At 45.5% G+C, this 72,089-nt stretch overlaps 1 protein-coding gene across 1 annotated transcript; it reads left to right on the plus strand.

Moving 5' to 3' along the window:
* The first annotated feature begins 471 nt into the window (after positions 1-471).
* BCO1 (beta-carotene oxygenase 1) lies at positions 472-60,027 on the plus strand. The gene is given in 12 exon segments (XM_084812891.1): positions 472-610; positions 14,754-14,882; positions 28,612-28,735; positions 30,617-30,764; positions 31,152-31,299; positions 32,376-32,599; positions 34,906-35,007; positions 35,009-35,161; positions 42,012-42,117; positions 45,224-45,322; positions 48,565-48,672; positions 59,831-60,027. Coding segments are annotated over 12 exon segments (1,677 nt in total).
* Positions 60,028-72,089: the final 12,062 nt, after the last annotated feature.

The following is a 72,089-nucleotide window of genomic DNA, read 5'->3' on the forward strand; positions in this document are numbered from 1 at the left end:
CGTGTGCTTTGTGTAGGGCCACCCTTGATGACAGCTGAGAGGCTTCATCAAGTACACAATGCTATGGCCTGCAATCTAATGGGGTGGCCATCAAGAGCACATCGCACTGATGCTCCATTGACTGATCTAGCTTCCTATTACCTTCCAGGTTCAATCCAAGGTGATACTGAGGACCTATACATCCTGAAATGGCCACAATCCACCCTACATGTCTCCACCTTTACGTTCCATTACAACCTTTGAATCTTAAAGTTTAATGTAATCCAGGAAGGCTCATTTAAGTATGCCATGTACGTGCCAAATGGATCTGTAAGAGTGTGTGGCAGAAAGCCATTCTTGGAGGCTGCAGATTGATTTTGCGATTCTCTTCTCCTGGAGATTCGTCTGAGCCTGTGAGGTGTTATTGACTGGGTTTGAACAATCACGGGTAAAAGAAGCCATCATGGCTTCTCCCCTGGCCCCATGAGCACCATGCGCGTGACCACGATTTACATAATTACCCGTGATGCAGTGCACATTGCCATGTCGTCCAAACCCAGCGCAGTGTGTGGCAGGGGTAGCTTCTTACCCACACCACAACCCATGGCTTGTAGTAAAGGTTATGGCCTTGGTAAGAAGCCACCCCCGCCTCACACCGCACCAGGTTTGGACAACACAGCAACCCGTGCTGCATCATGGTTAATTGGGCAAATTGTGCTCATGCGCACAGCACGGGCAGGGGGGAGAAGCCATGATGGCTTCTTTTACCCCCATGAGTAGTGTTAGGGTGGAATAGGGGAGAATAATTAATACCCTGTTACCTGTTCGGAGGGTGGGTTATGGGCTATAAGTGCAATAGATGAATGAATAAATTCAATACCCTGCTCTGACCGCTGCATATACCGGGCCCTTCCAGATTAGCAAGAATGCTACAAGGGGTTAGTGCGGGATGAGCATTTGCTACCTCCAGGGACATCTCTGTCCCCTGTGGAATAAAGAGGAGGCAGGCAGGGCTACTCTTACAGCTGGGGAAGGAGGAAGAAAGCCATACCACTGCAGGTATCATCATGATCGGTTGTTATGACATGCCATGGTTGTACAAGGAGTCCAGTATATTTCCATCCTGTATCAATCCAGGAACAAATTATGGAGAGCTAAAATATATCATGGCCCAGTTCTGAAGAATGCAAAAAAGCACCATATACATTGCAAGCTGTGCTTTTGCTTTGTGGACTATGTATATTAATTGCTTAATCCGTTATTACAAGGGGATTTAAACATTCTGGGCAGCGAAGCAGGGGTTTAACTAAGCTTCTGATTTTCTAAGTCTAATCACATGAGAGTTTATGATATGCAATGGTTGTGCAAGGAGTCTTCAGTCACGCTGGCCATATAGCCCCACGGTTTGTACTATTCAGGTTTTATCAAGGGGAGGTGGAGAGGGCAAGATTCAGCAAGAGCCACTTTTGATTACATTCAACATTCAATTATGATTATCATTTTTAAAAGAATATTTTAAAAGCATTCGTTGTGGCTATCTTTTATCTCAGAAGAATTATAGCCATGTCGATCAAAGCAGGAAAAAAGTAATCTTTCTTTAAAAAAAACAACAACAAAACACCCAGATTTTTACCTTTAGAATTTATAACAATAGCTACTCTGTGTATAGAACTAGGGAATTGGCAAGAAATGAAACATCGGTTTTCCTGAGGTTCAAAGTGCAGAGGGAAATGCCCCCTCTGCTCCCCTAAATAGATACAGTGCCTGGCATGAGTATTCACCGCCCCCCCTTTGATTTTTCCACATTTGGTTGTGTTACCACCTGGAATTAAAATGGATTTAATTGGCTTTTTTACCATTTGATTTACACAACTTACCTAACACTTTGAAGGTGCAACTTAGTTTTAATGTGGCACAAAAGTTAATTAAACAAAAACCGACTGGCATTTGTTGGTTGCATAAGTATTCGCGTGCACACCCCTGAGTCAATATTTGGTAGAAGCACCTTTGGTAGCAGTTACAGCTGTGAGTCTTTTGGGGTAAGTCTCTACTGGCTTTGCGCATCTGGATCCTTCCATTTTTGCCCATTCTTCTTGACAAAATTGCTCAAGCTCTGTCAGGTTGGATGGGGACCGTCAGTGAACAGCAACGCTCAAGTCTTACCGCAGATTTGCAATCGGCTTTCACTGGGCCGTTCTAAGACATTCAGGTTCTTGTTTTTAAACCACTCCAATGTAACTTTGGCTGTATGTTTAGGGTCATTGTCCTGCTGGAAAGTGAACCTCCACCCTGTCCTAGGTCCTTTGCAGACTGAAACCGGTTGTCCTCTAGAATTGCCTTGTATTTGGCTCCATCCATCCTGCCCTCAATCCTGACCAGTTTCCCAGTCCTTGCCAATGAAAAGTATCCCCACAGCATGATGCTGCTACCACCATGCTTCACTGTGGGGGTGGTGTTCTGAGGGCAATGAATGCTTTTGGCTTTGTGCCACACATAGCCTTTTGCAGTAAGTCCAAACAGTTTGATTTTGGTCTCATCAGACCAGAGAACTTTCCCCCACATGTTTGCTGTGTCTTCCACGTGCTTTTTGGCAAAATCCAAACAGGATTTGATACGTTTTTTTCTTTTCAGCAATGGCTTTCTTCTCACTACTCTTCCATGAAGCCCAGCTTTGTGGAGCGTCTCGGTGATAGTTGTCCCATGGAATGTTTCTCCCATCTCAGATGTGGATCTCTCCAGCTCCTTCAGAATTACCATTGGCCTCTTGGTTGCTTCTCTGACTAACACCCTCCTTACTCAGTCACTGAGTTTTGATGGACAGCCTTCTCTAGGCAGAGTTGCAGTTGTGCCATAATGGATTTAACAGTGCTCAGGGATGTTCATAGGTTGGGATTTTTTTTTTAATAACCCAGCCCTGATTGGTGCTTCTTCAGAACTTTATCCTGGACTTGTTTTGATAGCTCCTCAGTCTTCATGATGCTGCTTGTGTAGATATGCTCTCCAAAAAACTCTGGGGCCTTCCAGAAACAGATGTGTTTAATCTGATATCATGTGACACTGGAAGTGCACACAAGTGGACTCCATTCAACTAATTATGTGACTTCTGAAGGCAGTTGGTTGCGCCAGCACTTATTTAGGGGTGCCATAGCAAAGGGGGTGAATACTTCTGCAATCCAGACTTTTCAGTTTTTTATTCATAAATCATTTTGTAAAATATGTAGATTTTCCCCCCACTTTGACATTATGGACTATAGTGTGTAGATCACTGACAAGAAATACTAATAAAATTCATGTAATTCCAGGTTGTAATGCAACAAAATATGCAAAAGTCAAAGGGGTGTGTGTGTATGTGAATACTTATGCAAGGCACTGTATAGGCCAGCTATTCCTTCTCACCTCCAAGGACTCATTTCTTATTTTCTGATACTTGTTCCTGGTAAATCATTGTCCTTGTCTGGTCCTTTGGGAAAATTGGAGGGTGTGTGTGTGTACACTGTAATCAGCTTCCCTTCCATCCCCTTCCTCCTTGCATCCCACCATAACTGTATTCATCCAATGCAGTGATAAATTTGGAAGTGCAGGCGCTTATGATGGCAGTCCCCCGTGGCCATGTCCCCAGGGAGAATCCAAAAATCCAGGCAGCTGCATTGATCCTTATCAACAAACCAGTTCCAGCAGTTTTCGTCTCCACCAGGAGCAGGTCTTTCGTAAAGCGAATGGGCCTTAATTGCCCATTCAAGACCAAGCCACCCCAAAATACTTTGTAACACAATATATTGTTGCTGGGGAAATTCATTCCTCCCCTGTGAGGATTGCAGCTAAGTTCAGAGGGAAAAGGGCATTCTGAGGGGTGGGGGTGGCAGATGAAGTCAGCGTCTCTGCTAATAAAAAAAAGTGCCAGTGTTGTGTCCCTACAAACGCTGGTTACACTACACCACTCCATCTAATTAAGCTGGTGCCTTCCTTGATAGGGCAGATCTGGTGCCATCAGGGTTCCAGCCTCAAGTGATAGTCAAGGCTCAGAGACGGAGGACAACAAGCTGCCTAAGTTCAGGACCACACTGTACTGGAAGAACCCAGCCAGGTTCCCCTGATACTGAACCTGAGGCTGATTGCAATGCCAGCCCCAGGTTTTTGAGGGCCCTCATCTTTGCTCCCGCTTGCTTCCGTGCTTGCTGGACAGGCAGAGAGCCAGCAAGCAGGTAGGCCGTGGCATCTCCTCCTCCTCACCGCCACCATCGTCCGGGCCAGAGAGGGAAGCAGGGGAAAAAGCAGCTTGCGACGCTGAGGAGGAGGAGCCAGCCCTGGCCACTGTGACGTGGACACTTGTGAAACAGGATACACTTCAGTCTGTTCATAGTAATGACCCCGATAAGTGGACAGGCAACCACAAGGAAGTGACCCACCCTTTTTTGTTGTTTATTCGGGCAGTCGCTTCCGACTCTTTGGGACTTCGTGGACCAGCCCACGCCAGAGCTTCCTGTCGGCTGTTGCCACCCCCAGCTCCCCCAAGGTCGAGCCCATCACCTCCAGAATATCATCCATCCATCTTGCCCTTGGTTGGCCCCTCTTCCTTTTGCCTTCCACTTTCCCTAGCATCAGCATCTTCTCCTGGGAATCCTGTCTTCTCATGATGTGGCCAAAGTACTTCAGTTTTGCCCCTAATATCCTTCCCTCAAGTGAGCAGTCTGGCTTTATTTCCTGGAGTATGGAGGGGCAAATGGCTCAGCCAGTCCTTTTCTGTACCTGCCCAACCTCTTCCTGTTGTCCGAACTTTGCCACCCACAACTTATAAAACTTGAAAAGTAGTCCATCGGACTGCCCCTTTTGTTCAACTTAACAGAAGGGACTTTCCAAACATCTTTCTGTCTGGACAGTCTGTGGGGCTCTGAAACAGCTGGCATTTTCTTTATTTGGGATGTCGCTATGATCATGTCCTTATTGTTGCATTCAAACAAAAGATGTTTCAGTGCTATGCACCTGACTGTGCTTATCTTCGAAGCCAGCCTTAGACCCTGAGCCGGGACCCTCCCACCCAAGTCTAGTTCACCCAAGTGAGTCAAGCATCTCCCCCTCCACGATTCTTGATCAGCAGTGCAGGGAGAGCATAAGGCGAGAAATCACGGAGAAGAGAAGCACTCGCCTTCAGGCCACGAGGTTCTCCCTTTAAGATGCCGCACTCCTCGGGGTGGGGGGAGCCTAGGAGGGGGAACCTGGGGGAAACGATTGACTCTTGTTGGAGCAAGCTCTGCCCTTGGAGGTATCTGAGGTACTGAGACTCCATCTGCCTTGCTCCATAGTTTCCTGATCAGAACAGCTGGTCACACGATTCATTGGCCTTATCCATCATCATTGACATCCTTTAATATAACATCATCTGTGTACATCAGGTTTTCCCAAACTGGTGCCCTCCAGATCTGTTGGATTGAAACTCCCATAATTCCCATCCAGCATGGCCATTGCAGTTTCTGACCTGGTTTGCACATCACCGCAACAATTCCTGGGTTGTTTAACCTAGGAAATGCAGGGACAACTAGAGTCCATGGTTTGTTGTTGGGTTAACTCTGGGCTATGGAAAAATACCACTTGCATTGTTAGCATGGGAATGTGTTGCTGAGCTGTTGAGAGTCACGTAGGCAAAAGGATGTAGTGACTGAATTAGTGCTAAAGGATGGTGGCTGATTAACTTACTGCACATGAGTCACAATGCCTAGCAGGGCCCTTGTCTCTAGAAACTGGAAAACTTCCTTTGAAGGAAGTTTGTAGCCCTTGACTCAGCGCTGCACCAAATACTGACCAAAGCTTATGTTATGTGCCTTGTTTACTTGTTTATATAAATACCAAAGTCACCTATTGTTCTGGGTCCAGTGCCGAGGGGCCACGTTGGCAAATGTTGACTGCACCACACCTTGGTGTTTTGGTAAGAAACATCCACTCAAACAAAAAGTCGGTGCCTGTTCTCTGTCCGAGCCTAGCGGAAAGGTAAAATTCTGCAACAGTTGTTTAACCCATAAATAACCCAGAGTTTCCGGGTTCACACATCATGAAACAACGAAGGAATGGGGCGTTCCTGGGTTGTTAATAGAAAGCAGAAACAATGAGCACACAGCTTGCACACTTCATTCATCCCTGCAATTCCTGGCAACCCAGGAATTGCTGCCATGACTCAAGAACCCAGCTTCTCTCTCCTTCTGTGTTTCTCTGTATCCCAAAATGTTACCACTTCACACACACTGCTCAGCTCCTTCTTTGGGTGTATTACCTTCTCCAAGCTCTGATGGACCTCTCATTCAAAACACTCCAGAGAGATCTTCTTATCAAGAATCCATCTTCTGACAGCTAACCTCCGCAAAGATACATCTACTGGCCATCCTGTATCATTAAGGAATATTACAATTCTTTCCTCATGTCCCAGAGTGTGACCAGCCTTTGCTTTGAGACTCATCCACAGGGAGAGTCCCATCCATTTTAATCAAATAGCTCTGGCTATTGGGTAATATACCTAATAAATAAATGAATACCTAATAAATAAATGAACACGCAATCCCACAACAATGTTTGTTTATACATTTATACGGAGGCATCTGTGTGATTTATGGAATAATAGACAAGAAGACCGCTGTGTACCTGAGGAGCTTACAACTGAACATTTGTCTCAGGTGGAGATTTATAGAGGAAGGGGAGGCAGATGGAGGTGGGAGGAATAATGATGTGCTCAATTCAGTTGCATGGGGAAAAAACAAGATCTCTACGAGCTTTTCTACACAAGGCTGTTAATCAGCTGTTAGTCCACTGTATGTACTTTCAGTTTTGTCGCAGAACTGAGATTCAAGCACTAAATGAAGAATGTTTCCTTCCCTGCTTTTCTGCTACCTATTCTCTAGGTGGCACTGTAATATGGCAGAATAGCACAAATTCACAAGTAAAAAAGGTGTTTTCTTTCGCTTTCAAAATAATACGACAAATGCCATGCCCTAAAAGAACTCACCAAAAGTGTTCTTTAGACACAGAAGTTAAACATCATCTAAAGAACCTATAAACAACCATGAGTGGGGAATGATGAACACACAATAAATGCCTCGTGTATCTGGGGAAAATACACAATAGGCAATGTTTATGCCCCAAATATTAAACAATGAATTTTTTGACTTACTAATACAAATCACAGCAGGTTATATAATTCTGATTTGATAGTTTAATGTGGTCCTTGGCCTAAACTTAGATATATCAGTTTCTAGAAAGGGGAAACAAGGAAAGTTACCAAATGAATTTAAAAAGTGAAGAGATCCTCTCCTTAGTTTGAATTGAGCTTTTTAAATATGGAGAAACAGACATCCACAGGAACAAAGTTATACTTTTCCCCTCTAATGTGCATGATTCTTATTCAAGAATTGAGCTTTTTAAATTTCCTTTCAGTTAGTAAATAGAGTAAATACAGTTTCTATTAATATGTCTAGTTATGCAGCTCATAACTCAATTTTATTTAAAAAAATAAGGTTGAATAGGAAGATTCAACAATACCAAAGTTATTAGTTTTAGGGTGCAATCCTATGCATGTTTAGACAGAAAAGAAGTCCTACAATTCCCAGCATGCCTCAGCCAGCCATGCTGCCTATGGCATGCTGGGAGCTGTAGGACTTTTTTTTTTTTTGGTCTAAACATGCATAGGATTGGACCCTTACTGATGCAAGATGACAACTTGGTTATCATCTCCTCTGATATCATCCTCTGATATTATCTCCTCTGCAGGGGAGGCAGCAGAGATGGGGGGGGGGTCTTTTTCCTTGATGTGACAAGGCTCAAAGGAGCGATCCGAAGGAGCAGAGAGAAAGCGAAAGGGGGGAAAGCGGCGTGAAAGAAAGGCGCGCAGTCCAATTTACTCTCAAGCGAGTAAGCAAGCCCCATCGAGTAAGTAAGCTTACTCCCTAGGAAGAGCATTCAGCATTGTAGCCTGTGAGGGGTGGGTCAGGCTGCAGCCCTAAACGCGCTTACCTTTCAGGTGCTACGAGGCGAGATGGGTTGGACTACAAGTCCCGTCATCCCCTGGCTGGGGATGATGTGAGTTCTAGTTCAACATAACTGGCGCGGGAGCACCTGAAAGGTACGGGCGTTTAGGGCTGCAACCTGAGTCGCCGCTTCTGCGAAAGGCTGCAGTAGCCTCTGGCTGTTGCTTTTATCTGGGAGTAAGTCCCAGGGAGCTCAATGGGACGAACTGTTGGGTGGACAAGTTTATAGGGTTGCGCTGTACGTTAGGTTTTAGACTCATCACACGCACACACTTTTCTGTTGATCTAAGCATTCTCTACCAAATAGCCTGGAATGGATTCACGTAACATTGGCGTTGTAGAGTTGCCTGATTCTTTCCTCTGCATTTTAAAAATGTAAATGCCAAAGTGTCTTGGAATGAAACTAGAGATAATAAGAACCTCAAGGAAGGGAGATCCAGTGCCATCCTCTTCCCCTCCCCACATTTCCTATCACGTTTTCTTTTTTTCCCTTTTCATGGTTTACCCCTTCTTCCCTCCAGTTATATTTTGTTACTTCCTGAATGGCAAAGGCGGAATTGTCAAACACACACGGAAACCTGTATATAGATGTCACTCTATCCTGTTTTCTCTTTCTTTCTTTCTTTCTTTCTTTCTTTCTTTCTCTTTCTTTCTTTCTTTCTTTCTGGCAGTGGCTGACAGGAGATGGGTGTGAAAGTACTCCTTTCCCTTGAGTTGTGATGTTTGTTTGTTTTTACAACATTTTTATTACACCCTTCCTCCAAGGAGCTCAGGGCAGCATACAGTGCCCTGCCTCACAACAGTCCTGTGAGGTAGGTTAGGCTGAGAGAGTGAGTGCCTGGCTGAGTTGGGGTTTGAACTCCCCCTACAGTCTTAGTCCAAGACGTTAACTGCAATACCACACACTGGCTTAGAAAGCCTGTAATCTAATATCTAACTTGTAATGTAAATCTGTTGCTCCTTCTAAAAGCAAACTCAAGCGGTGAGTGCAGATAGGAATGGAACCAAAACAGGGTCACTGAGAAACAACCTTGGATGGACCCTGAGGTTTGCAGAATACAGGTTTGTTTGTTTTTTTAAACAAAACTGAAGGGGATAACCCCTCTCCAAAACAGCCCAGTGAGAACTGAGCACTCTCAGCAGCCCCAAACAGTTAAGTGTCAGTTGGAATAGGAAAAACAGAAAATAGAGGGCAAGGAGTATTCTGGAGAATGGTGTGGCTCGCTGGAAGCTTGAATGGAAGTGCTCCTGTTAGGAGGCTGCAACATTTTGTTGTAGGTTGTCAGTTTAAAACACCAGCTCCCAACTTTCCACTGCACTCCAGCATGAGGCCAGGGCAGGGCTATGCAGATGAAGAGGTGGAGCTATGCATATAAGGCAATGCTTGATTTTCAGTAGCTGGGGTCATGGAGGCAGGAAGCAGGGTTAGTTTTTGTCCCGAGGGCACCTCCAAGTTTACTTTCTCCCAAATCAGGTGTGCAAAATCTCAGGCCGGGAATCAAATCTACCCCCCAAGGTCTCCTCAGATGGCCATGCCTCCTTCCTCTGAACCTGCCCCTTTCCTCCAAACACTGATCATTTGGTGGTTTTCTGGGGTTTGTGCCGTTTTTTCCCCATTCTAAAAGGCTGAAATTCCTCTTGAAAGGCTTGGTTAGTGGCAGTAAGAGCTTTAAGCTAAAATCTGCTCATATTTTGGGCCTGCTTGTTTTGTCTTCAGCCTCACCCATCACTGCAATGCAGCCTCCAAGACAAGAGTTTCTCTGAAATAGAATTCAGCCCTTTGACTAAAAGTAGGGCTGTGCACGGACCCCTCCCCCCTCTGCCTCAGATGCCGCTTCCGACCTTCCGAAGTGGCCCTGCTTTGCTTTGGGCCGATTCAGGCCTTATCCACTTCAACTCGGATCCGAATCCGAAGCGAGATTTGTACATTGAAGCACTTGTGTTTGGCATTTTCTCATTAACTTGCATCACAAAACACAAACGGCCATAACTTTTTCAGTTTTCATGATACATGCATGAAATTTGGAGAACTCTCAGCCTCCATGGAGGGGAGCCCACGTGCCAAATTTCAGGCAATGTGGCCAAGTAGTTTTTGTGCTAGGTGCAGGTGAAATTTGATTTTTTCCAAGGAAATCTCTCAAAGCAAAGAGCTATAACTTTTCACTGCTTGCACAGAAGTGCATGAAAGTTGGGAAGTGCAGAGCCCCCCTGGAGGGAGTTCCACCTGCCAAATCTCAGACAGTTTGGCCCAAGGGTTTTTGCGCTCGGTGCAGGTAAAATGTGCTATTCTCAGAAACTCAAACCAAAGTTCATAAAGAGATCATCAAGTTAGGTGTTGAAGTGGTGAGGACGTCACTATCCCTAAACTCTGCTGTAGGTTTCTTTGAAGTGCACATAAACCCTTTCCCCCAGTACTACTTTCCTATTCACAGTCAATAACCTCAGGTTCTCTATGGCTGAACTGTATGGGAAAACACTGGCTGGTAGGCAGGAAGCAACCAAAGACAGCAACCCTGCCAGGTGAGCACATTGGACAGTTGTCTGCTGGACTGAGAGAGGCAGGAAGCAACACAGCAACCCTGCCAGGAGGGCACAGCAGCACCTCGCCCACCTCTGCCCTTGACAAGACCCCAAAGATGCCTCATATTGAGCTTGCTTGCTTTGCAACATACAGTGTAGTATTTGATTTAAATAATAGCTGTTAATGTGTGTATTGCTTTGCCCACTGCTTTTGGAAATGTGGACTGTGTGTACTCCTTTGGCACACACTGTTTGCTGTTCCACACAGCACAACCCCACACACATACACACACAAGAGCAAAAGAAAAGCAAACTCTAAACTACAAGCAAAGGAGCGGTGTGTGTGTGGGTGGGGTAATTATAATCCTAACAGAAGAGAAAGGGGGTTTTATTTTATTTTTTTAGGGAAAAGAGATCAAAAACGGGAAGGGAAGGAATACAGGAACTGAGAAGGGGAGGTGGAGGGGAGCCAAGAACAAGGAAAGTCTCTCTCTCTCTCTCTCTCTCTCTCTCTCTCTCTCTCTCTCTATATATATATATGTATGTATGTGCATATATTCAAAGTAAGGGCAAACTAATGGTTGAGAGAGAATTGAAAAGGTGTGGGGGGAAGATAAGCAACTACAGTGAAAGCCTCTGGATTTTTAAATGAAAAAACAAGAAGAATGAACTGTAAACTTATTACCGAAGGGTGGCGTGGGAAGAAACTAACATAGCTGTCATCATCGCACGCACTTTCTTCTCGGCTTTTATCTCCTTCGGCAGGATGCCTGCTGCTCCAGTGCTGTAGCTTCCTCTGCCATGCCTGGCAGAGACTGGTGCAGTTGCTCTCAGTGGTCGCAGCAGAGGCAAGATAGCACTGGAGCTGAGAGAGAAATGCCACGGAGCTTCCCTCTCGGCTCCCGTCCCATCCTGCCACCGCTGCCACCACCTTCATTGCACACAGTGGCAGCTCATCGGGATGCTGAACTATTAGGCGTCTCGTGCACCCCAATGGATAGGGGCGCGTGCACCCCACTTTGGAGACCACTACTCTAGCCCAATGACATTCAGACAGTCCTCTCCTTTCCAGTAACACCACCTCTCTCACAATAAGCAAACGAAGGCTGATTCACAACAAAGCTCACTCCCACCTCCTCCTCTCCCCTCCCCCCCCCCGGTCTTCTGTCCCTCCCAGTGGCCGGATCTGTCTCAAACTGATAATTTGGCACCCCCACCTCCTCTCCCCTTCCCTCTCCCTCTCCCTCCTCCTCCTCCACATGATCTTTCACAAGTTGATACATTTTGGAGGCAGCCTGTCTGGGCTGCTCAGAAGGCATAAGAAGAGCTATGAATCTCTGAGATGGACAAGGTGCCTCATCGATGAGCCGCTTCGGGACACCACATTGCTATTCTGATCTGCTTCTGATCATGATGAGGCACCTCCGAATCAGCCTGTTTCACCTTGTTATTCGAACTTTGAACCAAAGCGGTGCACGGCCCTAGCTAAAAGGGGTTCAACACCCCTGTCCTAAATGAACAGGTTTCTCACAGCAGGGATGCAATGAGTGTGCACACAAAGATACTCAGGGTTCTTCTCCCTCCTACCACCTGCATCCCACCCATCATAATGATTGGCACTTCAGAAGTTTAGTAAATAGAAGCTGTCCCCTCATTGTTATGAAAAGTTCTCCATTACAACACCAGATCCAAAAACGTCTTCAAAACTAAACAAGTTCAAGACCCATCAGCACTGTGGAAATGCCAGGTTTAAAAGACGTATTGGCATTGATTTCTACTGCGTGTTGCCAGCTCAAGTCACCTGGAGATCTTATCACTAATGTGAAAAATGATAGCAGTTTCACCTGAATGATAGTTTTAGATCCAAGCTGGAAGCAGAATTCTGCTTCAAGCTTCTGTTTCCTCTGGTACAGCCATACTTGAAATACTGTGTGCAGTTCTGGTCACCATATCTAAAAAAAAAGATATTGTAGAGCTGGATAAAGTGCAGAAAAGGGCAACTAAAATGATCAATAGGCTGGAACATCTCCCCTGTGAGAGAAGCTTATAACAGCTGGGATCGTTTAGCTTGGAAAAAAGGAGGGTCAGGGGAGACATGATAGAGATCTACAAAATTATGCATGGTGTGGAGAATGTGGATAGGGAGACATTTTTCTCCCTCTCTCAAAATACTAGAACCTGGGGTTATCCTATGAAACTGATTGGTGGGAGATTCGGGACAGATAAAAGGAAGTCCTTCTTCACACAGCGCATAGTTTAACTATGGAATTCACTACCACAAGACGTAGCGATGGCCACCAATTTGGATGGCTTTAATTTGGATGGGTTAGACAAATTCCTGGAGGAGAAGGCTATCAGTAGCTGCTAAGTCCTGATGGCTATATGCTACCTCCGCTATCCGAGACAGTATGCCAATGTACACCAGTCGTTGGGGAACATGTGAGGGCCCATACTCTGTCAGGGGCCCACTGACAAGCGCCCTCAGCAGTTGCTCCTCTTCCTTGCTGTAGGTTAAAGCAGCATGGGGAGGGGGTTTGCACAACTTTCCTTTGTTTGGATGATGCCACCCTGCTGATCCAATATGCCATTTGGACTAGCACGTGTGACCTGTGTCTGGTAGCACCTGCATATTCCTAAAAACACCATACCCACTGCAACAAAGCAGAGCTGTGCGCAAATGACCTCTTGACATTCTCCACCTTATTTGTGGAGAGAGAAATTTGGGGGACAATTTCACCGAATTTCTCCAGGGGGAGGAGAAATTCTCAACTGTTTCTCCCAGGTAGGGCTCCCCATTGGCAGGGTTTGCAGCACAGCTTCTTTCTTTTTTGCCTAAGGGTTTGGAGGTTCTTGTGCTGCAACAGCATCAGCCGTCTTGGCAGGCCAGCCCCTAGTCTGCATCCACTGCAATGCAGGTGGGGGCAGTGTTGTGTCTGGCTCCAGGGATGCCCTCACTCTGTGGAACTCCCTCCCTAGGGAACTCTGCCATGCCCCCTCTTTAATGAGCTTCCACCATGCATTAAAAATGTGATTGTTCAGGCAGGCATTTGGGGTGGGTTAGGGTATTTTGGGGCCGCGGTGGCTTAGTGGTTAAGACGCTGAACTGCAGACAGGAAGGTCGGCAGGACAGCAGTTCGAGAGCCGAATGCTGAGTGACAGAGTGAGCTCCCATCTTCAGTCCCAGCTCCTGCCAACCTAGCAGTTCGAAAGCAAGAAATTGCAAGTAGATAAATAGATACCACTTCGGCTTCGGAGGGAAAGGTAACAGCATTCCGTGAACCTCGGTGTTCAGTCATGCCGGCCACATGACCATGGAAGCGTCTTCGGACAGCGCTGGCTCTTTGGCTTAGAAATGGAGATGAGCACCACACCCTAGAGTCGGACACGACTGGTTGGGGACACCTTTACCTTTATCTTTTTAGGGTATTTTTAGAAATATGATGTTTTTAATGTAGAATTTTATTGTTTTGAACTGTTTCTGTACATCACCCCGAGCGGCTGGGTGACTAGCCAGATGGGTGATTAATACATTTAATAAATAAAAAATCTGTCCTCCAATTTCCTGAAAGCCTGGTCACCAAGGTCATCAGAGGGCATGCTCCTGGTGGTTCCACATGGACCTATGGCTCAAGTGAAGTCTACCCAGAGAAGAGCCTTCACTGTGGTGGCCCCTTTTCTTTGGAACTCTTTGCCTCGGGAGGTGAGGCAGGCACCAACACTGGGTTGTTTTCAGTGCCTCTTAAAAACAGCTCTATTCCAGGAAGCATTCCTTAACTGACCAGCCACCATTTTTATCTGCATTCTGTTTTTTAAAAAGAATAATTCTAATATGGTGCTTTAATTCTTTTAATCTTTTTACTATTTTTCCTCTTACGTTCACCACTCCAGAATGTGTTTCAGATATGGAGTGGTATACCAATGTTGAAAATAAATAGAATAAATAAATACTCTGGAGTTTTAAAGATATTCCCCAGCTAGGGGAATATGGCAAACTGAGAGTGGTGCCAGTGTCACTTGAGTATAATTACTTATTTGTGTTGGGGAGACTCCTAAGTCACAGGGTGGTGGTCACACCCCTTCAGTCCAGTCACTTTTGATAAATCACAAAGTCGATCCTAGGATTATTCTGTTGTGCTGGATGGAGCAAGGGTTGTGTGATTTTGGGCTGTGTGAGGAAAATATCTTATTGGAGCTCAATGACACGAAACCAGCTCTCCATCCCTAATGTGCCGCATTTCCTTTTTACAGGTGAGATCCCAAGCTGGGTGGAAGGGATTCTCCTCCATAACAGTCTAGGCATGCACACCATTGGGGAAAGCAAATACAATCACTGGTTCAACGGCATGGCTCTGTTGCACAGTTTTACAATCAAAAATGGTATTTATTTATTATATGTTTATACTGCCCAACAGCCGAAACTCCCTGGATAGATCACAACAATTGAAACAATAAAATATGAAACAATAAAATATTGATAAAATGCAATATAAAAGTTTAAAACTACAATATAAAAATAAAATAATCAACAGAAGTTATCAGCAAGACATTTAAAATACAGTAGCGAATAAAAACAAACCCCAAACCTAAAATGCCTGGGAGAATAAAAAGATCTTCACCTGGTACCAAACGAGCACAATGTAGGCACCTGGTGAACCTCTCTGGGAAGCTCATTCCACAACCAGGGTGCTATAGCAGAAAAGGCCCTCTTCTTGGTAGCCACCAACCTCACTTCTTTTGGCATGGGCTCCCAGAGGAAGACTGCTGAAGCTGATCTTAGGATCCGGGTAGGTTTATGTAGAAGATGATCCTTCAGGTAGTCTGGCCCCAGGCCATTTAGGGCTTTGAATGTCAGTACCAGCACTTTGAATCAGGCCCGGAAATGGACTGGCAGCCAGTGCAGATGAAACAGCACTGGCATAATATGATCTCGTTGGCCAGTCGCTGTTAATAGGCTCACTGCCCTATTTTGAACCAACAAGTTTCTGGCCCATTTTTGAAGGCAACCCTATCAGATACTGGGCACAGGCCCTCCAAAAACCAAATCGAAGAGGCTCCTTGGAAAAAGTGTATAATGCATCTCTTTAGTGACGACTGCCACAGCAACTCCAACAACAGGTCTATCCATGGCTACTAGCAGTGTTAAATAAATGGGATCTTTGTGCTAAAAAAAGAAAAATGCATACTTCTAGTTACCACAAGATGGAGACGCACATCAGGGGATGAACAGCAAAGAACGTAGGAATGTACGAAAGTCACCTTTTTGACAGGGTGATTCGTGGGGGGGGGAGGTGCTCCGCACCTCCCCCCAAAATCCTGATCCGGCCAGCTCTGCTCCACGGAGATTCTGCAGAGCTGCTGGCCGGGGCCACCTGCAGCCGGACATCCGGCCGCTGGGCAGCCTTCTGGGGGGAAAAAACCGCGTACGCAAATGGCAGCAGCTACAGCGGCCGCAATTTGCGTTTCCTTTTATTCACTGTTTTAGCCTATGTAAATATTTACGTAAGCTATTACAGCGAAAAAAGGGAACGCAAATAGCGTAGTGGGCGCTATTTGCATTCCTTTTTTCCCCGCAGTTTTAGCCTACGTAAATATTTACTTAACATATTATGGCGGGGGGAAAAAGGAACGCAAATAGCACCCACTACGCTATTTGCAATCCCCTTTTTTTCGCCGTAATAGCTTACGTAAATATTTATGTAGGCTAAAACAGCGGAAAAAAGGAAACACAAATGGCAGCTGCCGTAGGCGCCGCCATTTGCGTACGCTATTTTTTGTTGTTGTTGTTGCCGTGATAGGCTACGTAAGTATTTACGTAGCCTATCACGGCAAAGGTAGCTACACAAATGGCGTGGTGGCCACCATTTGCGTGGCTGCCTTTGCTGTGATAGGCTACGTAAATGCTTACGTAGCCTATCACGGCAGCCTGGACAGACGCAAATGGCGGCTGCTACGGCAGCCACCATTTGAGTCTGCAGCAGTCGGCCAAGAGGCCAGCTGCCAGAGCCGCCACCACCGGAACATCTGCCCCAGGTAAGCTTCGTCCCGGGGGGGATTCCGTGGGGGGGTGGGGGGGAGTCCGTTCTGCCATGGGTTTCGGGGGGCCAAATGCCAGTGCATTCGGCCTCACTGAAATCCGTGGTGGAATTCTCCGCCATCCCTAAAAGAGCATAGGGATGTTAGAGAATTCCGCCACGGATCTCGGTGAGGCCGAACGCTAGTGCATTTGGCCCCCGAAATCCGTGGCAGAACAAAACCCCCCGCCCCCCCACCCCACGAAATGTGCCCAGAACAGAGCACCTACCTGCTGCTGTCCGCGCTGCATTGCGAATGGCGGCCGCATCTGCAGCCACCATTCACTTCTTCCATATAGCCATGATAGGCTACGTAAATACTTACATAGCCTATCATGGCTAACGCAGGGACGCCATTTGCATCCCTGCGGAAGCCGTGATAGGCTACGTAAGTATTTACATAGCCTATCACAGCAAAACTAAGGTGACGCAAATGGCGGCTACAGCAGCCACCATTTGCGTTACCTTTTTTTTGCCATGTGATAGGCTACGTAAATATTTACGTAGCCTATTACAACAAAAGAGAGGGGCGCAAATGGTGTAGTGGCCGCCATTTGTGTTCCCTTTTTTTCCCCCGTAATAGGCTATGTAAATATTTACGTAGCCTGTCATGGCAAAAAAAAAGGGAACGCAAATGGCGGCTGCCGTAGCCACCACCATTTGCGTTCATGGGGTGTTTTTTTTTTGCCGTGATAGGCTACGTAAATATTTACATAGCCTATCACAGCAAAATACAGGGACACAAATGGCAGCGGCTACGGCCGCCGCCATTTGCGTCCCTGTGCAGGCTGCCCAGTGGCCAGATGTCCAGCTGCGGGTGGCCCTGGCCGGTGGCTCTGCGGAATCTCCGCGGAGCAGAGCCGGCCAGAGAGAATTTCAGAGGGAGGGACGGAGTGCCTCCCCCAACCGCAAATGTCACCCTTCGAAAAGGTAAGTGACTTTTGTACATCCCTAAAAGAGCAAGCCTTTGGTAGGGAAGTAAGATAATTTCATTTATATTTGCAAATCATGCAAACGTGTCCCATTCACGATCCCGAATGCAAATGTGAGCAGGAGCCCTTCTTTCCTGGAATGTCCCCAAATTCCAGAACTTTCGGTTGTGTTAGAAAAATGCATATTTTTGAAAAATTTGCTCTTTGAAATGCACATTAAAAAAACATGTTCACACTTTAATCAGTGGGGGGCAGAAGTGCACACTTTTGAAAAATAGATGTGCACTTTCTGTGTTCGAACGAGCCAAAACACCGATCAAAAATGCAAATGGAAAGCAGCCAAAATGAGCTTTGAAGTGATTTGGGGAGAATTTAGGGGAGCTTAAGAATTGTTGGTTTTCCCATCAGTTGGAGTGCAAATTCCAGAGCAGAGCACGTTCTGATCCACATGTTAATTCAGAAGCTGTATATGGGGTGAGTTCACTCTGGAATGTGCCCCCCCCCGAATTGCTCAAGCAGCCCTACTAGGAAGAACAGAGGTCTAATCCAAAGAGGCAATTTCATAGGTTCAAATTCAACTATAGCTCTCCTTGGTTTTCGCTCTATTTCTAAATATCTAGCAGTGTGTTTGGACTCATGATTTAGATCCCTTTTCCCTAAATCCTGCTATGGGTTAAAGGAGAACTCCTGGTGTGTTTTAGGGTTATGCAAGGGTTGTTTAACCTTGAAATGAGTCCTGCTGCCTGAGTTCGGGTCACATGACAAGCCCTGGCAACCCCCGGCTGGGGATTGCACATTCATAATGGCGGCCAGCACGTGCCACAATTTCTCACGGGTAAATCAACCCATGGTGGGCTGTCATATCCTGCAAACTGGCCTGCTGTAACTCAGCAGAAAGCACCTGCTTTGCATGCAGAAGGCCCTCCCAGTCAGAGGCATCTCTATATTGGGGGCAAATGGGGCAGTGACCCCCTGCCTGTCCCCTACCCACTTGTGGCAGAGAGATTCCCCCCAAAACCAGGTACATTTGCTCCACGGTTTCCGAGTGCCACAGACGGTCTTCTCCCATACTCCTCCGGCAATCTCAGTCGAATACTGAGCATCTGTCCTGTCCCCCCCCCCCGCCCAGCCCCAATGGGCACCAGTCACCACTGCTCCCAGCTTCAATCCCTTGCATACTAAATCAGGTAGCAAGTGATGGGAGACCCTGGAGAGATGCTGTCAGGGTGGACACTGAGCCCATAGAATCCCAGAGTAGTTCTGATTCTGAGGAAGAGCAGCCGCTCCTGGGAGAGGAGCACACTCATCCTTCCCAGGGCCAACAGCTGGCAGAGATTCCTCCCACCGGCATTCCTGGCATAGATAGCCGTCCCGGAGTGAGAGAGCGCGGGAAGAAGACTTGCTGGATGCGCGACGCCGACACAGGGAGCGGCACCAAATGGAGGGCGCGGAAAGGAGGCGTAGTGCCCGGTTGGTGCGCAAACAACGGTTGCGCCCAGAGGATCCAAGGGAAAAGGGGAGGGACTCTCCCTAGCCCATAAGTTCAGGGTCTGCCAGTGATTCACCTTCAAATGGGAACCAACTGTTCCAACTTAGGGCATAGGTTCTCTGCTGCACATAGCTAGTTGCTAACAGTAGAGTTGTTAAGTTGTAAAAGAGGAATAAAGCTTTGAAAAGAATCCCTTTCTCTGTGTCTGGACTTGGCTACTGGATTAGACTGAAAGAGGCCGCCAAGGAGCCCTTGACACTGCCAATCTGAGTAGGCAATACTAGGCTAATGGGACAAATAGTCTGACCTTGAATAAGGCGATTTTCTAGGTCCCTATGTGACAGTGAGGCATAGAGTGACTTTGGCTTCCTAGTGATAAAGCAGAAGGACTCTGCATGTGTGCAGAGGCACTGTATTCTGTGGATCACATGTTCCAAGGTTAAAACCTAGCACCTAAAGCTGTTAAAACTAGAGGAACCTTTTTATACCTTTTCTAACTGCGCTTGCCTTTCAGGTGGAAATTCGAAACATCCTTTGAAAGTCATTTCTGTGCACTTCTGCTCCTGGTTGCCGAGTTCTTTTCTCTGTTCTGTCAGCAGACCTGTCCAGGCAGCCAATAATCCCAAAGGGCCATAAAAAGCATGTTCATACCAGTGATTTCTTGCATTCCTGCTTCAAACAATGGAGTGAAAGTCACTTTATGGAGGCTTGTTGTGGCGCCAGGAAACACCAGGCTGCTATGACTGGGAATGTAACCCATAATTAAACTACGGGATTCACTGATTTGGTGATGGCCACTACCTTAGATGGTGGGTTTTCAAAAGGCAAAAAATGGCAGCATGTGACCCTAGATAGCTTTTTGTTCTGATCGTCAAGCAAGATCTGAGGCGGTGCAACCCTCTGCATGTTAAATCCCACGATGAAGTGTGCAAACTTTGAATTCGAGTCTTAGACCATCTCTGCTTATCCCCCTAATCCCACAATAACACCAAATGCATTAGTAGATTGGAGGCATAGGGATGTGGTATGGACTGCACCCATCACGATAGCAATGTCCTCTCCTGGCGCCGCATGCCTAAACGTTTGTGCTGGCCTCTGGGCCTGCAGTGGAATCTACACAGCATCCTTGCAGGTCTCAGGGTTGGTTTCATGCATGTATGTTCATCACTTGATGACTGCAGCACTCTGAAATTAGAATCATAGAGTGGGAAGGGATAAGCCATCTGGATCAGACCAAGGGTCTACCTAGTCCAGCATTCTGTTCACACAGTGGCCAACTCGCTGCCCATGAACCCACAAGCAGGACATGAGTGCAACAGCACCCTCCCACCCATGTTCCCCAGCAACTGGTGCATGTAGGCATACTGCCTCTGATACTGGAGGTAGCATATAACCATCAGGACTAGTAGCCATTGATGGCCTTCTCCATGGATTTGTCCAGCCCCCTTTTAACACCATCCAAATTGGTGGCCATCACAACATCTTGTGGAAGTGAATTCCATAGTTTAACAATGCACTTTGTGAAGAAGTACTTTCTTTTATCTGTCCTGAATCTCCCCCCAATCAGTTTCATGGGATGACCCCATTGGGTTCTAGTATTTTGAGACAGGGGAAAAATTGGGGGGCAGGGATGGGTGGGTCCTCATCAATCCAATCCTCTGCTCAGTGCAGGAACCTTGCAACTATAGCATCCCAGACAGATGGCTGTCCACATTTGGGCATCCCCATTCCATCTACAGGAGCTGGCCAGACTGGCAGTTGATCTTACCTCAACACAGGCAATGGGCAGCATCCTTCACCACACTGGGGGACAGCAGGCTAGTGTAGGGGATGCGGGGCACATACAGCTCTGCCCTCCAACACCTCCCCGCCTGTCCCCACCCCTGGCATTTGCTGCCTGAAGCAGGTACTTCACCCTGCACAACGGTAGGGCCAGCCCTGGTCCAGTCTCAGTTTAAATATCTCCAGTGAAGGAGAGACTGGAACTTCCCGAAAGAGTGTTCCCCTGTCCAGCAGCTCATACAGTTAGCATTAGCTAGGGATGTTAGAGAAATCCGCCGCGGATTCAAATGAGGCCGGATTCCAAAGAATCCTCAGCAGATCAGCCCCACTTACCTCTGCTCCGCGAGGATTCCGCACAGAACGGCTCTCAGCTGCTTGCTCAGCCGGAGCCGTTCTCCTCTGCGCCGATCGCCATTAAAAAAGAATGGCAATCAGCAGGATGTGCCCATACACTTATACGCAAATTAGAGCCGTGAATCTTGCGTATAAGTCTATGTAGACTTACACGCAAAATAGACTTATACGCAAAATAGAGCCATGAATCTTGCGTATAACTCTATGTAGACTTACACGCAAAATAGCCTTATATGCAAAATAGTGCCGTGGATCTTGCGTATAAGTCTGTGTAGACTTATACGCCAAATAGACTTACACGCAAAATAGAGCTGTGAATCTTGTGTATAAGTCTATGTGTCCATAGGCTTATACGCAAGATTCACGGCTCTATTTGCGTATAAAAGTCTATGGGTACATCCTGCTGATCGCCTTCTTTTTTTAAAAAATGGCGATTGGCGCAGAGGAGAATGGCTCCGGCTGCCCAGGTAAGTGGCTCTCAAGCCAGGCAGCTCTGCAGAATCCTCGCGAAGCACAGCCACTCCGGAGGATTCCGCGCGGGGGGGGGGGAGGAACGGATCGCCTCCCCCCCGGGTGGATTCCCCACTGGAACGGACAGTGGGGAATCCGTACATCCCTAGAATTAGCACAAATTTCCTAATTTCTACCTGTTGGCTCTTGTCTTGCCCTCTGGAGCAACAGAGAGCAACTCTGCTCCATTTTTTCCATGACAGCCTTTCAGATATTTGTCTCCCCTTAATCTTACCTTCTCTAGGCTAAACATACACAGTTCCTTCAGCCATTCTTCATAGGCAGGGCTGGTGTCAAAGGTAGGCATGATTAGGCTCCTGCCAAGGGCCCATATCCCAGCAGGGGCCCCCTGCTCCTCCCCTTCACCATTGCAACCTACTTCTTCACCTGCCTCTCACTCTGGCCCAGACAATGGTGGTGGTGAGAAGGAGGAGCAGGAGATGCCACGGCCTACCTGCTTGCCGGCTCCCTGCCTGTCCAGCAAGCAAGCAAGCAGTAATCACGATGAGAAAGAGGATGAGGAGCAATAGCAGCTGGTGACAATGTGAGAAGCTGGTGAGATGGCAGACTCACTGAGGGATGGGGCTTATTGAGTGTATCTTGTCCAAGGGCCCTCAGAAACCTGGAACCAGCACCGTTCATTTTCAGGCCCCTTCAGTATCCTGGTTACCCAGCTTCCTTAGGAAGCATCATGTTAAATTAAGAGGTGTCTCAGAAGGAGGTGTAATGATAGTTGGGTATTTTATTTAGAACAGGAAAAAAGATTGTCTTGGATCTCAGTGATGGTCATGCAGCAAGGATCTTATTGGCTTTACAAGGGGGTTAGACAAATTCCTGGAGGAGAAGGCTGTCAATGGCTACCAGTCCTGATGGGTTCATGCTACCTCCAATATCAGAGGCAGTATGCCTATGTACACCAATTGCTGGGGAACATGGGCAGGAGGGTGCTGTTGCACTCATGTCCTGCTTGTGGGTTTCTTGTGGGCAGCTGGTTGACCACTGTGTGAACAGAATGCTGTCCTAGAAGGACCTTGGTCTGATCCACCATGGCTCTTCCTATGTTCTCATATTACCACAGCCAGGGTTCTTATATTCTTATGACCAAGCAGTCATACAGAATTAATTCATCTGTAGAAAAAAATGAATTTACCTTGAAATATCTTTATTGAATTTCTTAGCTTTTGAGAGTCAGTGTGGTATAGTGGTTGTGTTAGATTAAAACTAGGGAGACCTAAATCAAATCCCCGCACAACCACAGAAGTCACTTGGTGACCTTGTAGTAGTCACTATTTTTCAACCTAACCTACCACACAGCATCATTGTGAAGATAAAATAGGAGTGGGGAACCATGTGTCCTTGGAGAGATGGTGTCAGGGTGGAAACTGAGCCCATAGAGCCCCAGAGCAGTTCTGATTCTGAGGAGGAACAGCAATCCGTGGGAGAGGAGCTCACTCATCTCTCACAAGCACGGCAGCTGGCAGAGATTTCTCCTGCCAGCATTCCTGGGAGAGATAGTGACCCTGGCAGTGAGAGAGCGCGGGAGGGGGGCTTGCTGGACGCTCGGCGCAGACGCAGGGAGCGACGACAGATGGAGGGCGCGGAAAGGAGGCGTAGCGCTTGCTTGGCGCGCAAACAACGGTCGCATCTCGAGGACCCAAGGGAAAGAGGGAGGATCTCTCCCTAGCCCATAAGTTCAGGGTCTTCCCGTGATTCTCCTTCAAACGGAGACCAACTGCCTTACCTGGAGCTTAGGTTACTCAGCTATCTTTCCCCAGTGCTGTTCCTTGCTTTGGCGCTAGCAACTAGTATTCTGAAAGAGTCATAAAGTAATAAAGGAATAAAGTCTTGGAAAGAATTCTTCATCATCTGTGTCCTGAGTTGGCTTTTGGTGGGGACTGCAAGAGGCAGCAAGGGCGCTCCTGACACATGGCAGGATAGAAATGGAATAAACAAAAACTGAAGAGGCAGTTCTTCAGAGGGTATGGAATGGTAAATGTTTATGGCTGGAAGGGAAGGCGATTTGAACCCTAGCAGATGTTCATCCAGAAATATTATGGAAAAGAAAAATTAAGGCTGCACTCCTATGTACACGTTCCTGGGAGTAAGTCCCATTGAACTCAGTGGGGCTTACTTCTGAGTAGACATGTATAGGATTGCACTGTACGTTTTTACCATGGTATTTTAAAAGGGAGAGAAAATGACCCCATTGGCATATAAAGGCAGTTGTGGGTTAATCAGCTCCCAAACTGCTGAAATCTAGCAGGACTTGTCGCTTCCACTTTCAGTTAACAACCTTTGTTTGTAGGCTGTTAGTGTGATGTCAATGAACTTGAGCACACTCCAGGAGAGAGCGGAGGACAGGAAGGCCTGGCGTGCTATGGTCCATGGGGTCACGAAGAGTCGGATACGACTTAACGACTGAACAACAAGTGTGATATCTGTACTCAAATACTCTGGGTTGTTTAGGGGTTAAATAACCCAGAGTTAACCCCCAAACAGTTCCTGGGTTGCTTTGTAAGCTGGAAAGAAAGCAAAAGGGCTGAGCAGGTGGGAGTCAGTATGCTTGTTCACTCCCACGTGGCCCTCCCACATAGCCCAGATCAGTGTCTATATGTCTCATTTATTTTTATTTATTTATTTAAAACATTTGTATGCTACCCTTTATCCAATAGACTGCAGGGCAGTGAACAACAAATATATAGTAAAACACTAAAATATACAATAAAACCTTAACAATAAAATAAGGTAGCAACTGAAGACATAGAGGCTAAAGCATTTCCCAAAGGAAAATGCCTGGGAAGATTAAAATATCTTAATCTCGCATGCTATTGCAGCCTGAGGATGTGGAGAGAAGGGCAGGGAAGGCTGGTGGCTCCCATGTCAGTGGGGCGGTGAATCCACTCCGGGTTCCAGTCAGAACTCTCAAGAGCTATCACACCTATCCCATCCCACTGATATCGGAGCCTCCATGGACAAGATGCTTTTTGTCACTGCTCTCCAGAGAGCACAGCCTCCAAATTTGGGCAGGTGGCAGCAGAGGGGGGCACAACGTCAAGGGGTGGTGGTGGCCTTGATGTGTGTTCTCCCACCTCTTGTATTGCTGATGCATTAAGCACTGACAATCAGGTGCTGCTGCTGCTGCTGCTATTATTATTATTATTATTATTATTATTATTATTATTATTATTATTATTATTATTATTATTTCCTGCCCCTTTTCCTCCATCAGAGAACCCAAGCTTATCCTCACAACAACCCTGTGAGGTAGGTTAGGCTGAGAGTCGGTGACTGGCCCAAAGTCACCCGGTGAGCTTCATGGCCAAATGGGGACCAGAACCCAGATCTCCCGAGTCCCAGTCGAACACTCTATCCACTACACCACACTTTCATGGGAGTTTTAGTTCCAGGACATCTGGAGAGCCCCAGTTTGGGGACCACTGGGCTAGAGTGTTGGACTAGCATGACTTCAAAGCCCCGCTCTGCCATAAAGCTCACCAGGTGACCTTCAGATGGTCACTCTTTCTCTCTCGGTCTAACCTACCTCACAGGGCTGTTGTGAGGACAAAAGCGGGGGAGAACAATGTATGCTGCCTTGAGCTCCTTGGAGGAAATACTAGATATAGGAAGGTAAAGAATAAAGCTAACTTAGAAAGAGCAGGATGGCATCCCAGTGTCTGAGCAAGTATATCATCAAGCACATCATTCTGAAACTGGATTTCGGATTTCTCCCACTGCCAAAAAAGAAAGGTAGTAACCCTTCTCATTTTGGGGGAGAAATCCGTCTCTTAGAAACCAAGTGTACTGTTTGGCTCCTACCACCTAGTTTAGGTGATTGATTATTATTACTAATTCTTTAAACGTCAGGCTGACATAGCTGTTGGTACGTCCCAACCTGAGCATCTATGTACGGGCAGCCAAGGGAATCAGCTACATAATTCCCAGCGGAGGAGAGACTACAGTAAGACATGAAGTGGGCTGCCTAATTTTTACTGACACAGTCTGCCATTCTGCAGGGTTTCAGTACGAAGCCAAGCTCAAAGAAATAGGCCACTGTGACATGGAGGCTTGTGAACGAGGATTCACCTCAGTGTGTTCACTGTAATGACCCCGGTAAGTGGCCAGGCAGCCAAAAGGAAGTGACCAGGCCTTAGCCAGGGGCAAATGGCTCAGCCAGTCCTTTTCTGTACTTACCCAACCTCTTCCTGTTGTCTGAACTTTGCCACCCACAATTTATAAACCTGAAAAGTAGTCCGTCGGACTGCCCCTTCTGTTCAACTTAACTCAAGGGCCTTTCTGCATATCTTTCTGTTTGGACGGTCTGTGTGTTTCTGAGACAGCTGGCACTTTATTTGGGATTTCACTATGATCATGTTCTTGTTGTTGCATTTAAACAAAAAACGTTTCAGTGGCATGCTCAATTTCATGCATTTTTATAATGCAGCCAGTGAAGAGAAATTTGCTTGATTTCTAAATGGCAGTTTGCATTCCCAGGGGAACTGCAGTTGTTACAGAGATTTCTGTCCCCTTGTTCTGAAACAAAACCCTTTTTCTGTGCTTAGTTCTATTAGTAGCTTTCATCCTTAGCAGAACTGGGAACTTCCTCTAACTCCATCATCATGCACCAAGAGCAATGGGGTAGTGATATATTTTGAAGTGTGGGAGCTCATCATCACAGCCCCATAGTGCCCCCCACAATCTATAGTCACACCCCGAGAAAAAGTGAGACATACTGGCTTTCTTTTATTTTATGATGGCAACTTTAACCAGAGTGTTAGCTCTTTTGAGTTAAAAATGCCATCATAAAACACAGACATCCAAGACCAACCAACCAAGCACTAATAAAATAACTCACCTAAATGTACTGGGAATTATTGCAATTCTGTACATAAGAAGCTGTGAGTAAGCTTCATTGAACTCACTGGTACTTACATCGGGATTTGTAAAATCCATTCTGTCTGTGTTTCGTGGATTGTCAGGTGCCTTTCGTTCTGTTGTCCGCCCATTGGTGAAATCAGATTTTTTCCAGTTTCCCAAATTTGCACCCACTCACAGTTGTGTAAATTTCTCACTTCTGAAAATATGCACACATACCCCAAATGCACAAATCCTCCCAGAATGCATATATTCATGCTTTGGCCTATGAGTGAAATGCACATTTTCAGCTGTTTAAAAAAAATGTACTTTTCTACAACTAAATTTGCATAAAATTCCTGAAAGTAAAAAAACACACACACAACACCAACCAGTTCGCAACTCCACAGTATCTGTATGGCTCAGTTAAAGCCGGTGTGCTGCAGAATTCACAGGTCGGATTTGTAGAAATCCGAACTCATTTGATTCCATTACAGGTTTCTCTGACATCCCTACACATCTGACTGCAGAGGTTCAAAACACATTGAGCTTCACCAAAAGTTCTTCAGCCAAAGGAAACACAACTTTTAGCTTTTCATTAGAAATGCAAATAATCTTGCAAAGAAGTGTTCCTTTTTAAATGGTTGGCATGAAGTAGGAACTCCATCAAACAAAACCTCTGCTTTGTTATTTCCCTCATTTTGTGACTTCCTTGATGCTAATCTGACATAAACAATAGTAAAACCTGAAAGCCTCATTATCATCCCATCCACTGACTTGCCGGAGTAAGGAATGCCCATCAATTGTCCTGGCAGTCTGGCAGGTGATATGACATAACAACTGCTCTGAAAAAGGTACACTATGTAATGTGGGGGACCTGTGAGCCCCCACATGACATAGGGACATAGGAAGATGCCTTATGCCTTTTTGGACCATGGGTACATTTGGGAATTTGAGAAACTGCTGTGGGCACCACCACAAAATGGCTCCCGTGGAGGATGCGGCTAGTCACATAATGGCTACTGTTCATGCATTCATTAATTCACTTATTATATTTCTGTACTGCCCCATAGCCAAAGCTCTCTGGGCAGTTCATAAAAATTAAAAACCATTAAAATACATTATATAAAATACAAAAACTATTCACACAATGACATAAAACAAATAACACACACAACAACATATATCTAAAACAATTTAAAACAATCAGCCAGAGACAAGAGACTCATTATACGCTGCCAAATGCCTGAGAGAAGAGGACAGTTTTAACCTGGCGCCAGAAAGATGATGATGTTGGCACCAGGCGGGCCTTGTCAGGGAGATTATCCCATAAATGGGGAGCCACCACCGAAAAGGCCCTCTCTCTTGCTGCCTGGCTAGCCTGTTGAGGTCTGGCTAGTCAAAAGTGAGCTAAAGAGGTAGTGTGGGAGAGAGAAGTAGTGAGGCTAGAGGCTGGGAGGGATGAGGAAACAACATGGCAAAGGGGAAAGGGGGAGAAAGAGCAAGGTTAGAGGCTAGAAAGGGAAAGAAAGAAGACTGCCCATATGTTTTCCAAGGTTTTTAATTTTAAAAAAATTGTTTTTGAAGGGGGCAGAGAGGGGAGAGCTTTGTGGGTGCTGTTGGGGGACCCTGCTGGTGCCATGGCACCCGTGGGCACTGTGCTGGGGACCCCTGCTATGCTGAGTCAGCCCCTTGGTCCACCTAGCCCAGTTTTGCCAACACTGGCTGGCAGCGGCTGTCCAGGTTTCAGGCGAGATTCTTTTCTGCCCTACCTGGAGAAGCTGGGGATCGAACCTGGGACCTTCTGCATGCAAAGCAGGGGCTCTACCACTGAGCTATGGCCCCTCCCTCACCCTAGTATAATGTTTAGACTAGGATAGACAGATACCCAGTTTGGTCTCCAGCAGGTTCCAGTCTGCCCCCCAACACAGTCCCTGATGCTTGATCCCTGAATGATTCCTATAATCACGTCTGCTGATCAAAACTCAAACTAAAAAGAAACCCATGTCTGCTGATGCGAGTCTGTTTTACACCAGCAATATCAAATTCCATTTGTGCAATTTGATCTGCCACCGCTTATGACATGTGGAGTTATTGAGCTTCTGTTTTATTGCCAGGTGAAGTTTTCTACCGAAGCAACAGCGACACGTACAATCGTAATATTGAAGCAAACAGGATTGTGGTGTCGGAATTTGGAACCATGGCTTATCCAGATCCATGCAAAAATGTATTTGCCAGTAAGCAATTATTTCCAATCCCACCCCCCTCCAATAAAATGATCTTTTCTGCTTCCCTGCTCTGCCTAGATGCTCAGAGTGCCTTTCCCATATGATATGCTTTCTTTATACCAGGGGTGGGGAACTGTGGCTCTCCAGCTGTTTTTGGACTACCATCAGCCCCAGTCAGCATGTCCAATGGTCAGGGACCACTGTCTGAAACTCTGTAGAGCTTTTGCTGTCACGATCCTTCATCTTCCCACTTCGCAATCAACACACTCTAGGATGCCAGGCGTCAGGCCCACTATGTTATTAGTTAATAACTAGATTCCTTATAAATGCAAGTTCTAGGAAACTCTCAGACTGCAATTAAAACAGCTAATCCACACATCTACAAATATCAATAGAGGAGCCGAAGTGGAAGTTAGAGACTTTGCCAGCAGTCTCAGCAAGAACTTCTCGGCCAGAGTAGCTTCGCAGGGATGCCCCTCCCTTAAGGTGGCTCCCTCCTAAATTGGCTTTCACATATGGCCAGCCTGGTGGAGCGTCTGAGTTCTGCCTCTAACTTTTCCCGCTTCACTCTGAAACAGATCCTGGCGTCCCTCAAGTCACGCCCCTCACTCTCCTCCTCCCCCCAAATCTGGGTTCTCATGGAGGAGGAATGGAGGGGCGTTCAGGCTGAGCCATCTGTGTGTCAGGCTCTTGGGAAGAAAGCCTTGTGATATCTGAGCTCACTAGAGAGGAAGCCTCCTCCTGTTCTGGCTGTTCCCATTTTGAATCTGAGCTGCTAGACATCTCCACACGCTCAGATTCATCGTCATCGTCATCACAATCATCATCATTATTATTATTACATTTATATCCCACCTTTCTTCCATCATGGAACTCAAGGTGGCTACATGTGGTTCCCAGGTGGTCTCCCTTCCAAGCACTGACCAGACCCAAACCTGCTTAGCTTCAGCAAGGTGGCTGACTCATGTGCCTTCAGCAACACTTTACCTTGAAAATGTTCAACATTACAAAGATATCATTTGCATTCATTTTCTGGTTGCTTCCCTACATGCACTTTCAGACATGAGTAGGGTAATGTAGCAGCAGGAGTGACCCGTTTGGGGGCTGCACTTTGAAGAGTTTCCCTAGGCTCACCCCTCCCCACCCCCAGGCTTCATTTCCATTCCTGTTGTAGTGCTCAACTCAACTTGCAGCAAGTCGAGCCAGTTTGTAGATTTTCTGGGTATTTTTCATCCCCCCCGATCCCACAATTTGCACAAATTCAGCCGTAATTTGCGTAAATTGCTCAGAAATTTGCACACATTGCTCAGAAATTTGCACACATTGCTCAGAAATTTGCACACATTGCTCAGAAATTTGTGCAAATTACAGAAGCTGCGGGGGGAAATGCGCAAAAAAGTTCCCGGAGTTCAGGGGGAAGCCCGCAGCTCGTCTCACAAACACAAATCAAGCTGTACATGCCACGGATCTCCATCAAGTCAAAAAAGAACTGGATTTCCCAGCAGTGGACATCCCTAATCCTAGCTATCCAACATTCAAATTTTCAGAATTTCAAAGCTTCAGTGCAAACTATGGCAGACAGAACACATACATGTTGTCCTGATTCACACATGCTCTCTCATCATTTGAGGATGGTCTGTGCGAATGATCCATCACAGAAGAAAAACTGTAAAAAGAACATTCTTGTCACCTCTGATACATTTCTTTTGAATGGGGTTTGTTCATACTTGCAGATACATGTTATCCACTGTTGTGTAATAATCAAGTAACATACCTGTATGTGTGAGCCAACCTGTGGTCTCCAGCCAGACTTTTTGTAGTACTTAAAGATACGCCCTGGTAATGCTAAAAGGAAAGATTATCACTGTGCTGCAATTTCTACCCCAATTCGCAGGGCATTTTGTTATCTATCCCACATGATACCAGAGTTCACAGACAACGGTCTCATCAATGTCATTAAAAATGGCGAGGATTACTATGCTGCAGGTGAAATCAATTTCATTAGGAAGATTGATCCTCAGACTCTGGAAACCCTGGAGAAGGTAAGTGTGAGTATCTAATGTTTGTACATCAGCTGTCTCCAACCTAGTTCTATGAGAAAGAGAGAAATTATCCTCGTCCATTTTCCCTGTCCACCATGCATAATTTTATACACCTCTGTCATGTCCTCTACTTACTCATCTTTTTTCTAAGCTAAGAAGCCCCCAAATGAGGGAGCCCCTTTCCTCAAAGGGGAGTTCCTCCAGCCCCTTGATCATTTTGGTTGTCTTTTTCCCCCCATCTTTCCTAGCTCATTGGTCTTCCTGCTGGAACTTTCCAATAGGTTCATTAAGCATGGTACTAATACTTTCTGGGATGTGGATTAAGATAATCAACCCATTCCCCATCATCCTGCTTTGGTTCCTTTCTTCTCTGTTATCCTGTGGTAGGTTGACTACACAAAGTATGTAGCCATTAATCTGGCAACAGCTCATCCCCATTATGACAGTGCTGGAAATATTCTCAACATGGGCACCTCCACTGTGGATAATGGGAAAACCAAATATGTTATATTTAAGATTCCCGCATCAGCACCAGGTAAGATGCACCTGGAATCTGTGAGTTTATTGTTAATGTGGATTAGATTAGGATAGGATGCCTTCAGGAAGGCGGGGGGTTAACTGGGATCACAGCAAGAGGGTAAAGGGTAAAAAAAACTTTGCCCCTCACCACAATCTCGATCCTGATCCCCTCTCTTTCCTCCACAAACTCCACGCACCTGCTATTCAAAGTTTTAAAAACATGTTTAACGTATTGTATAGGTTGGCCCTAAATCTAATGCAGCCTTCCCCTCCAGATGTTTTGGACTTCAACTCCCATCACCCCAGCCAGCATGGCCAATGATCAGGAATTGTGGGAGCTGTAGTCCAAAACTGTAGTTCCGTAGTTTTAGGGTGAAATCCTATAGAGGTAGAAGGGCGCTTCCAACTGCTCCTTAAGTTGGAGGCAACCAGCCATCCAATGTAGGGCAAAGGCAGCACAGAGGAGAGGATTCCCTCCATGTTGCAGCTGCCCTTCACTTTGCCTTAGACGCACATTTTTGGGGAGGGGGCAGGAATGGGGCTGGAGACCATGTAGGAAGCTGTCTAAAACAGCTTCCATGGTCTCCTCCCATCCCTGCCCCTAGGAACGCCCCGTTTTCACCCCTCCATTCTCCATGTTACAAGCACAGAGGTAGCAGTGCGGTTCTCTTCACCCTGGCTACAAGGGGGTGGGGGAGGGGGAGGGGAGTGCAGTTTCCCAGCTACAAAATCATAGCGGTGAAACCGAAAAATCCTATCTCCCCCAGACGCTGTCTAGGGGACATAGGATTGCTCTCTTAATCTATTATATTTTATATTGTATTTTCAGTTGTATTTTTGTGGTTTTAATTTTGTGAACCACCCAGAGAGCTTCAGCTATTGGGCGGTATAAAAATGAAATAAATATACAAACAAACATCTGGAGGGCACCAAGTTGGAGAAGGCTGGTCTAATGCAATTCCATCAAATTACATGAGACTACACGGATGTAAATAGTTGCTGGATAATTCAGAGGTCTTTGTGAAGTGCTCAAATTGTTTCGAAAGTTGCGATGCAAACTGTTGCATGTGTTTGATTCTTTTTTTAATTTAGCAAGTGAAAAGAAGGAAAAGACATGCCTGAAACATCTGGAAGTAATGTGTACCATCCCCTTCCGCTCACTTTTGCAACCAAGCTATTATCACAGCTTTGGTGTTTCAGAAAATTACATCCTCTTCATAGAGCTGCCCTTCAAATTGGTTATACTCAGGATGGCAACTGCCTACATTAGAGGGGTGAGCTGGGCTTCTTGCATCATCTTCAATAAGGATGACAAGGTACCTTCCTTTTTTTTGCTGAGTAACGTGATAGTGAATTTTTCTGCAACTGCCTGTTAAAATAAAAATGGAAATTTGAAGGGAAAAAAAACCTTTCACACTGATTCCAATACAAGAGGAATAGGAAACCATCAATGTTTTAGATTAAAAGCCTTTGGTTTCTTCAGACATCATAACTACAAAAGGTTGCCAGTACTTTTTCCAGTGAAACCTGTGACAGAGGGAGGCTTTTATTTGCTTTTTGCCTTTAAAATGCTCTTTCTCCCTCAAGCTTTCACCAATCTTCCTGATGTCAGGGTATGTAAAATGAACATGTCTTTCTGGTACCTGAAAATTTCAGAAAGATTGGTCAAACCAATTCAATGTTATAAAGATTAAAGTGATTCCCCCCATCACCCCTTAGCATGTTCGATTTACTCATAGGCCTTAACATAGACGTCACTACTGTGAAACCTACAACGTGGCCTTCATATGCACATACATACACACATGTTCCTTTTCTCCTTGAGACACAAGATATATCTGTTTTGGGGGAGGGCGGAAGCTGGGAAGCCCGAACTTGAGTGAAGAAACAGCTGGGTAGGAAAGAATTAAGCAGCGCCTTCCTCTCCCCCCACCCCAAAATCTTGTTCAATCTGAGGCCTCTGCAACATAATGTGTAGTTCTGTCCTGATAAGGAGAAAGAAGAGAGAAAAAGAAAGAGGGAAGCAGGAGAGGAAGGGGGAGAATGGAGGGCAAACATACCCTCTCTATGAACCTTCATGCCCAGCAGCTGAAACAGCATATTGTATAGAGGAATTACCAGCTTTAAATTTGAGATATATGTATATATAGGTAGGAACTAATACAATATATTTGGCAATACCAATTTATAACACAGTTACAGAATTTGGGGCAGGGGGGCAGGGCAGAGTGGCGGAATCAGTCACAATGCCCTGGTTTTACACAGTGGGGAAAATAGGGCAAAATAGCCACAGTGACACATGTCTCGGTTACCTCCAGATTTGATTACTGCAATACACTCTACCTGTGGGGATGTCCGTCGCTGGGATATCCATTACTTTTTTGACTTGACGGAGCTCCTCATCATGTACAGCTTGATTTGTGTTTGTGAACCGAGCTGTGGGCTTTCCCCTGAACTCCGAGAACTTTGGGGGTGCATTTTTTCATTTTTTCACAGGTTCCACAATTTGCACACATTTCTGATCAATTTATGCAAATTTCTGATAAATTTCTGATGAATCTGTGCAAATCATGGCCAAATTTGCACAATTTACTCATAATTCTGCACAAATTGCGGAACTTACGGGGGAAAGGTGCAAAATGCCTGGAAAAATCTGCAAACTGGCCCAAATAACTGCATGTCGACTTGGGCACCTCAGCACAAACCAAAACAAAGTCCGGGGCGGGGGGACCCAGGAAAACTCATCGAACTCCACTCCCCTATCTACATGGGGTTGCCCTTGAAGATGATTCAGAAACTGCCATTGGTACAGAATGTGGTAGCTAGAATGTTTGTGGGAACTAGGCATTCAGATCGTATTGCTCCTATTAGGTATTGTTTACATTGCCTGCCTGTTTTTTCTGGGCCCAATTGAAGGAGCTGGTTTTGGTCTTTATAGCCCTAAATGGCTTGGGACCACATTATCTGAAGGACCATCTACACTGGTGTGAGCCCACCCAAGCATTAAGATCAGCATCAGAGGCCCTACTCTCTGACCCACCAGCAAGAGCCACTAGGCTGGTGGCTACTAGGGGTAGAGCTTTCTCGGTTGTGGCCCCACACCTTCAGAACTTCTTCCCCAGAGTGATACATATGACTTCAATACTACTGTGTGTTGTTTTTTTAAACAAACCCATGAAAACTAAGTTATTCCAGTCTGCACCTGGTGCTGCTGCTACAGTTCCGTGTGTGTGTGTGTGTGTGTGTGTGTGTAATTGTAATTATATGTGCATGTTTTTGTAATATTATAAATCACTTTGTGAGGTTAGTGCACCCTGAAATTATATATCAAGGGTGCTTCCCGATGAGGCGTTTATGGCGCCATCGCCCTGATTCATTCATGAAATTTTACAGAAGCCCGGGGGAGGAGCAGACGACTTCTTCCACTTGTAATCTTCCTGTGTTTTCCTACTGCTTTTGCCATTTTTTCTCTGTTAGGGAGAAAAAAATAGTGGCATGCTGCTTTCTGATGAGAAGAACTAGGAGCCCTCTGTCTGGAAGCACCCATAGTCACTGACCAATATAACCAATATAGCTTTATGACAGCAACCAGCTTAACAAGAGTCACTTTACCATTTTGCAGACATGGATCCACCTCATTGACAAAAGGACCAAAAAAGATGTGTCTGCCAATTTTTACACTGATGCCATGGTTCTTTTTCACCACGTGAATGCTTATGAGGAAAGATGACCATATGGTTTTTGACGTTATCTCCCATACAGACGATAGCCTGTACCAAATGTTCTATTTAAAGAACCTGGATAGTAACTTTGAGAACATGAAATTCCCTTCCGTACCATCCTGCAAGCGATTTGTGGTTCCTCTGCAGTACAACAAGGTAACTCTAAAATGGATCCACTGGTTTGGATCTGACCAGGAATTGTGAAATGCAGCATTTACAAGCATAAGCCACTTTTGTCCGGGCAGTGCAGAAGTTTCAGATAGGTTTTTTTGGAGTTGGATTCCTATGCTCTTCTCGAATAGCTTCTTTCCCCAGGAACAGTCCTCCCTATGTGAAGATTTCTCATGTCCCCTGAATCCTTGGTATTTTAAGCAAAGCCGTTTGTGCCCTGTGGGTGAACCATTGACATAGCATTTCGTAAGCATGTCATTCCACGTAACTGTCTCCAGCCGGTTACAGGCGATCCAGATTGTAGTCCGGATCAGCCAGAAGGAAACATAATCTGGAGCCCATTGCCTTCTGGATGACCTGGGGACAACCCATGTAAGCTAAATCATCATTTTCTTCCATTATTTTGTTGTGCTGAGCAATGCCGTTGAGTGAGCCCTCTAGCCAAGGTTTTGTCTGATAAATATCTCTGCACAAAATACACACCCATCAACATACTATGGGAGAAGATCCTCTTTCCATGCTGGCTTTCTCTCCTAAAAAAAAAGGTGTCCCCAACCAGTCGTGTCCGACTCTAGGGTGCGGTGCTCATCTCCATTTCTAAGCCGAAGAGCCAGCGCTGTCCGAAGACGCTTCTGTGGTCATGTGGCCGGCATGACTGAACACCGAGGTGCACGGAACGCTGTTACCTTTCCCGCCACAGCAGTGCCTATTTATCTACTTGCAATTTCTTGCTTTCAAACTGCTAGGTTGGCAGAAGCTGGGACTGAAGACGGGAGCTCACTCCGTCACGCGGCACTCGGGTCTCGAACTGCTGTCCTGTCGACCTTCCGGTCTGCAGTTCAGCGTCTTAACCACTAAGCCACCATGGCCCCAAGGCTTTCTCTCCTACATGTTCTTAAACCCCCATCCCCATTCATTCCCTCTTCCCTCCTGTCCCAGACTAAAGACGCCAATACCCACCCCCATCTTTACCTCTTCCCCTCACACTTTCCTCTGTCCTGGTCTCACTCTCCTCCATGACACATGCAATATTTATAGCCTGGCTTCATCATCACAAACATAATACATTAATTGGGGCTGTCCATACAACACGCTAACCCACACTCCGTGGTTGAGTGTGGGTTGTTTTGAACCGTGGGTTGTTTGTTGAACCCTGGGTTAGCGTGTTGTCTGAAAGCTGCACATTTTCTGCAGGGTGGGTTATTGTGTTGTCTGAACGCAGCAAGCGTGCCTTGTTAACTATGCAGTGTGGCTTGTTAACCACCCTGAACAACCCAGCAACAAGCCATGAGCTCTCAAGGTGGCTTGTTCAAGAAAATAAGTCACACCACATGGTTAACAAGCCACCCTGGCTGCGTTCAGACAACATGCTAACCCACAGTTCAACAAACATCCCACGGTTCAACAGCAACCCACACTCAACCACTGAGTGTGGGTTAGCGTGTTGTGTGAACAGCCCCATTATGAGATGTGCTTTGGGAGGAAGGGGTCCCCCTGGGGCACAGAGTGCTTTAAATAGCTTGCACTCTGCACATCTTAGATCAGGGATGGGCAGACCGCAGGCTTGCAGGATCTCCTTTGTTTTTTATTAGTCCCCCAAGAGCCACAAACTGGAGCCTGGAGCATGGCAGAAAGTATACCCTTAAAATGAAAGAATTCTGAGCCCAGGAATTTTTTTTGAGTGCCATGAATGAACAGTACTCACAGTCCTTCCACACAAAAATCCACTCCTGGTTAGTCTATGCTTTCTTCATTTCAACAGTATAATTTAGGGCAGCAGGCATGTGTGTGTCATTTTGTTGCTATTGTTAAACAATTGAGAGTCATAAATCCTTGCCCATCTATGGCAAATCACCCAGAGATCTACCAGGTGTGTGGGGTGGGGATTTGGGGAACATTTAAATCTCTGAGAGGTCATCCAAGCACATTGCCCAATGTAACTCAGTACACCAGAAAACAGCTTTCTTTTCAAAGATGGATTTATGTGCATGCAATGTAAGGTGTATTCATGGAGATCTGCCCATTATTTTTAAATTATTAAAGGTGCAATGCTATTCATGTTTAGATGGAAAGATGTCCTATAATTCCCAGCATTCCGCAGCCAGCATGGGGAATGCTGGAAGTTGTAGGACTTTTTTCTGTCTGTACATGTATAGCATTGCACCTTAAAAGGATCAGATTCCACTTAAATGAGGATGAGGCAGAGGTGAGGGGAAGGAAGGTCACTTTCATTAGATCTGGGGCAACTCAAAATATGTTTCCTTACTTTGGTGAAGGAGGAAAAAGCAGGCAAATGGCTTGCATATTTTCACACATAACCATTGCGCGTGCGTCTATTCAACTGCATGTTCATGCACTGGAGGAACTTTGCCTCAGTGGGCTCAGCTCCCAAGCGCATGTCAATGTGTCTGAATAGCAAAATGAATGTTGTGATGATTTAATAACACTTCACATTTATATTCTACTTTAGAGAGTGCAAACACCTCACCAGCATTTAAGGATCAAACTATATCTGCCTACCCCAACCTGGTACCTATGCTGGCTGGGGATAATGGGATTTGTAGTCCAACATATCCGGAGGGCACCAGGTTGGAGAAGGCTGAACTACACATCTCATCATCATTACTATTACATTTATATCTCACCTTTTTCCCCCTTGCAAGGAACCCAAGGTGGCTCACATAATCCTCTTCCTCTCCATTTTATTCTCACAACAACCCTGCGAGGTAGGTTAGGCTGAGAATTAGTGACTGGCCCAAAGTCACCCAGTGAGCTTCATGGCCAACTTGGGATTAGAACTCTGATCTCCTGAGTCCCAGTCCAACATTCTTACCACTACTCCACACTGGCTCTTGCCACATGAGGGTATCCTAACTTGAACTCCTGCATTTCTTTCTCTTTTATCTTAAAAAGCATCTGTGGGTGGTGGGCTGATCCGGGATTGGAAAGCAGCCTTTAGTCTGGGTGTACGGGAAGGAGTATAATCTCTCCCCACCCCCTGAAGCTGCGATTAATCACTGTGGGGAATTGTTCCTGTAAGTTTTCCTATCTGCGGCTAGTAGCAGTTGGGAGGGGTTAGATTGTGGCTGCAGTGTGGAGGTAAAGAGTTAGGCCTTCCCTCCTGCCATGCTGTTGACTCAGTCCAACCCCCCCCCCCCCGGCTTCTTTTTAAGAGAGGAAATAAAACATGGGAAGTCCCAGGTGCAGAACTCCCATGTAACCTCTAGTTTGGCCTTCAGTAATTATCACAACAAGCCTGTAAGGCCGGCCGGCATTATTATCCTCATATCGCAGATGTGGGGTGAGGCTGACAGATGGTGGTTTGCAAAAGGCCATCTGGTAAGTCAGTCTCCCCACTCTGGTGACCTCCAAATGTGTTGGGCTGCAAGTCCCAGCCAGCATAGGCACTGGAATGCTGGGAGCTGTAGTCTAACACAGCAGGAGGACATCAGGTTGGGGCAAGCTGTAGTAAGTTAATGGCTGAGGTGATACGTGACTCGGGGATTTCCCAGTCCACAGCCTCAAGTACCAGCTCTCCTTCAACACTCATGCAATTTGCAGTCCTTTTCCAACAGGGAAGTGCTGTGTGTGTTGCAAATGTATCGACCCAGTTCACATGTCACGCTACAATTCCCAGATTATTTAACCTAGGAATTGTGGGGTCAAGCGGAGCACATGAGCTACACGCTCATCATTTCCAGTTTTAATCAACAACCCAACAATTGCCCATGGTTTGTTGTTGGGTTAACTCTGGGTTGTTTAACCCCTAACAACCCAGATTTTCTGGGGCTGTTCACACAATCTGCTAACCCACAGTCAGTGGTTGAGTGTGGGTTGCTGTTGAACTGTGGGTTGTTTGTTGAACTGTGGGTTAGTGTGTTGTCTGAACCCAGGACATTTTCCACAGGGTGGCTTGTTAACCATGCAGTGTGGTTTGTTAACCACCCTGAACAACCCAGCAACAAACCATGGGTTCCTGAGGTGGCTTGTTTGAAAAAAATAAGCCACACTGCACAGCTAACAAGCCACCCTGTGGAAAATGTCCTGGGTTCAGGCAACACACTAAGCCACAGTTCAACAAACAACCCACAGTTCAACAACAATCCACACTTAACCACTGACTGTGGGTTAGCATGTTCACACGTCATGAATCAAGCCAGGAACGGGGACATTCCTGGGTTGTTAACTGAAAGCAAAAACCGTGAGCACGCAGAAGCCACGCACGCTTGTTGCTTTGCTCATCTCCAGCAATTCCTGTGTTAAACAATCCAGGAACTGCAGCGTGACATGTAAGCTGGCGCATTGTGCCAGAAGCAGCCCTGAAATGGCATGCTTTACACTGTTGTTTTTGTAGGAAGAACTGATTCTGCCCATCAACCTGTCTGACAAGTTTCAGCCTGCCTGGCTGTCAAACGGCAGAGACAGTGTTCCTTGCTACACCTTTGAAACAGGGTTATACTAATAATGCTATAGAAATAGACTAATGAGAGAGATTTCATCTGTTTTCCCTTCTCCCCTTCACATTTCCTTACTTCCAAACTGGCAGTGTAAGAATTCAGGAGCATAACACTGGAAGACATTTTGAAAAAAAGATGTTATTGGTCAACATGATTCTTTTTATTATCTTTCCTTTAATGCTTGTATTGATTGCTGTTTATAGTAGGTCAAATCTTTGCATCAGTGCATGGCATCAAATCTTTTCAGTTTTATATTATGACAAGGGGGATCAGCAACAGAGCATTTCAGTGTTTTCTTACCTCCTAATAAGAGTGCTCCTGTTCAGCGTTCGAGCCATTCCATCCACCCGTGTTTTCCATTTTTCTTTTCCAACTGATACTCAACATTTCATGGCTGTTGAACATGCTGAATCCTCGTGGGGTTGTTTTGAGATTCATTTGTTTTTGCCCCCTTAGGTTTCATTAATAAACTGTTTTGTATGCCTACACTCTTTGGGATCCCCTGAATATGCTGATACCTCCCTCTTGTTTGTCAGCGGCCTCGTTTTGGCTTAATTTCTGTTGGCACCTACCACCTGAGTTTGCTGTTAGAGGGAGTGAGAAATATATATTCTGTACTTACCCTAGGGAAATGGTTGCCTTCAAAAGCAGAATAGCTGGCTGCAGCTATTACAGATGGGGCCGTTCACTTGAGTCCCCCCACCCATCTATTGCATTTATGTGTGGACAAGGCAGTGGGACTGCCAGTGAGGCAATGAAGGTGATCAGGGGACTGGAAGCAAAGCCCTGTGAGGAGAGACTGAAAGAACTGGGCCTGTTTAGCCTTGAGAAGAGATGACTGAGGGGAGATAGGATAGCGCTCTTCAAGTACTTGAACGGTTCTCAAAAAGAGGAAGGCCAAGATCTTTTCTCGATCATCCCAGAGGGCAGGACACGGAATAATGGGCTCAAGTTACAGGAAACCAGATTCCGGCTGAACATCAGGAAAAACGTCCTGACTGTTAAGAGCAATACAACATTGGAACCCATGACCTAGGGAGGTAGTGGGCTCTCCAATACTGGAGGCATTCCAGATGAAGCTGGACAGACATCTGTCAGAGATGCTTTGACCTGGATTGCTGCATTGAGCAGGGGGTTGGACTCGATGGTCTTATAGGCCCCTTCCAACCCTACTCTTCTATGATTCTATGACTGCATCTCCCAGCCCCACACGCAATGTTGCACATCTACAAACCCCACACCCTGCAGCCCTACATTGGGCACCTGTGTGAAGAGGCACTGTGTGCATGTGGGTTTATGTGCATAGAGAAGGGTAGCCCAGCTTTTTGGACTATGGACACACTTGGCAATTTAAGAAACTCTCCTGGCACCACCACAAAATGACTGCCATGGGAGGCGTGGCAAAGGACAAGTAACCTCCCCAACGGACTAAGTACAAGGCAGAGGTGGGATCTGATCCCCCAACATATTAAACAACTCCTTTGAATGAACAGTTTTCAACACCAGCAGAAACTTACGTCACAGCCATCCCAGCTGCTGGTAAAAAAAAAAGTTAATTTTAAAAAGTGGGAGAAGTTAGACACCTTGGTGGCTGCCGAGACAGGTGTCTGAGGATGCATTGATGCCTATGTGCTCCACGTTGCCTCCCGCTGGCATAGAGGCTTCATGCAAATGGGAACTTGGGGGTTATGCAGAATTCCTGTTTGGCAGCGAGGAAACCCTACTTACATGCATCTATAGTCACACAGGACCCCTTCACACTGACACCAAGCATACCGCTGCCAGGAGCATGGCATGCATGTGGACATGCAGGTGTTGTGGGCTCCCCCTCATGCGTTTGATGAATGGGTGGGGAAGCATTGTGTGAGCACCTTTAGAATATCACCTGGAAGTCCAACTATGTACTATACATTATAGAATGCAAACGTCCTGGATGCCACATGGAGGATATTGAGGAAACAACTAATTACCTCCATTCCTGTTTCAGAATTCATAGGCAAGTCAGCAATCATAATTTTAAAAAATCCTGAACAACCTGTTGAAAATGAATGGGATTTACATGTGCTTAACTTTGGCTGGATCATCATGCTCAAACTCTCTTCTTGGCATCATTTGAGTTGTTCTTCTGTGTGCCTTGAGTGCAACAAATTCATCCCTCTTCAACTCGGGTGGACAAAAGCAGGCACAGTATTACAAATGTGGGTTCACTCCTACGCCTTGCACGGTAATAACACCAGCTTAATCCATAATTTTGTTAACTGCCTCATTGTAAGAAATACGTCTTGACATAAAGAATTCTATTTTTAAAAAGATATTTTTGCATTGGAAATATGCTCCCCTTTGGAACACGGCACATGTTTGGCATATCTTTCTTTCAGGATGCAGAGATAGGCTCCAATTTGGTCTGACTCCCATTAACCACTGCAACGGCAGTGATAGGAAAAGATGGTAGCATCTACTGCCAGCCTGAAATATTATGTGAAGGTGAGAGGCCGTTATTGGGGTGGGAGTGAAGAATGCACCGCGTTTTCTGAAACACTGTAATTTCAACTTGTGGATCTGCAAATATAATAGTGCTTGCAGCTCTTCCCCTTACCCTGCATGCCATTTTGGGAAGGAGGGGAGAAGTGTGTGGGGGGTGTTTCCCACTGAAACCATGGAGCATGAGTCACATGAGCACAATATCATGCTGTTATTGTGTGTGCATATTCCTAGACTGTACATCTATGCCAAAGGTGCAGAACCTCTTTCAACCTGAGGGCCAAATTCCATTTCAGAGAAGCTCTTGGGGGCTGCTTTCCCATGGCAGGCAGGGCCAAAACTCCCTAAACACCAGCACACTTTAGCTTAAAGTTCTTGCTGTAGGTAACTACGCCTTAGGAGAGGCATTTCAGCCTTTTAGAATGGGGGGAAACTACAAGAAAGCCAGGAAACCACCAAATAATTGGGGGTTTGGGGAAAGTGGAGTGAGACCGGAGGAGGGGACATGGTCACCTGGAGGGCTGGATTGAGACCCCTCAAGGGCTGGATTTTCCTGCGGGTCTGCACCCTTGCTCTTGGCAGCTGTGCGATGTGTGTGTGGGGGGTTGCGTTCAAACCTGAAAGCCTTCACCTGCAGCCTGAAGTGAACTGCCCAGAGAGCTTCAGCTATTGGGCGGTATAGAAATTTAATTAATTAATTAATTAATTAATTTGTGGTACAATCCAGGAAAAGCTTTGCTACATGATTTGTCTGGCTGTGTGAAATGGCCCTTGGCTGGAACTAACTTTCTCTGGCCTTCACTCCATTCTGTCGATTACATGGGGATGTTCGGATTGTATTTAATCCATCCCATGGGTGTTCCGTGAATTGGGTGGAGTTTTGAGGTCTGTTGTTCTCAAACTCACGAATTTGGATTTTTTTCCCTGCACAGAAAATGATGTAAATAAATTTGCAGCAAGTTATAGAAATATTTACATAAGAATTTATATTTGTGAATCACGTAATGCTCTTCATCTAACCTGCAGTTTTGCCTACGAATTTGTTTACGTAAATTGCGGACTTCTTTTTAAAGCCGCATGTCCGTGGAATTTGCCTGACGCACAGATGCTGGTCCAGCATGAAATCCGCAGACTGGATTACAAGATATCTGGGACTCACTTCTATCTGTTTCAGATTTCTCTGACATCCTTAATTACATGTTGTTGTTGTTCAGTCGTTCAGTCGTGTCCGACTCTTCGTGACCCCATGGACCATAGCACGCCAGGCCTTCCTGTCCTGCGCTCTCTCCCGGAGTGTGCTCAAGTTCATACTCATTGCCTCGGTGATGCTATCTAGCCATCTCATCCTCTGCCGTCCCCTTCTCCTTTTGCCTTCAGTCTTTCCCAGCATCAGGGTCTTTTCCAGGGAGTTTTCTCTTCGCATTAGGTGGCCAAAATACTGGAGCTTCAGCTTCATTATCTGTCCTTCCAATGAGCACTCAGGGTTGATTTCCTTTAGGATGGACTGATTTGTGCCTTTTCCCTAACCTGTGAAGTAGGTTAAGTTAGGGCAAGAGGTAGTGACTGGCCCAAGATCATCCAGTGAGCTTTGTGGCCGAGTGGGGATCTGAACCTGGATCTCCTTCAGTGCTGGCTCCAGGTTCTCAGGGAGCCTTGATCAAGACACCCTCACTAGTCCTCCTCCTTTAGTGAGTCTACTTCCTCACCACCATTGCCACCAGCTGCTATCGATCCTCATCCCCCTTCTCATCATTGCTACCACTTGCTTGCTTGACAAGCAGAGAGCCAGGGAGCAAGTCAGCAGTGGCATCTGCTGCTGCTCCTTCTCACCACCATCATTGTCTGGGCCAGTGCGAAAAGAGGGGGAACAATTAGGTTGCAGTGGTGAAGAGGAGAAGCAACTCCAGGGAGCTCTTGTCAGATTATTTGTTTGTTTGTTTGTTTTATTGCATTTATATCCCACCTTTTTTCCTCTTGGAACCCAAGGCAGCTTACATTATCCTCCTCCTCTCCATTTTATCCTCACAACAACATTTTATCCTCATATTACGCCAGTACTTTCATATTACGCCAGTACTTTCATATTACGCCAGTACTTTTCCAGCTGCACTGGCTGCCAGTCCATTTCCGGGCCCGATTCAAAGTGCTGGTGTTAACATTCAAAGCCCTTAACGGCTTGGGGCCAGGTTACGTGAAGGATCGCCTCCTCCCATATGTGCCTGCCCGGACCTTAAGATCATCATCAGCGGCCCTTCTCCGTGAGCCCCTGCCAAAGGAAGTGAGGCGGGTGGCTACTAGGAGGAGGGCTTTTTCTGCTGTGGCACCCCGGCTCTGGAATGAGCTCCCTAGTGAGGTTCGCCTGGCGCCTACATTGTACTCCTTTCGGCGCCAGGTGAAGACCTTTTTATTTTCCCAGGCATTTTAGCTTTCTAAATTTTTATCTTTGCTGTTTTAAATCTGTATTTTAAACTCCTGTACTGCTGCTAGGTTTTATTGTGGTTGTATTGTTATATTTTGGTTTTAATGTTCTATATATTTTAAATTGTTTTATTGTGTGTTGTTTGGTTTTAGTTTTTGTGAACCGCCCAGAGAGCTTCGGCTATTGGGCGGTATAGAAATGAAATAAATAAATAAATAAACAAACAAACAAACAAACAACAACCCAGTGAGGTAGGTTGGGCTGAGATTCTGTGACTGGCCCAAAAGTCACCCAGCGAGCTTCCATGGCCAAGTGGGGAGTAGAACCCGGATCTCCCGGCTCCCAGTCTGTCACTCTCACCACTATGCCTACCCTTGACGCTGGCCCTGGTCTCCTCAGTCCTAGTCCAATACTGTAACCACTGCACAAAATTAGCTTTTTTATGCCCATTGGGTGAGTGCCACTACATATACTGTGGAATGCGAATATAAATTGTTCTGAATCCCTGAAGTGAGCAAAACTGCAAAACCTTCCCAGCTCCCATTCAATTTGGAGGGATTACACAGCAGACAGTTCTACTGGATTAGTATTCATTGCTCGTCTCTTTTAAATATCTTTAACTCTATATCAGTGGCGACCCTATTTTCCCCTTGTCATTTATGAGCATGAATTGTTCTCCTTAACCTGCAGGAATAGAACTCCCTTGCATCAACTATTATTACAATGGCAAAAAGTACAGATATATCTTTGCCGCAGAGATTAAAGGAGCCTGGTTCCCACAAAGGTACAGTATTTCAAGGCAGCTTCCTGTTCTAACATGACATTGTGTAGTAACAATCTATATTATGGCTGATTTACACTAGTTACACAATCTGACTTTATGATTAAATGCAAAGAAAATCCATTTAAATCTAACACCACCTTTACTCTGATCCACAATTTTGCAAGAAGACTCTAATTTCCTCTGAGACGCCAGATGTGGAGAAGGCCACATAGTCATGCAAAAACACATGGAGTGAAACCTGACCACTGCCAAGAGTGACTCCATCTGGGTCAGGTCTCACTCCCTTTCTACAGTACGTCCATAATGGGAGGCAGCCCCCCTCCCCCGGTCCAAGATATTTTGGTGGCTGAGGCAAAGGACAAGATGGTGCCATGCCACACCCTTGACTGGCCGTTGAATCTGACTTTAACTCTGGTCATGGGACTGCATCCTCTGCCTCACCTAAGTTAAGCGGGGTGTGGGACAATGCCCCAGGGGCTCAGGACGAATGGCTTAGGATGCTGCCACTGCTGCCCCCAAAGTATGTGCAACTGAAATAATTGCATGATTTGCCTCCATTTCCCACTCCTTCCTCTGTGGTCTCCCCCATGTCATATTTTACATTGTGATGTGAACCCCTTGTGGTAGGGACCTCCTGCCGCCCATTCTTTGGGAAGGGCCATACTGTATTAACTAAATAAATGAAATATGTCTGCCCTGTTCATATCTAACAGGATGGGTGGGAGGAGGAGGCAGTCTGTGCAGACTGAAGGAGGGAACCCTCCAGCTGCCTCAACCAAGAAGCACTGTGAGTTGGACAATTGTGAAGACGTTTAATTGAACGTCTGCACAATTATCCAACTTGCAGGCACCTGGAAGGTTCCCGCCCTCATTCTGCATGGTGTTCTGGTGCCTTCCCTCTTGGTTTGTCTGGAAGTGCCAGTTCCAGGTTTTGGAGGGCCCTTAGGCAGAACACCCTCAGTGGGGCCCCTCCTTCAGCGAGTCTGCCTTCTCATCACCATTGCCACCAGCTACCATGGCTCCTCATCCTCTTTCTCATCATCGCTGACATTTGCTTGCTTGGTCAGGTAGAGAACCAGTGAGCAAGCAGGCAGGGGCATCTACCACGTCTCACCACCACCATCATTGTCTGGGCCAGAGTGAGAGGCAGGTGAACAAGCAGGCTTCCTTTTCCTCTTGGCAAAGAGGAGGAGCAACTGTAGGGGGATCTTGTCAGTGGGCTTCTGCTGAGATGTGGGCCCTCAGTAGGTGCCCAACCATGCCTACTTTTGATGCTGGTCCTCATGGGAGGCCTACTTTTTCTAACAAAAGGAACATACAGGGATGAAGAGATGGGCTTCCTCCCAACTGACCATCCCACGCTCTGTCAGTGCAGGCATGTCTCTTTCAGCCCAGCTCTGATACTGGATGTCACCTGGTTGGGGGGTGAGGGGGGGGAACACTTGAAGTGACAGGGAGGTATGGGAGGTGATGAGGGTCCAGTTCCTTTCACCTGGGCACGTCTCCTGGTGTTAAAACTAGACACATGCACCCTCTTTCATACAAGAATGGGGCAGACACATGCATAAATAAACGTGGCTGGCCTCATCACATCCAGTTTGGCCCATTTTTTCTGCTAGAATGGGATAGGCACTTGGGTGTTGGGTATTTTAAATATAAAAGAAAAGTGCATCAAAGAGAACATTTATTTACCCCCATCTGGTGCTTGTCTACCACAGGTGGGGCAATAAATAATGGTTTTTAAACTACAGGGAGCCAACCACAAATAAAGCAATGTAATGAAATAAGGTGGCATCACCTTCCTTACAGATTTTCAAAAGAAGATTCAACAAGCTCACATCAGGGGCGCTTTAGATGCTCAGCTCCATCACAGTGCAGTCTATAGCCTATTTTCCTTCTCTTATAAGCAATGCTGCCACTCAACACAGCAATCATTGGTGCCTCACGCTGTACATAAATCACAGGTTTAGCAACAATCTAAGGCTCCTGAATTAAATTCATTTGACATTCATGCTTTGTTGACTCTTAATTAAGTCTCTGGCTTCTTCCTGTCTTAAGATCAAGAAGGAAAGCATGGCTAAAACTTCTCAGGAGCAAATAAAGCTGACTAAAGGTCTTCCAAGGTATCTTCCACTGGCAGCTTTGGAATGCTGCATGAAACATGATCCATGCATAATTTATGGGTCTGGTACTACATTTATTGGCCTAGGCAACGATACAGAAGCAGGACCAGGAAGTTATATTCATATGTCATAGTCACATCCATATTCTGGATTGTATCATTTTCATTTGGTTCATTGCCAAGAACCAAAACAAAATGTTGTGCAACTTTTGCCAAGATTTCAGAATTCTTTTTGTTTTGACTGTTTCATAGAATCATAGAATAGTAGGGTTAGAAGGTGCCTATAATAGTTTTGATTGTGAACAAGTTGCAAATTCACATTAGAAATCCCAAGGATCACGCTTAAGTCTTGTTGAATTACATGGCAAATAACATTAAGTCCGTGGCAGAACAAAGCAGTCCCCCCATCACCACCCCGCCACATTTTCCCAGGACGGGCCCTACCTGGCGTTGGCTGGTCCAGTCCGTCCGCTGCCCTGGTCTGCGGCCGCCATATGCCTCCCTGTGTTAGCCGTGATAGGCTACGTAAATATATACGTAGCCTATCATGGCTAACACAGGGATGCAAATAGCATCCGCTACACCATTTTTGTCACTACTCTTTGCCATTATAAATATATACGTAAATATATACGTAGCCTATCACAGCTAACGCAGGGACACAAATGGCAGCTGCTACACCATTTGTGTCCCTGCATTAGTCGTGATAGGCTATGTATATATTTACATAGCCTATCATGAAAAGATCAGGGACGCAAATGGCGTAGCGGGCACCATTTGCATCCCTGCTTTTTGCTGTGATAGGCTACGTAAATATATATGTAGCCTATCATGGCTAACGCAGGGACGTGAATGGCGCCCGGTATGCCAGATGCCATTTGTGGCCGCAGCCCGGCAGCGGATGGAAGTCCGGCTGCAGGCGGGCCCAGCCGGCGGCTCTGCAGACTCGCCGTGGAACAGAGCCGGCCGGGGAGGATTCTGGGGGAGGGACGGATCGTCTCCCCGCCCCCAGTGGACACCCCCACCCAGAACAGGGTAAGTAATCCGCCCATCCCTAGAAAACTGTTTTAAAATTAGCATGAAAATGAAGTGCATTCCCCCCCCCCCCTTTGCTCACCTAGGTAGTAAAATTTGACATTCTGACGAAGAAAAGGCTTCATTGGGAAGAAGAGCGTTGCTGGCCAGCTGAACCCACCTTTGTTCCTAATCCTGATGCCAAAGAAGAAGATGATGGTGAGAACCATGACTGTTCTGTCAATGAGGAGTAGGTGAATGAGATTTCATCCGTCACAAACTAGAATTTGTATTTAAAGGCTTGTATCCAATCTTAGTCCCATTCATTTTAATGGGTCTACTCTAAGTAGGGCTAACATTGGATTCAACCCAAAGGCTCAAGCCTATAAAACGCTGCTTTCTACCAAGGATGGAGGCAGACGGCAGGTTTTAAGAGAGTCAAAGGCAATGTAATAGAGGCATGTTTACTGTAATGTGCAATCTCATTTAGGGGATTCTGCACCTCAAGTTTATTGCGCATTCATGGTTACTCACTCACTGAATTGTGTGGGTCCATTACATGACGTCATCGTTGTCCAGTCATTATTCCACTACTTCCTCCCACCTATCCTGTGTTTTCCTCAAACAGAAAAAATGGGGTATTTTTCCAGATATGCTGGTATTTTTCCAGATTTTCCCATGTCCTCCCCATGTATGTCTCCCCTAGTGTGAATGAAGCTCTGAGTGTGGTTGTTGGGGATGTGGTCATGATGTTGAAGGTGGTGACGAAGGTCTGATGGGCGTTCAGCTTTCCCACTCCTGCGCCATTTTGGCTCCTCGCTATTTTCAGCCTGCCTGTTCGAAACAGAGCGGCAGAACGGCAGTGAGGGGGGCAGCAGAGCAGAGGAGCAGCAGGGGGCTGAGCAGCAGGGACTGGCCAAAAGCATGGAAGAGGTAGGCGGGGCCCGGGGAGATCAGTGGGGGGACTGTCTGTGTCAGTCCCCATCCACCAGTAATGTGCAAGGGGAGGGAAAGGGGCAGGAACCCAGGAGCAAGTTTCGCTGAACCTGGAGCGTGTGTAATGCCTCTTCACGGAAACATAACGCTATGGGAATGGCCATCTACAGAGAAGGAAGCGCGTGTAAAGAGAATCACTAGTGATCCTGCATTTAAAACAGAAGTTGAAAGCCCCGTTTTAAATGCAGGATTTTAGGCTGGTGTAGAAATCCCCTTATTATCCTACAGCTATTCCTGGTCAAATAGGTTTGGGAGGCTTCTGAAGCATGACAGAAACCTGCAACACCTGTGAAAAGAAACAATTTATATACATACAAAGAATATACATTCAAAACCTGTGAAAAGGTTTTATATACATTCAAAACCTGTGAAAAGAAACACATTTATATACATACAAATAATCCCTTTATGTCCTTTCCTTCTCTCAATCCCCCCTCCAATTATTTTTTTGTCACCACCACTCCTCTTTCTCACACAATCTCTCTATATATGAGAAAATAAAAAGAAGGGAGTGGGGAGGGAAAGAAAAAGGAAAAAAAAACCCTGCCTATATCATGTATTTCAAACGTATTTCTTGTACTTTGTTACTGGCTTAAAACTGAAAAAGAAATGGCTAGTGTGGTCCAAATGGCATCTGGACACCATGCAACTCCAGAAACCTGTCCCAGATATTTATTGTTGTTGTTGTTGTTGTTATTATATTTATATCCTGCCCTTTTCTCCCTTGCAAGGAACCCAAGGCAGCTTACATGATGCTCCTCTTCTTCATTTATCCTCACAACGTGAGGTAGGTTAGGCTGAGAGTCAGTGACTGGTCCAAAGACACCCAGTGAGCTTCATGGCCGAGTGGAGACTAGAACCTGGATCTCCAGAGTCCCAGTTCAACACTCTCGCCACTACACCACACTGGTTCTCAAAGTTACCCAGCTTTCTTGGCTCGGACAGGCCGAGCATTCTGAGTCTACCTGTTCTAACATTTCCTTGACCCACCCCTCACGGTTTGGTGGGGACTTGCATTTCCAGGGGTCTTTGGATTACCCTTTGAGCCACTAAAACACCCTCATCTTTGGGTTGGACGTATGTGTCCAGTCAGGTGAGGTCCAGCCAAATATGGCATGGATGAGTCAGTTTTGGCTATGCTTTTGTGTGTTGGTGGGAGGGGGGGGACTGCTCGTGTGAACAATCTGCTCATCAAATTGAAATTATAAATGAGGTTGTGTTGTGCCTCCTCGAAGCCTGCAGTTCCCAGTTCACAGAAGATCTGTAATCTCATGTAGGTTTGTTGCTCCAACATTACATCACCCAAGTGCTTTTCTTTTACAAAATGCATAATCAGCTCTGATTCAGATGATCGATGGGGAGTGTGCACAGCATGGGGAGTGATGAATGTCATACCACCTTCAGTTTTCCGGGAGAAAGAAAATATTCTCCGTCTCCAGCCTTGTAAGTCAGTGGCTGTCCGGGGTCTCAAGCAGATGGTTTTACCTGAGATCCATTAAGAAGCCAGTGTTAGAAATGGAACTCAGGATGAGTTGTGTCTGAAGGATGTGCTCAGCCACTGAGTCATTCATTAAAAGCGTGTCCTATCTTTTCTACAATGTGCTCATTGGGGTGATGTCATATCTCCACTGGAGAAATCCTTGGAGGAGGAGCAGGAGCTATTGCTCCTGAAGACAGACAACATCAAGGAACAGCCCATGCCAGGAGAGCAGGAGGACCCTGGGGGAGAGGGCCGTGAGTCCCTCTCCTCAGGAGGAAGGGAATTCTGCCTCTGAGACAGAGGGCCAGTTCAGACATCACGCTAAGCCATGGTTGTTGGGGAATTTCCGGTAAGCACAGTGGCTTAGCGTGTTGTGTGGGGGGAGAAAAACCACATTCTTTGTGGTTACTAAGCCATCCCAGTAACCACTCCCTGCCAAAAGGTTAAGGGATCCCAGGGAGGCTTACCGTGTCATCTGTCAGGCTCCCGGTGGTTAACACAGGCTCTGGAGGACTTCCAAGCCACAACTATAGAGTACGCCAGTTACAGTATTCACTACGGTGGATGATGCTGTAGCCGCCACGTACTTTCTCTATGGTTATGTGGCCATTAGGGATGATATAGCAGCTGCTGGGAGCCCATCCATGCTGCAGAGCACAATGGGATGCTCAGTAACCATGCCAGGAAAATTGCCAAGTAACTACGAAGGGGTGGTGGTTAGCAGAACCATGCAGCACAGTGTGGCTCCCGGTCATCTGACAGGCCCACATGTAGTGGTTTCACTAACTCCCACCCCTTCCGTAGTTCCCCTAACCACCCTTCTCCTGTGTGGATTTGAATAGGTCCAGAGTCTGAATGACCATTTAGCCCCTTAGAGTGTAGTTATCTCAAGAGCCAGGTGAGCAGGATCCCTAAGAGAAGGAGTGCTCAGTTGCAAAGGAAGGCTCTTCATGAGTAAAAGACTTCTCACGAGTAGGGCTCTCTTCATGAGGAGGACTTCCTCCAGAAGCTTCTGATGTGCTGCAACTGGGTCCTAGGTGGAAGTTCTAGTGGCTCCAGCTTATAAGCCTTCAGTTTAGGCCTGCTACCTACTGGAACAACACTTTACCTTGACTCCTAGTATCTTGAAACAATGCCTTTTTTGAATCTGCTATTCCTTGGATTGATATCTCATGTTGCTGACTCTTGTACCCCTGTAAGTAACGCTGGACTGCCTTTGACCACTTTTATTCCTAAATCTTTGTTTGACACTGCTCTGTGCACTTGCTGGCTTTGACCTTGGGCTGGCTTGACCTTGCTAATTGCCTGCTCCTTGACTGAACTGGATTGTTCAATCTCAGAACAAACCTATACTGAGAGAGAAGTCCTTTCCATTCATTCCCTTCCTCACATAGACTCAATGCATGGAGGGGGAGGCAGGACTCCACTGCCCCACCTCCAAATAGCTGTAAAAATATCTGGCAAAATGTCTGTACAAGCTGATCCTAGGCTCTCCACATGATTGGGAACCTCAGTCTCAAAATGTTACCAGTCACACTGAAAGCCTACATGCATATGGCTGTACATACCTAGGCTCTCCTTTAAGAGATATTCTGACAAATGTGTGGACATCGGGGATAAGTGTACCATGGCACATAATGTCAAGAGTCCTGCTCTACCCTCCACACTTTGAGGGGAATGTCTAAACAGGTCTAAAGGGTCTAGCCAAATGGAGTTTATAGCTGAGTGGGGATTAGAACTCAGGTCTTCCTAGTCCAAGAGCTTCTCCACATCAGGTTGTTTTGTCCAACAACTTTACTGGGGCTTCTGCTTCTGGATTCTTTGCAGGATTAAGATGGGCTCTTTCACACACACTTCCTGGTTTTTTTCAGAAGATTGGCTTTATCTGCAAGTTCTATATGTTTCATTATACAGCCACTAGATGGCTCTGTTACAGCACCACTTCTTCTTTACACGGACCAATTCAAACTGATTCAAGCCACTTCTTTTTATTAGCTCATTATTTCCATTTCAAATTAAGCCTTGGAAATGGTTGAAAACCACAGGAGAGATGGTGGAAGTTGACAATGTCATGTCAAGGACCTGCAAACTTCCGAGAGTAACCAGTCTCAATTGCAGCATAAAAGCCCCATGTGGAGAAGCCCCATGTCTAACCTTTTCTCCTTTACATCATATTGGTTCAAATTCTGGCGCACTGCTACAGCTGAAATCCAGCTGTTACCTTTGGATAATTTCTTTTCCAATTGAAGAACTGGATTTTTAATGGCTATGTTGGCACAGATTGTCCTAGACCTACTTTATATAATCAGCAAAAATTCACTGACACCATAATTCCCTGACTGACAATGCACAGCTAAGAACAAAGCAACACTGCATTTAGCCTTTACACACAGGCGTACGTAATGGATCGTTCACCCAGCCTGTTGAAATGGCTTATCATCAAAGGGCTCACCTTAAAATGCTTAATAGAGCCCTAGAGATTAAGGCAGTTTTATCGAAGCAAAAGAGCAGAGTCAGCAAGCTCAACAGCATTTCAGGTTTTGTCACCTTCTGTTGTTGCTTCTGTTTTGGAAGAATTATGGATAGGAGGCATATCTGAAAAGGGCTGTTAACTGATTAAACACATTTTAATTGATTCAATATCTGCCTTTACTGATTAATTAAGCAATTAAATTTAATTGTCTGCAAATTAAGAAAGCCTCAGTACAGGTGTTTTTTAATTAATCGATGAGATAACTTCCAGTTTAATAAACAAAGGTTTCTATTCAAGATTAGAAGGAAAAGCCATCTTTAATATTTCCTTTTTCACATTTTGGGTGTCAGTGAACTGAAATGGACTGGAATGGGCCACTTCACATCAAATGACCACTAGATCTACTACTGTGGACAAGAGGACCACAGAAGAAATGGAGTAGCCTTCATAATTAATAATAAAATGGCTAAAGCAGTGCTTGGATACAATCCAAAAAATGACAGAATGATCTCCATTCGAATTCAGGGTAAGCCATTTAACATCACAGTGATCCAAATATATGCCCCAGCCACAGATGCTGAAGAAGCAGAAGCAGATCAGTTCTATGAGGATCTGCAGCACCTACTGGATAGTACGCCAAAAAAAGATGTTATTTTCATTACAGGAGACTGGAATGCTAAAGTGGGTAGTAAAACGACACCTGGAATTACAGGCAAGCATGGTCTGAGAGAACAAAATGAAGCAGGACATAGGCTGATAGAATTTTGCCAAGACAACTCACTGTGCATAACGAACACTCTCTTCCAACAACCTAAGAGATGACTTTATACATGGACTTCACCAGACGGTCGACACCAAAATCAGATTGACTACATCCTTTGTAGCCAAAGGTGGCAGACATCTATGCAGTTGGTAAAAACAAGACCTGGAGCTGATTGTAGTTCAGATCACAAACTTCTTATTGCACAATTTAGAATCAGACTAAAGAGAATAGGGAAGACCCACAGATCAGTTAGATATGAGCTCACTAATATTCCTAATGAATATGCAGTAGAAGTGAAGAATAATTTAAGGGACTAGATTTAGTAGATAGGGTCCCGGAAGAACTATGGACAGAAGTTTGCAACATCGTTCAGGAGGCGGCAACAAAAAACGTCCCAAAGAAAAAGAAAACCAAGAAGGCAAGATGACTGTCTGCTGAGACACTGGAAGCAGCCCAAGAAAGAAGGAAAGCAAAAGGCATCAGTGATAGGGGGAAATATGCCCAATTAAATGCAAAATTAGCCAGGAGATTAGCCAGGAGAGATAAGGAATTATTTTTAAACAAGCAATGCGCAGAAGTGGAAGAAGATAATAGAATAGGAAGGACAAGAGACCTCTTCCAGAAAATTAGAAACATCGGAGGTAAATTCCAGGCAAAAATGGGTATGATCAAAAAGAAAGATGGCAAGGACCTAACAGAAGCAGAAGAGATCAAGAAAAGGTGGCAAGAATATATGGAAAATCTATATAGGAAGGATAATAATATCGGGGATAGATTTGACGGTGTGGTCAGTGAGCTAGAGCCAGACATCCTGAAGAGTGAGGTTGAATGGGCCTTAAGAAGCATTGCTAATAACAAGGCAGCAGGAGATGACGGTATCCCAGCTGAACTGTTTAAAATCTTGCAAGATGATGCTGTCAAGGTGATGCATGCCATATGCCAGCAAATTTGGAAAACACAAGAATGGCCAACAGATTGGAAAAAACCAACTTATATCCCCATACCAAAAAAGGGAAGCACCAAAGAATGTTCAAACTATCGAACAGTGGCACTTATTTCACATGCCAGTAAGGTAATGCACAAGATCTTGCAATGTAGACTCCAGCAATTCATGGAACGAGAATTGCCAGATGTACAAGCTGGGTTTAGAAAAGGCAGAGGAACTAGAGACCAAATTGCCAATATCCGCTGGATAATGGAGAAAGCCAGGGAGTTTCAGAAAAACATCTATTTCTGTTTCATTGACTATTCTAAAGCCTTTGACTGTGTGGATCATAACAAACTGTGGCAAGTTCTTGGTGGGCTGGGGATACCAAGTCATCTTGTCTGCCTCCTGAGGAATCTGTATAACGACCAAGTAGCAACGGTAAGAACAGACCACGGAACAACAGACTGGTTTAAGATTGGGAAAGGAGTATGGCAGAGTTGTATACTCTCACCCTATCTATTCAACCTGTACGCAGAACACATAATGCGACATGCTGGGCTTGATGAAGCCAAGGCTGGAGTTTAAATCGCTGGAAGAAACATTAACAATCTCAGATATGCAGATGATACCACTTTGATGGCTGAAAGCGAGGAGGAGCTGAGGAACCTCATGACAAAGGTGAAAGAAGAAAGTGCAAAAGCTGGGTTGCAGTTAAACCTCAAAAAAACCAAGATTATGGCAACCAGCTTGATTGATAACTGGCAAATAGAGGGAGAAAACGTGGAGGCAGTGACAGACTTCATCTTTCTAGGCGCAAAGATTACTGCAGACGCTGACTGCAGCCAGGAAATCAGAAGATATTTACTTCTTGGGAGGATAGCAATGACAAATCTTGATCAAATAGTGAAGAGCAGAGACATCACACTGACAACAAAGGTCCGCATAGTTGAAGCAATGGTATTCCCCGTAGTAACCTATGGCTGCGAGAGCTGGACCATAAGGAAGGCTGAGCAAAGGAAGATAGATGCTTTTGAACTGTGGTGCTGGAGGAAAATTCTGAGATGCCTTGGACTGCAAGAAGATCAAACCAGTCCATTCTCCAGGAAATAAAGCCAGACTGCTCACTTGAGGGAAGGATATTAAAGGCAAAACTGAAGGACTTTGGCCACATAATGAGAAGACAGGATACCCCGGAGAAGATGTTGATGCTGGGGAAAGTGGAAGGCAAAAGAGGGGCCGACCAAGGGCAAGATGGATGGACGATATTCTGGAGGTGACGGACTCGACCTTGGGGGAGCTGGGGGTGGTGACGGCCGACAGGAAGCTCTGGCATGGGCTGGTCCATGAAGTCACAAAGAGTCGGAAGCGAGTGACCGAATAAACAACAACAACAATTATAGCAAGAGTGGGCCATTTCCCCACACCCCAACCCCTGTGGGCCACACTAGGAGAGAAAATAATAATAATAATAATAATAATAATAATAATAATAATAATAATTTAAAACAGCTGATTTGCCACCAAAATTTGGATGCAAATTATTCCATATCACTCAGTAGTGCTAAACGTGCTCCATATCTCCTACGGAGCGCCATTTTGTTTTTTAAAAAAATGTTTTAAAAACATTTGCTGCCTACTGGGGGCAGTGGGGGCCACATGTGGCCTACAGGATATTTATTATTAAATTTATTTTATTATTAAATTTATTAATCGCCCATCTGGCTGGTCACCCAGCCACTCTGGGCGATGTACAATATACAATAAAACAGTTTAAAACAATAAAATTCTACAATAAAAACATTTTCTAAAATACTCTAACCCACCCCAAATGCCTGCCTGAACAACCACGTTTTTAATGCACGACGGAAGCTCATTAAAGAGGGGGCATGACGGAGTTCCCTAGGGAGGGAGTTCCACAGAGTGGGGGCCACCACAGAAAAGGCCCTCTCCCTCGTCCCCCCCAGTCTAGCTGTCCTGGCTGATGGGACAGAGAGAAGGCCATCTGAGGCTGATCTTGTTAAGCGGCCTGTCTGGTGCTGCTGGAGGCGCTCCTTAATATAGGCTGGGCTGGAACCATATAGGGTTTTAAAGGTCAAAACCAACACCTTGAATTTGGCCCGGAAAACAACTGGATGTGTGTTATCTACTCCTATATTACAATAATAGCCATTTTCAAACCATGTTGTGCAGAATCCTGGAGTTTCTTGGAAGCTTATGAGGGGTGAACTCACTCTGGAATCTACAGCAAAGTCCAAGGGGTTCCTTGGCAGACAAATCAAAATAGTGTTCCTTGAAGGTCAAAGCCAACCCTACTATTAGGCACAGTGAGGCAGCTAAGTCAGGAAATTGAGGATGTCATGATAGGGCAGTAGATTGCATTATTGTGTATTTATGTATGTATGTATTTATTTTCCTAGGGAGGGGCACTTGTGAGATTTCTTGCCTCAGGTGCCAAAATAACTTGGACAGCCTTAGTTCCTAAGCACTGCGACTTGACCGGATGCACTTACTGTTCCACTTCAACCAGCAAAATATTTTGGCCCAGCCCTGCGGGAGGTAGAAAGTTTGAATGCCACTTCAGTAACGCATCAGAACCAAAACAGTCTAAAAAACAATAGTAAAGATGCGGGCCCTTAACTTGGTGTAGGGACACCTGGGTTCAGATTTCATCTCAAATCCCATAATATGCCTGAATCACATCATTCTTTAAAAAGAAAAATGTACTGGTAAATTGCAAATTGCAAGATTAATTCACTGATTAATCTACACAAGTTTTACAAAAGTGCAATCCTATGTTTGTTTACTCTGAAGAGGGCCCCATTTGTTCAATGGAACTTACTCCCAGGAAAGGGGACATACGTTTGCCCTGTAAGTAGATGCATTTATGGATTTAAACCTTGTGGAACTATATATGACACATTTAGTCCATGGCCTGTTGAGCAATATGGTCCAAAATACCTCTGTTTATAATCTGGGATGTATTCCTGCTTACGTGCAACCTCAGCATTTGCACACACATGTTTGCTCTGCCTGGTAATGCTGACTCCACTGGAAATAATGACACCCACATGTTTTGCCTTTTGACATATGTCGCTTTCCTTTGTCAATCAGCCCCATTGCATTTATTTGTCATATTTGTTGCCCCACCCTTTTCCCAAGAAGCTCAGGGCAGTGTATCTCCCATTTTAGCCTCACAATGACTGCTTTTACTTCACAATAACAATACCTCAACAATACAATACCTCAACAATACCTCACAATAATACCTCACCATAATTTTATCCTCACAATAACATCTTTCCCAAGAAGCTCAGGGCAGTGTATCTCCATTTTATCCTCACAATAACAGCTCTTGAGATGTAAGTTAGGCTGAGAGAGAGTTAAAAAGAGTACATAGGATTAGGGATGTATGGACTGTGTAAAATTTACTCCATCTGCGTTTCGCAAATTGTCAAGTGCCTTTTGTTCCGTCATCCCCTCACAGACGGATGCGGATCTTTTTCCATCGTGCAGAAAAATATGCAAATAATTGCGTAAGAGGTTTGGTAACAATTTACATAATTTACCTTAGTACATAATATTTACCATATTGTCCCCCATTCCATTCCACTTTTCCTCAGCAGGTATATTACTTGTATATTAGAGAGATGTGTGTTTAGAGACACGTGTGTCTCATCACTGAGGCATTCCCTCCTATGAGAAAGAGAAGGAGGAATGCCTCTTTTGTGATGGTACCTTTAAGATGCTGCAGTTTTTATAAGTACTTGTAATATCTCTAGCTGTCTATGCCTGATTAATCAAGAGCATCCTTTCAGTTGATTAAAAGTTTTAATCAATTAATCAAACCAGCAAAACATTGTAGCCCTAAATATATCTACCTCTATGCACACAGGCATTTAGAGAGAAAAATGGAGGAGCCAAAAGATTATGAGATACCAGAGGTACAACCCATGACCTTTCTGTACAAAACACAATGCATACTATATATCAAACACAAAGACCGTGTGTGTGCATGTGTCACTGACCCCCAGATTCAATTTGGACCATGATTTGGTGCTTTGGAAAACAGCCCAATTTTGCTTGGACTGATTCAGAGGCCATTGACTTGGACTTGGGTTCAAGATGGAAACCCTTGTCTTCATGTCTCCCATTGACTATCATGGGAAATTTTAAAAACGGATAAACCTTTTTCCTCTTTGTCAAAATTGGATGACATTTGCATCCAGTTTGGAGAACCAGTGTGGTGTAGTAGTTGGACTGGGACTCAGGAGATCTGGATTAAAGTCCCCACTTCCTTCGCTCACTGGGTGACTTTGGGAAAGCCACTGACTCTCAGCCTAACCTGCCTCACAGGGTTGTTATGAGGCTAAAATGGAGAGGAGGAGGATCATGTACGCCACCTTGGTCTCTTTAGAGGAAAGATGGGATATAAATGTAACAGATCAATAATAAATAAATATTTGCAGGCACAGTAGCCCATTAGGAGGCAGTTACACCTGCCAAATGTGAGAAAAATAGGTGTAAGGGGGGTTGGTGATACACACAATGTTGTCCTCCAATTTCTGCCCGAAGCAGCTGTCTCGCTTTGCCTAATGGTAGAGCTGGCCCAGACTCACTGGTTTGGGGGCAGCACCAAGGACTAAGCATAAAATAAAATCCTTTTCTTCTTCCTCATCTTCTGGAAGGAGCTGCCCTGTGGGAAAATTAATTTTAGCATACCTTCTGTTGCAACTTTAAGTATCATCATGTCAGCCACTGTGACCTCGTATCCCCAGAAGCTACCTTTCCTGCTGATACTGGATGCCAAAACATTTAAGGAAATAGCTCCAGCCACAGTAAATGTAGACCTGCCCCTGGACATACACGGAGTCTTCATACCGAAGAAGGATTTGAAAATGGAACACGAGACAGATTTGTACAAAGAACATGAGTAAAGAACTGTTCTGTCTTATAACAACATGAATTCAGCCTGCTGTAAACCATTCACAGATTTGTTTATACTCCAGGCCTCTGAACATATATCTCTGTATTGACCTGCACCACTGGAGTAATGACCTGGTTCTTGGCACTGTGCTGGTGCAGCAACAAGAAAAATCTTAGCATTTCTTGTCTGGCATTGCAAAATGTGGGATCCAAGGCGTTGCACTGTGGAACTGAGACTATTGCACAGGTATCCTGCCCCCCTCCCTCAGAGGCCATAGCTATACCTGGAGTCCAGAGGCTTTACTGCCCTGCTCCTTTCAGCATAGGGGTGGGAAGGAGATCTGTCCACACCAGGCTGTGCACACCCCGCATCCTTGAGATGAGATTGTGGCCCACTTCATATAAATAGCAGGTGAGGTAGTAGCAGTGGAGGCTGGTGTCTCTGATTTCACTGCGGCTGGGAATCCATTCTGGGTTTCAGTCAGAACCAGCCAGAACTCTAAAGAAGCTATCCAAGGGGCTGAACCTATTTGGGGATAGGGTTCAGCACCTTGGATAGCTCCTTTAGAGTTTTGGCGGGTTCTTACTGAAAGCCAGAATGGATTTGTAGCCCCACCAAAATCAGAGCCATCAGCTTCCACTGGGTAGTAGATTCCTAGAATTTTAAAGTTGGAAGGAACATTGGAGATCATCTAGTCCAAGCCCTTGCTCAGTGCAAGAATCATGCAACTACAGCATCCCTGACAGATGGCCACTCAGCCTCTGCTTAAATACCTCCAGTGAAGGAGAGCCCACAACCTCTGGAGGCAGTCTGTTCCACTGCTGAACAGCTTTTACTGTTGGGAAGCTTTGCCTACTCTTTATCTGCTTCCCTGCAATTTCACCCACTGCTTCTAGTTCTCTGAAGCAACAAAGAACAAGTCACTTCTATCTTCTATGTGACAGCCCTTCAGATATTAGAAGACAGCTATCAACCTGGTTCAAACGAAAGTACTGGAAAATCTGCTGTGACTTACAGCACAGTTGCCTTATATAGAGAAAGTGTGGTAGTACAGCATTTAGTATTGGAGGCAATAAATGCGGGCTAGAGACAGTTTAGAAGAGGTTAAAATCAACTTTCTTCATTAGTGTTTTTATACACACTGTCAGAGAAGGCTATCTAACACTGTTTAACTATCCCCTAAATCTGGGTGTATGAGTGTATGTAAGTGAAGGCAGGAGATGTGGTTATTTGCTTCCTACAGGGGGAGAACCGCATGGTGCTTGTTGCAGAGTAAGGAAGCCATAGGACCACAAGGGGGATGAACCAGACAAGCCGCTGTTGAGCCAGCATGTTGCCTACCACCCCTTAGTGTCTGGAAGCATGAGTTATTCCTATTGTTGTTGTTGTTCAGTCGTTGTGCCCGACTCTTCGTGAGCCCATGGACCATAGCACGCCAGGCCTTCCTATCCTCCGCTCTCTCCCGGAGTGTGCTCAAGTTCATGTTCGTTGCATCGGTGATGCTATCTAGCCATCTCATCCTCTGCCGCCCCCTTCTCCTTTTGCCTTCAGTCTTTCCCAGCATCAGGGTCTTTTCCAGGGACTTTTCACTTTGCATTAGGTAGCCAAAATATTTGAGCTTCAGCTTCAGTATCTGTCCTTCCAATGAGCAGTCAGGGTTGACTTCCTTTAGGATTGACTGATTTGACCTCCTTGCAGTCCAGGGGACTCGTAACAGTCTTCTCCAGCACCACAGTTCGAAAGCATCAATTCTTTGGCGCACAACCTTCCTTTCAGTCCAGCTCTCACAGCCATACATTACTACTGGGAAAACCATAGCTTTGATTATACGAACCTTTGTCGGCAAGGTGATGTCTCTGCTTCTTACTATGCTGTCTAGGCGTGCCATAGCTTTCCTCCCAAGGAGCAAGCGTCTTTTAATTTCATGGCTACACAGTCACCGTCTGCAGTGATCTTGGAGCCCAAGAAAGTAAAATCTGTCACTGCTTCCATTTCTTCACCTTCTATATGCCAGGAAGTGATGGGGCCAGATGCCATGATCTGCGTTTTTTTAATGTTGAATTTCAAACTGGCTTTTGAACTCTCCACTTTCACCCTCAACAAGAGGCTCTTTAGATCCTCTTCGCTTTCTGCCATTAGGGTGGTATCGTCTGCATATCTGAGGTTGTTGATAATTCTCCTGGCAATCTTAATTCCGACCTGTGATTCATCCAACCCGGCGTTTCTTATGATGTACTCTGCATATAACTTAAGCAGGGCGACAATATACAGCCTTGTCATACTCCTTTCCCAATTTTGAACCAATCGGTTGTTCCATATCCGGTTCTTACTGTTGCTTCTTGATCCTCGTACAGGTTTCTCAGGAAACAGGTAAGTGGTCTGGTACTCCCATCTCTTTAAGAATTTGCCACAGTTTGCTGTGATCCACACAATCAAAGGCTTTAGCGTCGTCAGTGAAGCAGAAATAGACGTTTTTCTGGAATTCTCTTGCTTTCTCCATGATCCAGTGAATGTTGGCGATTTGATCTCTAATTCCTCTGCCTCTTCAAAACCCAGCTTGTACTTTCGGTAGTTCTCGGTTCACATACTGCTGAAGCCTAGCTTGTAGGATTTTGAGCATAACCTTGCTGGCATGTGAAATGAGCACAATTGTGCGGTAGTTTGAACACTCCTTGGCATTGCCCTTCTTTGGAATTGGAATGTAAACTGACCTTTACCAGTGTTGTGGCCACTGTTGAGTGTTCCAAATTTGTTGGCATATTGAGTGCAGCACTTTAAAGCATCATCTTTTAGGATTTTAAATAGCTCAGCTGGAATACTGTCATCTCCGCTAGCTTTGTTGTTACTAATGCTTCCTAAGGCCCACTTGACTTCACTCTCTAGGATGTCTGGCTCAAGTTCAGTGACCGCACTATCATGGCTATCAGGGACATTAAGATCTTTCCTGTATAGTTCTTCTGTGTATTCTTTCCACCTCTTTTTAATCTCATCTGCTTCTGTTAGTTCTCTGACTTCTTTGTCCTTTATCATGCCCGTCTTTGCACAAAACGTTCCCTTGAGATCTCCAATTTTCTTGAAAAGATCTCTAGTCTTTCCCATTCTGTTGTTTTCCACGATTTCTTTGCATTGTTCATTTAAGAAGGCCTTCTTGACTCTCCTTGCTGTTCTCTGGAACTCTGCATTCAGTTGGATATATCTTCCCCTTTCTCCCTTGCTTTTCGCTTCCCTTCTTTCCTCAGCTACTTGAAAAGCCTCATCAGAGAGCCACTTTGCTTTCTTGCATTTCTTTTTCTTTGGGATGGATTTCGTTGCTGCCTCCTGAACAATGTTACGGACCTCCATCCATAGTTCCTCAGGCACTCTGTCTATCAGGTCTAATCCCTGAAATCTATTCCTCACCTCCACTGTATATTCATAAGGGATATGATTGAGGTCATACCTGAATGGTTTAGTGGTTTTCCCGACGTTCTTCAATTTAAGATGAAATTTTGCAATAAGAAGCTCATGATCTGAGCCACAGTCAGCTCCAGGTCTTGTTTTTACTGACTATAGAGCTTCTCCATCTTTGGCTGCAAAGGACATAATCAATCTGATTTCGATATTGACCATCTGGTGATGTCAATGTGTAGAGTCGCCTCTTGTGCTGTTGGAAAAGTGTGTTTGCTATGATCAGCGTGTTCTCTTTGCAAACCTCTATTAGCCTTTGTCCTGCTTCATTTTGTACACCAAAGCCATGCTTGCCTGTTATCCCAGTGATTTCTTGACTTCCTGCTTGAGCATTCCAATCCCCTATGATGAAGAGGACATCTTTTTTTGGTGTTAGTTCTAGAAGGTGTTGTAGGTCTTCATAGAACTGATCAACCTCAGCTTCTTCGGCCTCAGTGGTTGGGGCATAGACTTGAATTACTGTGATGTTGAATGGTTTGCTTTGGATTCGTACTGAGATCATTCTATCGTTTTTGAGATTGTACCCCAGTACTGCTTTTCCCACCCTTTTGTTGACTATGAGTGCTACTCCATTTCTTCTAAGGGATTCTTGCCCACAGTAGTAGACAAACATGCCCATGTTTGTCCATTTTAGTTCGCTGATTCCCAAGATGTTGATGTTCAATCTTGCCATCTCATGTTTGACCACCTCCAGCTTACCTTGATTCATTGATCTTACATTCCAGGTTCCTAAACAGTATTGTTCTTTACAGCATCGGACTTTCTTTTCAACACCAGACACATCCACAGCTGAGTGTCCTTTCGGCTTTGGCCCAGCCGCTTCACTCTTTCTGGCGCTACTTGGAAATCCCCTCTGCTCTTCCTCAGTAGTATATTGGACACCTTCCGACCTGAGGGGCTCATCTTCCAGCGTCATATCTTTTAGCCTTGTGATACATTCCATGGGGTTTTCTTGGCAAGAATACTGGAGTGGGTTGCCATTTCCTTCTCCAGTGGACCACATTTTGTCAGAACTCTCCACCATGACCTGTCCGTCTTGGGTGGCACTGCACGGCATAGCTTATGGTTTCACTGAGTTACGCAAGCCCCTTTGCTGCAACAAGGCAGTGATCCATGAGTGGGGTTATTCCTATTATCGAACGCAAATAACTCATAGTTAACAAACCATGAGTTGCTTGTGAGTGCGTGGGAATGAGTGAGTGAATGTACTGACTCCCCACTGCTTGACCACTTCCACTTTGCTAAACATCCAAACCCAGAACGCTAGGTTGTTGAGGGAGAAACCCAGAGATTTAGCCCATGGTTTGTTGTTAGATTAAAATTCTGGGTTCTTCCTCCCTCGGCAACCCAGAGTTCCGGGTTTGGACATTGTTTAGCAAAGCAGAAGTGGTTGAGCAGGTGGAAGCCAGCTCGCTGGCCCCCAATCACTTGCAGATGTCTCACAGTTAATAAACCATGGATTGTTCAATTGTCTGAACTGGGTCATCATGTCTCCCCTTAGTCTTGTCTTTAGGCTAAACATCCCTACCTCTTTCAACCATTCCTCATAGGATTTGACTTCTCGCCATCCTGGTTCCTTTTCTCTGGGTACGCTCTAGTTTTGTCAATGCCCTTACAACGTGGAACCCAGAATTAGACACAATAAAACTGTTTTGGGGTAGTACCACGCATACTGCAAGTGGGGGTTCACATAACTGAAGGCTTCTTTGTATTCAAAACTCCCTGTCCATAGAACACTAAAATGTCAGAGAGAAGAGTTCTGGTCTAGCCATCTCCTTGGTATGTTAGTTGACACCATATGTTGTTTGTTGAACCATGATTGGTCTTGCAAGATCCACACAGGTGTTCATAATATGTAACAGCTTTCTTAAACAGGGTTATATACTAGAGGTGTGCACCAGCCTCAAGATTTGAATCGACCCCAATTCAGCACTTCGGAAAATGGCCCTATACTGCTCATACAATTTTGAAGGACATCCACTTTGACTCGGTTACCGAAACCAAGTTGAGATTCAGAAATCTGAGGCATTGTGCCTCCCTATCATGGGAAATTTTAAAATGGTGATAACTTTTTTCTATTTGTAGCCCCTTAGGAAGGGATTATGCCTGCTGGATTTCAGACAAATAGGTGCAGTGTTGTTTGTGTTATGCACCTTTAAAGGGAACTGCTGATAACATTTTTTGTTTTTTAAAAAATTTCTTGGCAGAATTTGATGAAATTTGCAGGGGTGGTTGACCCTTTCTGAGGGGATTGAGCCTGGCAAGTTTCAGATGAATAGGTGCAGGGATTTTTGTGCAAGAGTAGCCATTACATTGTGAGGGTCGCCAAAAAAGGATGTATTTATCTCCCTATGTTCCATGTGGACCATTCTTCTGAAAATGACAAACAGCATAGAGCTGGCCCTAAGTAAGAAAACTGTAAGTTTCAGAAGGATAGATGCAGCGATTTATGTGGGAGTCCTCAAATTTGGGGGTGAGTAGTTTGCTTTCCCTTTCCTCCCCCAATGTGTTTTGGGGCAATTCATTTGAAAATGACACACATCACAGAGGTGTCTCCAGACACGAAACCTGCAAAGTTTCAGAAAGATAGGTGCAGTGGCTAGTGAGTTATGATGACTGAAAAGCAGTTGAAGGCTTTTTTCATAGTAAAGCCAGGTGCCATTGGAAGAATGGCCATCTCATGGTCCCATCCTTGCCCTCCGCCAAAGCACAGGGATTAGAGAGCCCCTGGTAAAATGTGCCTTATGATTAGAAGGTGGACCTGTCAGTCAGTCAACCCCCCTCCTGCCTCATCAGTGTTTAGAGAAACAAAAACAAAAGATGCTGTTTTTGGGGAGACACTGCCTTTCTGAAGCTGAATACCGAATGAAGCTCTGGGCAGGGTCCAGCTTTGGTTCTGGTCATTTCAGAGGGGAGCTTCCGAGGGAAGCCTGCTTTGGCTCTGGAAGCACCAGAAATGGTCTGAAGGGGCCTAATTCAGCTCAGGCTTTGGGCTTCAGCTGAATCTGTCACATATGGTCTCCTGGCAGGAATCTAGCCACAGGCCTGTACCAAGAATATACCTGGTCCAAGGGAAGAGAAATGGGAAGGAGCCTGGGTTGGTCTTAAGGGGACAGCAGGGCCGGCCTCAAAGGTGGGCATAATTGGGCACTTGCTAAAGGCCCACTGACAAGAGCCCCCTAGAGTTGCTCCTCCCCCCCTCCATTGCCACCTTCTTGTTCACCTGCCTCTGGCTCTGGCCCAAACAATAGTGGTGCTGAGAAGGAGTAGGAGTGGCCATTGCCTATGCGCTTACTGGCTTGTGTCTTAATTAGGCTTTTCGTAGCAATCCGGCTTTATTTCCTGGAGTATGGACTGGTTTGATCTTCTTGCAGTCCAAGGCATCTCAGAATTTTCCTCCAGCACCACAGTTCAAAAGCATCTATCTTCCTTCGCTCAGCCTTCCTTATGGTCCAGCTCTCGCAGCCATAGGTTACTACGGGGAATACCATTGCTTGAACTATGCGGACCTTTGTTGTCAGTGTGATGTCTCTGCTCTTCACTATTTGATCAAGATTTGTCATTGCTATCCTCCCAAGAAGTAAATATCTTCTGATTTCCTGGCTGCAGTCAGCGTCTGCAGTAATCTTTGCGCCTAGAAAGATGTTTCTTCCAGAGGTCTCTAGTTCCTCTGCCTTCTGGAGGTGACGGACTCGACCTGGGGGTGGCGAAGGCCGACAGCAGGAAGCTCTGGCGTGGGCTGGTCCATGAAGTCACGAAGAGTCAGAAGCGACTGACAGAATAAACAGCAACAACAAGCAGCTAGTGACAATGGTAGTGAGAAGGGAGACTCACTGAGGGAGGGGGCCCATTGATGGTATCTTGCAGAGGGCCCTCAAAACCTGGAGTCAGGGCTGGGGGACAGTGAACAGTTAATTCACAATACCTGAATACAATATAGTCCACAAACAGTTTTACCACCTTCATATCCTGGTTGGTGCAAACTATGCATTAATCATTTCAAAGCAGACTCGAACTAGACAAAAATGAGTGTATGGTGGTTTTGAATTATTGTGCGCTATCTTTTTTAAAAGTACAAAATGAATATTGATTTGTGCACAAGAGAGGCCGGCATCTCCTTTTCTCTGTGTGGCTTAGTTTCCTGCAGGCTTGCAAGGTATTTGATTCTGTGCTCGTGACTATCAGCTGCTTGAGCAAATGTGTTTACAATGTAATGTGCGATGTGAGTCACACTTGCCATGCTCTTATGTAATCTTTGTCGGCTGTGTTTTTTTAATGCTGCATGTAATGAAGAAACCTCACAACCAACTATAATCTGGGTTTGTCAGAAGCTTGAGATCCATTGGGTGTTTCATTTCCTACGTTCAATCATCAAGCCAAAGTGAAATGCCAGACTAAGGTGCTAAAAAGCTTTTTGACCAGATGTTTAGGTACAGGTTTTGCTATCGTGGATCATTCTGGAGCCTTTCAATAGAAGGAAACGTTTATTTTCCCTCCTTTATGGAAGAATCATCAGCATTCATTTCAAATCCAGCATGGTTGTATATAACTTGAAATTGTATTTTAATTATATGTAAACTAAGCTTTTCACTCAAATCCTTCAGCTGAGCTTGTTTTTGTTCTCTAGGAACATCTGTTAAAGTTCAGTGGGTTTACTGTCTCCTAAGTAAATAGTGCTTTGTCACTTCAGCAGAAGTGTACAAATGTGCTTGCATTTGTACATTTTAGTTTAACTGTTTAAGTAAAATAACCGAGTCAACTCTAAGGTTTGTATCCAGAGCACCTGACAATTGGCAGTGACAAAGTAATTTGACAAGCTGCAGACAGAGAGACCACAGCCTTCTCTCATGTGGTATTCCCTAAGGTATGTCAAGCAAAATGTTTTATTAAAATTGCTTGGGGCAAAAGAAACCTGAATATGATTTGGTTTCCGTCTTAAATATGTATGGTAAAAGGTGAATGCGCTACTGGGTAAGCAGTTGAAAACATATTATCTAATTATGTTGTAGTGTCACAAATACTTCAGTTGCACCATATTTTTCTGTTAGGCTACAAATCCTCCTACAGGACAGTGGTCAGAACGCTCTTTGGAATTTGTTGAAACAAGATAGAAGTCTTACAGCACGACCCTATGAATGCTTATTGTGTTCAATGTGTAGGACTGGCCCTACCATGAACTACGATGAGCCACATGTCTCAGGCGGTGGAATGGGAGGGACAGTGGATTGCACCTCCATCCGCTACCCACAGGGGTTACCCATTGTGGCCATTGCCACCACATCACAGCAGTCACTGCTGTCAGTGCCAGCTCCAGGTCTGGAGGGCCCTTGGGTAAAAAACCCTCAATGAGCCCCTCCCTCAGTGCGTCTGCCTTCTTGCTACCATTGTCACTAGCTGCTAGTGCTACTTATGCTCTTTCTCACCATTGCATCCATTTGCCTACTTGACAGGCAGAGAGCCAATGAGCAATTTGGCAGTGGCATCTGCTGCTGCTCCTTCTCAGCACCACTATTGTCTGGGCTGGGGGGGGGGGGCGCAGGTAAACAAGCAGGTTGTAATGGTGAGGAGGAGTATAGAATCATAGAATAGTAGGGTTGGAAAGGACCTATAAGACCCTCGAGTCCAACCCCAGGAACAATCCAGGGGAATCTTGTAAATGGGGCCCTGCTGAGGTGTGGGCCCTCAGCAGGTGCCCAGTGATGCCGACCCTTGACGCTGGCCCTGAACAGTGTCTTCCACCCCACCCCCCATCTCAGCTGCTGCTGCCACCACACACCAACCTACAGTGGAGCGGTACCCTCATATTTGCTGCTGTGGCAAGTACTGTTTAATTTTAAACGATATTTGCCATGGCAGGAAAGTGGCCAGTGGCATTCCGACAGGGCTCTCTGGAGCACCCATGCCTCACTCTGATGGAGGGGTCCTTTCTCTGAATGAGGCATGGTGGGTAAGCTGGCCCCAGACAGTGCCCGTGCTGCCTTGTGATGATGGTGGCAATGCTGATTCAAGTTTACCGGTGTTTGCTGCTGCAAACATTAAAAGTTTTAATCAGTTTTAAAGCATTAAAGTTTTAAAGTTGCTGTTGCAGCAAAGCGGTGACAGTACAGGTGCTCTCCAGGCCACCTCACCCATAGTGCCTTGCTCTGAGGAAGGAAGGGCCCCTTCCTCAGGGTGCAGCATTGAGGACCAAAATGGCCTCAGAAATCCTGGAATTGCCTGCACTGCTGCCAAGATAGCCGCAAGACCAATTTACAAAGGCAAGCCAGGAGTGAGGGGTCACTACCTTGGGCAGCACAATAGCTTGCACCAGCCCTGTCAGTGGCATGTACTGCCTAGTAAGTGTGTTTAGGAGTGTAGCCTTAAGTACTGTACAAGGGCCAGTCCTGTTGAAGAGCATTCTGCCTCCAAAGCAGTTAAGATTAGACATAGGGTTTTTGGTGGTCATTAGAATCATGGACACCAGTTCAAACATGCACTAGTCATTTCCTCTAGCAAGAAAATGAGAAAAGGAGTAGCCGTAGAGCTTTAAAAAGACTTTGAGGGACACACTGAAATCGTACATACTGCTAAATCATGGTTTAGTGTAGGGGTTGGCAACTTCTTGCCCTCCAGATGTTTTGGCCTACAACTCCCATTATCCCTCATTATTAGCTGTGTTGACTAGGGCTGATGGGAGTTGTGACCCTCCAGATTTTGGGGCCTACAAATTATCTACCGCTGGTTTAGTGCTATGTGCATGAGTAGAAAGGAGCCCGAGCAAAGCCTTGGGCTCAAGCACTCCCCCCTCTTCCTCCCACACAGAGGAAGAATAAACTAGCATTGTTTCATTTTGTCTGATTCCTGACTTGTCATTATGTGCCAACCAGGAATCGTAGTTTAAAACAATCCTTAGTCAGTTGCTAAACAAGCCACTTACAAACACAGGATTGTTTAGCTGGCTAACCGGAGTTTACTTTAAAGCACAATTCCTGGTTCACATGTAATGACAAGCCAGGAATTGGCCGAAATAAAAGTGAATGCGTGTTTATTCCGCCTCCCAGCCGTGTAGGAGGAAAGGGGGCGGAGTATGTGAGTCTCATGGAACCCTAACAACTAATGCATTAATTGTGACAAAATCCAATGTCACAATGAATGCATTAGTTGTTAGGGTTCCATGAGACTCTGCTGTTTTGGGCCAATCTTCACATCTCTATGGGGCAAAGTCTACTCATCACTGACCTGGAAACAAGACATCTCCACCACTTCTTTATTGGGAATGGCAGACTCTTTAGGAATAGCAGGTTCTTACTCCACCCTCCTTCCTAGGCATGGGATCTCACTTCAGTATTTATACTGCTGCAGTTTAATCCAATTTGTGGAACTAAGCTGCCCAGTTCTTTCCAAAAGCACATTCTCTCTAAAGTAATAAATACATTTGGAAATGAAGATGATTGTGAGATTTCATTTTAAACCGGGTGGGCCATCTTGTACAGAGAAATATCGACAAATCATTCCAGTGATGCAAACAATCTGATTCCAGTAACATCCTCTTTCTATCGGACATTGCCTGACCAACTTGATTTGGATCCATTTTGGAGCCTTGATTCTGACACCGCTGAAGTAAATGGCCGGCTCCTTGACTTTGGGGATGCAGAATGAGACCCTAAGCTCAGCATTCAATTGGGGCTGTTGGAATCAATGCAACCTCTTAAGGAGTTGCACCATGCTCCAATATCCTGGAAGAAATTTAATGCAGTGGATTATCATCAGGGCGAAGCTGACAACGCACTGTCACTTATCGGCAGGCAATATAAAAGGGTGTGTATGTTGTGGTGCAGGGCAAGGCTAGCTAATTTTCCTGTTAGGATGGCCTGCTTAACCCCAAAACTATGCCACTGCAATGACTATGCTGAAATCAGCAGGTAAAACTATGATGCATGATCCTCCCATTAATTTGCATGAATAAAGCAGGAGGATTTGATTCTTCTTCTGACCTAAATATTGGACTGACCTCAATTGAAAGCAATTTCACACATGATGTTTTCCTTCAAGGAGATTATTTCTGTCCCCCCCCAAAAAACCCAAACACACCACACCCCAGCAACACAATCACTGCTTGTAAAATGTGATGCAAGTGTTTATTAAGGACACATTGGCTTCCTAACTTGTACACTTGCAGAAATATAAACAATCACAATGCGCTCCTCAAGCACAAGTTTTCCCCTGCGGAGAAATTTATCTACTGATGAGAAACAAACATTTGTTCCCCAAACTGCTACCTATGTCATCAGTCACAGATGCAAGTAAACATGCATCTATACATGTGTACTAGAATGATACAGAAAAAGTAGGAACTTTGGCAGAGGTGTGGTGTGCATACAATACATAGTACACCAGCCTTCCCTAACCTGGTGCCTTCCAGATGTTTTGCACTACAACTCTCAGCATTCCTGACCATTGGCCATGCTGGCTGGGGCTGATGGGAATTAAAGTCAAAAACATTTGGTGGGTACCAGGTTGGGGTGTTGTACACTGTGTACACTGTGCTAGATACTGTGGGGAAATTAGTTTAAGAATACCAACAAAACTTAAGCATAGAGAATACATACTTTTATTTTACCACAAATGTGTATAGAAAGAAAAGAT

The sequence above is a fragment of the Heloderma suspectum genome, chromosome 8, assembly GCF_057233095.1.
Source record: "Heloderma suspectum isolate Gila_16-S chromosome 8, 16-S_ref, whole genome shotgun sequence".
In the NCBI taxonomy this organism is placed as follows: Eukaryota; Metazoa; Chordata; class Lepidosauria; order Squamata; family Helodermatidae; genus Heloderma; species Heloderma suspectum.